At 51.6% G+C, this 70,114-nt stretch overlaps 2 protein-coding genes across 2 annotated transcripts; both read left to right on the forward strand.

The window, feature by feature from the left end:
- Positions 1-5,080: 5,080 nt before the first annotated feature.
- On the forward strand, positions 5,081-18,503 carry WNT6 (Wnt family member 6). The gene is made up of 4 exons (XM_004762788.3): positions 5,081-5,554; positions 15,257-15,477; positions 15,703-16,037; positions 17,699-18,503. Exons 1-4 carry the CDS (start codon positions 5,475-5,477, stop codon positions 18,158-18,160), a joined length of 1,098 nt encoding a protein of 365 aa, XP_004762845.1. The 5' UTR covers positions 5,081-5,474; the 3' UTR covers positions 18,161-18,503.
- A 6,537-nt stretch (positions 18,504-25,040) lies between these two features.
- WNT10A (Wnt family member 10A) lies at positions 25,041-37,963 on the forward strand. The gene is made up of 4 exons (XM_004762789.3): positions 25,041-25,582; positions 26,599-26,861; positions 33,776-34,155; positions 36,709-37,963. Exons 1-4 carry the CDS (start codon positions 25,470-25,472, stop codon positions 37,204-37,206), a joined length of 1,254 nt encoding a protein of 417 aa, XP_004762846.1. The 5' UTR covers positions 25,041-25,469; the 3' UTR covers positions 37,207-37,963.
- Positions 37,964-70,114: the final 32,151 nt, after the last annotated feature.

Genomic DNA, 70,114 nt, shown 5'->3' on the forward strand with positions numbered 1-70,114 from the left:
CCAAAAGTACAACTGATCATGTCACTCACTGTCCCAGGGGAGAGGGGGAGGAGGGATGGAGATCCCAACTATGGTGGCTTCCCGCTCATGCTCAAAGGGAGTAGTTTTTTCCTTAACCCTTTTATTGTTAAGAAAACGAATACAGAAAAGAGCATAGAACAAATGTACAATTGAACACCCTCCAAGCCAACTGCTGTGAAAGGAGAGAGAACCTTGCCTGCTATCCCATTCCAGCTGCTCCTCCAAACAGGACTGCCTCCCTCCCCCACCCCCTAGGAACTCTCTCCTGACTTTCATGGGAAGCATCTACTTATTTTTGTCATCTGACCACAAGTCTCTAACTACTGGAGTTCAACTTTGCCTGGTTTGGTTTTTTTTGTTTTTTTTTTTTTTTAATATGTCTGTTAGTTCTCCTTTAATCCAGAGGCCCCCACATCTTTTCTTCCCTCCTGTGGTGTATTTGTCTTGTAGAGTTCCCACTGCTTTTAAAATAAGAAAAATACTCCCATGCCTGTAAGGCTTTACTTGGTTTGATCCCCCTAAATCTCTCTAGCCTCATCTTCTACTGCTGCTTTTCACTCTCTTTCAACCCATGCCAACCTTAGCGCAGTGCCCCATGCCTTCTCCCTACCCCTGCGGGCCTTTTGCAAAGACTGTTCCCTCTGCCTAAAATATTCTTCCTTCTTTTGGGTCCCCCAGCTAACCCCAACTGGGTTTTGTATCTCTGAAGGAGCAAGCTGTCCTCTGAGAAGCCTGCTCCTCCTTCCCTGACTCTGTGAATCCCTGCAGCCACAGCCTCAGGGCCCCTCCCTTCTTCTGGACAACACAGGTCAAGCTTGTGGTTTTCCATTTGTTTGTAAGAGCGTATGATTAATGACCAGGAGTTTCATGAGGGTAGGGATTAGGTCTGTATTTGTTCACCCTTGTTTCTCCACTACGTGGTTGGGTGCCTGGCACATAGTAGGTGTTCAATTAAAAACGTGGTGGCAGCTGCCCAGCAGACACAATGAGGAGAAACAGACCTGAGACTTGAAAGCCATGATCCCCTCTGAGATGGGAGCAGAAGCAGTGTGGAGAAGGATGGAGAAGAGGGTGGAGGCTCCTCCCGGAATACCTGAGGCCATGCCAGGGTCCTTCTGCCCACCCCCAGGCCCAACGCAGGAGCCAGGCCTTGACTGGGACCACTGCAGAGGCTCCTGGGGCCAACCACTCCCACTCGGGGCCACTGGGGCTGAGCTAAGTAGAAACAAATGTTCTCTGGCTGTTCTTAGTCCAGGCCTGGCGAGCAGCCCCTCCCTCTCAGCCCCTGTTCCCCTTCTCCTCCTTGGGGCCCCTCCCCAACCCCCCTCCAGTTCTTTCTCCCTGACTGATGGGGTGATTGGAAGCGTAGGGCATAGGTAGGGTTGAGAACTATGGAAAATGTGGGGAAGGTGGGCTCTGTGGGGAACTGGGACCTGGGGTGGGGGGCATCCCTTGGACAAAGGCCCAGAGGGGATCTCAGAGGAAACTTGGCTTGTAAGGCAGGGATCCCCTGGGCGCAAGTGGGAACCAGTCCTTTGAGCTCCTACCCTTGGCTGGAAAGGCATCCTCTCCTGACTTCAGGTGGGCTGGGGAAAGCTGGAGTACAGTGATACAGAAGGGAGAGGAAAGTGACCATTTTCTTTCTCCTTCCCTCCATCTCTCTAGAGGGCTAGGCTTTCCTCTCCCTGTTCTCTGGGGACTAGAGATAGGGGCCCTTAGGAATTCTCAAGACCCAGTCACCACCCAGAAGGAATGGCGGTCAGGTCCCCTTGCTGGGGAGAGGGGAGGGAAGACGGTGCCGGTGCCGAGGGCGGGAGAGAGGGAGGTTACTGGGAGGGGAAGGGTCACAGGCCCAAATTCCTGGGCTCCTGCAGCTTCAGTCATTCTGAGAAACAAAGAAGCAGAGAAAGTGATTTAGAGACAGACACAAATAGAAACCGAACTATGGAGATGGGCGAGACGTGAAAAGACACAGAAAGACAGCAAGAGAGGATCCAACAGACAGAGGGCTCTGCTTTCCCCTGCAGGGACTCCGATGTTATCTCTCTCCAGCTGCCTCTCTCCCCCTCCCCAGTCCCCACCTCTGCTCCTCCTCCCTCTCCCATCCCACAGCCAGACATCCCCGGGCTCCTTCCCCCTCCTTCTTCTGCACCAGGGCCTACACATGGAATTAAAGGGTTCTCAGCACTAAAAGGCAGAGCAACAGAGGAAGAAGTGGGGGGGGCCCAGTGCCCAGAGAACAGACAGAGCCTGGGTCTGAGTGGCAACACTGCCCTCCATGCTGCCCCCTTCTGGGCTGCCGAGTTCCAGTCTTCTGTGACGGTCCCTCCACAAGTGTGTCTGAGCAGAGGTGGTGTGAGTCCGGTGGGGGGTGGGGGGGTGCGCGTGTAATCTCCTTGAAAGCAGGCACATGTCTCAGCCGGAGCCAGCCCATCTGTGTCTATCTGTACCTGTGCATGAAAAGTGACTCAGCGTTGTCTAGGGCAAGGGTGTCCTATGGTTTCTATGGGGTCATCTGGACGCCAGTTGCCCAGATGTGGGTGTAGGCAAACATGCACATGTGTGCACGCATCTTGATCTGTGTGTACCTCTGTCTCTGTCCCCCAGCCCCGCTCCATGAAAAGTCTTCTAGGGTGATAGTGGGGGACCGAAGCCTCAGGAACATCTGAACTCGTCTCTCTAAAGGTTTGGAACATGTAAGGACAGAAGTCATTGCTCTGGTTTCTGCCCAGATGCCAGCCAACCCCTAAGTGAAGGTGCAGAGAAGGCAAAAGAGAGTGAGCAGAGGCACCGTCATCTCACCGAGGCCAGGGCCCATGGATTCTGCAACAGGACCCTGGGGGATAGGGAGGTGAGGGCTTGGTGGAATCGAGGGATCGCCAAATATTCTGAAAGATTTGGCCAGAGAGAGGGCTGCAGGAGGGGTGGGGCGATCTGTGTGTGTTTGTAGGAAAGGTGGGGGGTGGGGTCAGAAGGGCCGCCTGCGGGGGAGAAGGCTTCTTGGCAAACGCCCCAGTTTCCTGCGCTGATCCCTGCTCCCTGCCACTGCTCCCAATTCTGTTGTTTCAATAACATCATTTTTATCCACCCCACAGAGAGACTGTGTCTTTGGAGAGGGAGGCGAGGGGCCGGGCCAGGGCACGAGGGGGTGGTAATGGAAAGAGGCTGGGGTCTGGAGACAGCAGGGACTAGATTTGGGGCGCTCCCTCCTCAGGCAGAGGCAGGGCGGTCCCAGAGCCCTGGTCCCCTGATGACAAAGACAAATACATTAAAATTCTTGCCTCGGAGAAGAATGCAGGATAGGGAGAGCATTTCATAATCTGCAATAACAGTAGCAGGGTGGGGGCAGGGGTGGGTAGGGGACTCAGAACCCAGGCAGTGGTTCCCAGGGGTCTGGTCACTGGCCACCTGCAGCCTATAGGAACCCCCCAAACTCTCCAGATGCCTGTTTAGTACCATCCGGCCTGAGTGTGTGTCCAACCTGGGTATGTCTTTGAGTGTGCTGTGTCCAGAGTTGGCCTTGCCCTGCAGAAACAGTAACTGTGTACACAGTTGAGGTGCAGAGGCCACGGGTGACAGCCGGATGCCAAGAAAGGCCAAAATGGGAGGGGGCGACACCTGGGCCCCATGCTCCTCATTGGCTCCCTCCCGCCACTAGGGTGCTCCAGCTCCCTCACCAAAATTCTCTGTCCCCAGTACAGAGGATTAGACTGACACAGCCAGGACACCTCAGGCCATGGGGTTGGAACTCACAGCAAACCTAGGAGCTTCCCCACGTGCTCATCCACCCTTCCCCAGGTCAGCCTCGCCTCCTGGGTTATAGGGCATCTAAGATCTTCTGTGACATCCCCTTTGTCCCCCAGTTTCATCACCATTCACTTGTCCTCACTCTCTGGGGGACTCAATCTTGCTTCCTCTCTGCTCACCAAGGATGTTTATCTCTCAGGGCAGCAGCCTCACTCCCAGAGTTCAGGTGCCATCTCCACCCCCAAAAGACCAGGAGCTTTCCTCTGTGTGCCTAAAGTTTCTACCACTTAGGAGATCCACCCCACCCCGCCCCCCTTAAAGGTTGATGCTACTCTAGATGTTGGTAATAGGGAGACTGGCCCTTGCTGTGGAATGTCCTGCACCACCTGTCCCTCCGCACCCTTGGGGCAAGCAGGCGGAGGGGCGGAGCAGGGACTGCAGCCATGGCCAGTCCGCTGGGTGTGATGAATGGAGCTGTCCCTCCTCCCCACGGGGCCTTTGATCTCCCCCCCTCGTTGGGGGGGGGGGCAGGGGCATCAAAGACATTTTTGTGGCATTAGAGAATCAGATAAACGCCATCTCACCTGCAGCTGGCTCTTCCACCCTTTCTGGCCCCGGCCAAGTTGGGGAAAGAACGCGAGGCAGGCTATGCGCGGACACGCGAGGGCCGGCTGCAGCGAGATCTGCCCTCCTACTCTCTTGTAAGTCTGCAACCTCAGCTCTATCGCTCGCTCACACGTGCGAGCGCTGGAGCGCAGACCATTCAGGAGGTTCCTCTGCTGTCTAATCTCCCCCTTCGCAGCCCTCCCCCGAACGCGGGCTTGAAGAGGCGGGGTGGCTGGGGAGCGAGAGTGGAGGCCTAGGGCTTCCTCCTTTCCTCGAGGAAAGACTGAGAAAGGGGCGTGCAGCGCGGAGGCGGGGCCGGTAAGGGGTGACCCCTCCTGGGTCCGCTGGTCCAAGGATCGAGTTCGGCACCCCTCCCCGGAGCACCCAGCGACCCAGGAGGACTTCCTCTCCCGGCCCCCGCTCCAGCATCTCCCTCCGACCCCCCCCCCCCAACTCCCTCATTCCTGGGAAGTTTTCTCTCTTTACAGTCAACAAACCTGTCAAACGTCTCCCTTCCAGCCCGTCCCCCATTCCCCAGCTCCTCTCCACCACCCCCCACTCCTCTCCACCCTGCTTCCCCGCCCCTCCTTGCCCCCGACTCTGGGCGGCGGCGGGGGGCTCCCAGTCCGCGAGAGGGGAAGGAAAGGGGCAAGGCAGGCGGGTCCCGCAGCCACGGGCGCTCTAGGGCCCCGCCCCGGGACCTCGCACCCTCCCTCAGCAGAGCTCGGTGCCTGCAGCCCCGGGGCGCACGGCTCTCTCCCGAGAGTCCCGCCGCCTGACTGTCGCAACTGCCACCCCACAGCCCCCCTGCCCCCCGCCCCCGCCCGGGCCCCGCTCCCCTCCCACCCCCGCCCCCGGCTCTGATTTCTTCTCCCGAGCGAGCTCGGCGGGAGACACAGGCGCTGGCTGCCCCGTCCGCTCTCCGCCTCCGCCGCGCCCTCCTCGCCCGCGATGGGCCCCCCCGCCGCCGCCGGAGCCATCGCCTCCCGGCCGCCGCAGCCGCCACCGCCGCGCTCGCCCTGAAGCCCGCGCCCCCGCGCGCACCGGCTGGCCCCGCAGCCTCGCCCCCTACCGCACGGGCCGGCGGCAGAGTGCTCAAGATGCTGCCGCCCGCGCCCTCCCTCCTCGGGCTGCTGCTGCTGCTCCTCCTGTGTCCCGCGCACGTCGGTGGACTGTGGTGGTGAGTGCTGCGTCGGGCTGTCTGTCCCCGCGCGGCTCCCGAAGCTCAAGGGTGGGAGCTGCGGGACGGACTGGGGGGTGGGGGGTGGCTCGGAAGCGCGCTCCAGCTGCCTCCGGCTCTACCTGTGAGCGGAGCCCAGCTTCTGGCAGGGGAGGTGCGTGCCGCTTTCCTGCCGGCCCCTGCCTGGGTCATTTCTAAACTGCCACTCAGACGTTCCTCAACCTCTACTCCGCACATTCTGTTGTTATTTCCTCCTACCTTTGCCACACATCCTTTCCCATCCTTCTCTTTCCCCCTCCGGTTATGCGCTCAATCCAGGTCCTCAAGGAACTGGCACGTGGGTAGGAAAGAGCTACCAAGCAGACAGGGGAAAGATCTGTAGTCAGAGATCCGAAGGAAAGAATGTGTAAGGAAGGCCCTGGATTTAGGGGAGGAGGACTGGATTTGTGGGAAAGAGAGGAACAGGGTGGGAAGCCACGAGGCAAGGAGGGTCAAACAGCTGTCTCTTCCCCGCCTTACTTTGCTCAACAACCCACCAGCTTCTGAGTGCTACTTCAAAGTGGACAGTAGTGGCGGGAAAAAACGTAAAGGGAAACTGAGTCAGGGCCCCCGCCTTTCTCTACATCCTCCTTCCGGAGCAAAGAAGAGGAAGAAAGACAGGAAAGGGACCCGGGCTCCCGGTCCTTCCAGATGTGGGGGTCACGAATGAGAATACAGCCTCGGAGGTACTGGAATCGTGAAGGGTCCTCGTGGAAGTGAGGGAGGCCTGGCCAACTAGGGAATGGGGACGTAGCCTCCAGACCTGGCCCTACCTAGAGCAGACACCTACGGAGCTAAGATCTCGGGAACTTTGAGTCTTGGGGATGGAGAGCAACTAGGAAAGTGGGTGCCGGGTCGGGACCTCTCAGAGATCTGGAGTCCGTAGACCTTTTTTTTTTTTTTTCCTTCCCGGTTTTTCCAGAGCTGCAAAGACCCGCCCGGAATAGCTGGGTGTTTAAAGAGGGGGGACTTGGACAATATCACTGGTGCATCAGCCAATCCTAAGAAAGCAGGGTCTGGTCTATTTGCATAGCGCCATATCATTGGCTGGATTCTCTATCCTCCACTCCTCCCCCACCCCCCGATTTCGAAGGAGGGGTGGGGCAGGCAGATCCTTCTCTTCCAGTGAGATAGGGAGCTGGATGCCCACACAGGGAGCTGCTGGCTGCGATCCCTGTTTCGTGATGCGGGAGAGATGTCCCTCGGGGGTGTCAGGGAAGGAGCAAATCGAGGATGACCCAGGTCCAGGCTAGGGGTCTTGCAGCTTTAGATCCTGGCTTAGCATAATTTAGCATAATGATAGTATCGGTCTTGAAATAGCTCTGAGATCCAATCTCGGCCATTTGTTAAATCTGTGTCCTTGGATAAGTCAGTTCTCCCTACGCCTCAGCGTCTCAACTATAAAAGTGAGAAACAATCCCCAAATGGGGCGGGATAGGAGGATTTGGTGCGGGGACCTACAAAATGATCTGACGTTGGGAGGTGTTCTGTAAATATTAAGTCCTCTCCTTCACTCTGCGGGTTCTCCTGGCCAGAGTCTGTAGGGGTGACAAGGAGGATTAATTTAAACTTAAAAATCCAGTGGCTCTTGGATGGCTCAGTCGTTAAGCATCTGCCTTCCGCTCAGGTCTAGATCCCAGGGACCAGGGAAGGAGCCCCTCCTAGGGCTCCCTGCTCAGCGGGGAGGCCTGCTGCTCTCTCTCCCACTCCCCCTGCTTGTGTTCCTTCTCGCTGTCTCTGTCAAATAAATAAATAAAACTTTAAAAACAATCAATTTAAAATCCAGAGTCCTAAGCAAAACTTTGTTAAGGGATCTCTGTCTAGTGTCACAGACTCATACTTTCTCATTTTGCCGTTTCTCAAGGCATGGAGACCGGTCTCTCCCTGATGGTGGTTGTCCTCCTACTCCTTTTCCACTTCTCCAAATCATTCTTATTCTTCCAGGTAAAATACCACATCCTCCATAACACTGTCTCTTTGTCTTTCCTCTTTTGCCTTCTGTGTGCTCCCACTGCGCGCCACGCACTGGGTAACTATGCTAGTTACTTCATTTTACTGACAACCATCCCCTCTGTAGTCCTTCTTCCCTGCTCCTGGAAGACAGAGTCTTTGTCTTTGGGCCCTGGAGGCTAAAGGGGCTGGGGAAGTTGCGGAGTGTTGCTGAATTGGTTGATTCCCTGAGACTTGTGTCTGTGGGGGTTCCTTTGTTCAGGAGGGGCTGCTGCAGGGGTGACAAGCCAGAGGAAGAGAGGCCTGGTCCCTTGGAGACTGACCCTGGAGCTAGGAAGCCAGGAGTGGGGGAGGAGGTGAGGAGGGCAGGTGTAGGAGAACACAGGGGCCTTCATGGCTGCAGCTGCAGGGCGAGCTGGGTGAAGAGTGAGGGGCTGGGGTGATAAGGTGTCCAGCAACTGCCACTCTCAGCTGCTTCTCAGAGTGAACCTGCCTCTCCCACCTGCACAGGCCCCCTCACTCTCTTCTGTCTGTTTCTTACACTTCATTCCTTTGGTCTGATCCCAGATTACTTTCTCAGGATCTTTGACTCTACTTGCTTCTCTCTTGTCCCCACCCCACCATCACTCTCCAAAATCTGGTTTGGGCTGGAGGGGTGGACCCAGCATCCCCAGTGGCCTAAGGCTCCTGCCACTCCTTGCACACCCCTCACCCCCCCCCCCCCCCAGCACTGCCTCCCATACCAGCTTTACTTTGGCTAGGAATTTTATCAGGCCTGGGGCTTCCAGGCTGTTCCCTGATGTCTAGGACCTAACTGCTGGCCCTCTTGTCCTTGCTTCTCAGAGAATGCTAGCCAGACCAGAGCTCTAGCAGACAGAAAGGCGGCAGCCATTGTAGTGCACTCTGACATTCTGGTAGCAACCAGGCTGGGGACAGAGAGGACCCCAGGAACTCTGAGTGACTGGACTGCCCAGTTAGGAAAGGCAGGTCCTGTAGGGGAGTGATCCAGGTCCTGGAATAGGCTTAGGTACCCAGCTCTGGATTCCAGAAAAGTTTCCCTTCCACCTCGTTTCCCCCTCCATGCAATGCATGCTTTTTAAACTCTGCCTCCAGCGTCTCAGTTTGTGTCTTTCCCATCTGTAACCATATCTTTGTAAATCACAGAATCCTAGATTCCAAGACACTGGCCAGGCTCTCTTGAGGTCATCTTGTCCAGCCCACTGCCTCCAGGCCATCCAGCCTGTGGTCTGGCCCTAACAGATCCCATTCTGAGAGTGAGGCAGAGAGGGAAAGTCTGGCTTCCGGGGGCACCCTTCCAGCCTGCTCTGAGCCCCTCCCACCCTCCCCCAGGAAGTTCTTCTCAATGTCTGACCCATCTTTATTTATGCCTTCAATCAGTGGTTGTGGAAAATAGCTCACTCACAGAATAGCCATATCAGTCTCCCTTCTTCTCCCTTCCTCTTTCTGTTTTATATTTTCTTTGAAAGAAACTAACCCTCCCCCTTCGTTCCACAAGCAAAACAGCACCCAGTCTCACTCCCTTCCGCCATCTCATCTTGCCTTTCTCCCCCCTCCCACCCCTTATGGAAAGGAAATAGGAGCCAGAAGCCTAGGACAGTCTCATCTCTGGCCCCACAGGGAGTCAGGGAAAGGACCCAGGCTTCTTCCTGACACCCAGGTTTTCCAGCCCCCCACCAACAGCTCCAGGCTGGGCTTGGCCACCCTCTTCCACTGCATCTTTAACTGACCCTTTGTGGGCAGTCCAGTAGCTGGCCCCCATTGAGCTCAGGGTGGGGTGGAGAATGGGGGTGGGGTGGCCATCCAGTACCCCCCTCCAGCCTCCCGCCTTGGCAGCTTCCCCTGGAGGGAGACAATGGGGCTGTGAGCAGAAAAGGGCAGGGGCAAAAGGAGGCTGACTTGATTCGGCCCAGAGCCCACCAGAGGGCTGGCACTGGGGCATTTCCTGGGTGTGGGGGGGGGCAGCCCCCTCCTGCCCCATTCTCATCAGAAACCAGGAGTTGGTGGGGGGAGAGGTCAGTGGGAGGTTTGATCACCAGGGCCCAGTAAGGGGGATTCCAGAATGTGTACTTTGATGGAGAAATGCAGCTGTGGACGGGATGAAGCGAGGGCGGGGGGGGGGTGTGGGCAGCGAGGCCCTGGTCAGTCTGGCAGCAGGGCTCCCAGCCAGCAGAGGGGCGGGGGCGCCAGGGAACACAGTATCCTGTGCCTGGGGACTGGGCAGAGCGCCCTCTAGCCTGTGTCCTCCTTCCTGCCCGGGGCAGGGTGGGGTGAGACCTTGGGTGCTTCCCCAGATGTGCCTGAGGCGGAGCTGAGGGAGGGAAAGGTCGCTGGGAGGGATCTTCTGTTTTCCACCTGGCCTCCAAAGCTGTTTCCTCTGGTTCCAAGCCCCTGATTTAAGCCAGAAATGAGATCGAGGAAGGACTTGGAGATCGTCTAAGCCAATCTTCTCACTTATGTTTAGAAGTCCAGCAAAGTCCAGGGACAGGAGGGGACTTGCCTCGGGCCACCCAGGAGCAGCAGTGAGGACCGGGGCTGGGAGTCCTGCGCAGTAGCTCTTCCCAGCATTCATTCAGTGAGGGGTGGGGGTCAGGAGAAGGGTATAGGGCCATTCTTCCCATGCTTATTCCCCACCTCAGCATGGGAGAGCAGAGGGACATGACAGATTCTCCTCAGAGAACCCACTGGAGGGTCAGTGTGTCCATTCCTTCTCCTTCCACGGCCCTGACCCGCAGGAAGCCCTCTTGGTGGGTGAAGGCCTTCAGGGAAGGGAGAGCCCCTGCCTCTCCCAAGAGCTACAAGAAGGGGAGCGGTGTGAGGAGCCGGGAAGGGCAGTGTCCAGGATGGGGCAGTGGGAACCAGATTGTGGGAGAGGGGTGGCATGGGGTGTCTGGTGGAAGGGGTGGTGGGGAGGTAGGGGTTAAAAAGGAGCTGGGGCATCACTGGCTTTGATGTGGGGGTGGGGGTAGGGGCTGGGGGAGAGGGAGCAGTAATTACCGAGTTAGACAGAGCAGGACAGGACGGGCGGGCGGGCACAGGCCCGGGCCCAGCCGCCTCAAGCAGCTGTCAGGCAACATTTTTCTGCCCCTTCTCCACCACCCACCTCCCCCACCCCCGTGCAGCCCCCACCCACAGCCCCAGGGCTCAGGGCTCCCTCTGCTGGCTTCTAGGAGGTGGGGGTCAGACTAGGGACCCTGGGGGTGAGTGTGAGGAAATGGGGGGGGGCATGAGGCCCTTCAGAGGAGGCTGGGCATAAAATGGGTCTGTGATCTCCCCAGCCTCAATAACCCACACAGGATTGCTCTCTGGGGGAAAGGGAGGGGTCCTGGTGGGTGCTTCTGGTCCAGGGGCACAGCCGGCAAAAGAGGACATAAGTCAGGGATCCTAGCTGAGGAGTAAGGGCAGAGAGTTGGTGAAAAGGGTGTTCTCAGGAGCCCACAAAAGCTGCCTGGGCTTCTACTCCTTGTCCTGCACTGGGCAGGCTCAAGAGATGAACCCAGGTGTGGCCGGGAAGGTGACACCCTCTTGCTGGAGCTCACGGTTGGGACAGACCCCTTCCCTGTGTACCAGAGAAACAGGCAGGTGTCATTTATTTCCATTTCATAGTTGTGGAAGCTGAGGTTCAGAAGGTTAGGACTCATTCATTCACCAAATATTAAGTTCCAGCTTCACGTGTGAGGGACTCGCTAACATCTTAGAACAAGCAAATGTCAGAGCCCAGATCCAATCCCCAATCGCAGACTCCCCAAACTCTGAAGGTGTGCTATTGATGACATTATACGACCAGAAAACAAGACGAAATAGTCAAATGAGCGACACCGGAGTGATACAGTGCAGGAGAGGGAGGTCAGTGAGGGCTGGGGCTCGGGGGTGGCTCCTTGCGGCAGTAAGATCTGAAGTGAGCTTGGAGACATGGTTTCAATGACTTCAGGGTTGGAAGGGCATGGCTCTGAGTCCAGAAAGTTAGAGGTGTAATCTGGGATGAATGCAGAGCTAGCCAACCCTGCTAAGACTGAGGAAGGGCAGCGGGGAGGAGGACAGGTGAGGGCCCCTGAGGTCTTCTGATAATCTCATGTGCTCATCACCCTCCAGCCCCTTTGGTTTCAAATATATTCACCTAGGGCCACCTGGGCGGCTCAGTCGGTTAAGCACTTGCCTTCAGCTCAGGTCATGATCCTGGGGTCCTAGGATGGAACCCCGGACATGCTGGGCTCCTCGTTCAGCATGCTTCTCCCCCTGCTCATCCTTTTTCTCTCTCTCTTTCTTGCAAACAAATAAATATTTTTAAAATTTTTTTAAAAAATATTCACCTGAATTCCTTGCAGTAAGGATCTGTCCATTGAGTGGCCTGAGTCTCACCTCCCTCCTTGGATGTCTGTCTGTATAATGGGGGGTGAGGTGGTTAGAAGAAGGCTAGGTGGTTTCCGGCATTCCCTTTGGCCCTCTGAATCTGGGCATGAGAAGGTAGTTTAGGCCAGAATCTGGGGCCCCCAGGGCTTAGATCTACAGATGTTGCCAATAGGAACTGGCTGGTCCCCTAAAGCCACCTCACTTGGCTATTGATTCTACCAATCAAGGTCCCTGGGAGGGATATCTTGGCACCAGCCAAGCCAGTTAGAATGGCCAACCCTAGGCTTGTCCCTTCTTGTCTGCATACTGATTTCTCTTGGGATTAGCCTCATTTTTTTCTATGCCCAGGAATGGCTATTTGATTAGGATCTCAGATCCTACATACTACACATTCTCTGTTTCCTACCACCACTGGGCTCCAGCCCCGCAAACATCCAGACGCTCCCACATGGGCCCATCTTCCCTGGGCTGACCCAGGGCCGATGCCGACTCCAAGACCAAAAAAGCAGAGTGGATTCCCTAAGGTAGCAAAAGGAAAGAAAGGAGGATAAAGGAAGAGGGGAGATGAGGAGATCCCCCCCCCCACACACACACACACTCTTCTGGACTTTTCTTTCCTGTGACTTGGGGATGGGAGCGAGGACAGCAGGGCAGGGAGGAAGCTGGTCCCTTGGGATTCTAGCTGCTACTATTGCCCATCCCTCCTCCTGACCAGCTCGTAAACAAGCTTCTTTCCCAGGCAGCCAGCCAGCCCGGGGAGCCAGACCCGGACCAGCAACTAACTCTGGGGCAGCCCCTCAAAGGGCTGGCCCCGCCTCCTGGAGGGCCCTACCCTTCCTGCTCCTCCAGATCCTCTCCTATCTCTAGCCCCTGGCAAGCAGACAAGGTCTGGAGCTTTTTGCTTTTCTCCTGGCATACCCCCACCCTCTCTTGCTTCCCCAGGGTAGGAGGAGTGAGAGGAGAGGGATGGGGTCAGAGTAACCTTGAGAGGATAAGGCCAGTCAACCTTGGGAAAGTAGGGAGTTAGCAGAGGGCAGGGTTGGGATGGGGAGGCTGGGGAGCTTAGTGGCATGGGGTGGGGGGGGGGGATGTGGAGGGGAGGGAAGATGAGTTTGCAGAGCTCCAGACTCCCAGGTGGCAGGCCAGGACCTGGACAGCCCCAGGGAGGCTGATTCCCTGCCTTTGCATCCAGTGTGGGGGGAGGGGCTGGGGAGAGAGGAAGCTAATCAGGAGTCCTGAAATCACATGTGGACAGGGGCCTGGTCTCTAGTTGAGGACATTGTCCTTAGACGACTCATTCATTCATTCAAAAGCATGTATTAAAAGGTTTCATTGTGTTATTATAGTGATCATTCATAACGTGCAAACTTTTATAATAAAAACTGGGGGAAATATGAAGTAAGCACCTAAAAATCTGCTATGGGAAGCAAAAGAAAATGTCACTTCTAACTCCCAAGGTGCTCATTGTCTTATTCTCTGACCCTATACAGCCATGCTGGAAGCTGCCTCAAATTCTTGTTGTAATGAGGTGGATAAGTGGATTGGGGCAGGGGGTGGATAGATGATCGTGGATAGGGAGAGAGATAAGGACTGTCTACACTTGAAGGTCATTGGGCCCCTGGGAACCAGCTTGGGCTGCCCTACCCCACCCGTGGCCCACTCCCCATCACTCCCTCCATCACTTCTCTAGGGTCTGGAAGGGTTGGAGCTGGACCCTTCCGAGCTGCGGTGGGAACGCAGTAATGAGCAGGTCTTAAGCGTGGAGGAAGGAAGGTCTGGACTGTAAGTCTCTTCACTGAGAGAAGAATCACCACTTCAGGATTACTTGGGTAGGGAGATTGACAATGATCTGACAGGGTGAGGTCTGGTGTGGGGGGAGAGTAGGAGACCTTAGAGGACAAAGCTTATATATTTTCCTGAAACTCTCTCTTCAAGCATCTCACTCCCCAGAGTTAAGAAGTTCGATCTTAAGACCTAAATTCCACTCTCTGCTGCTCAAGCCCATTATATCTCCTTGTCCTGGGGCCTGAACATGCCTGGGCAGCCTGTACTTTTGGAGCAAATGGGGGGGGGGCACAAAGGCTGAACTGAAAAGTAGGCCACCTTGACCTTTGGCACCTAGCTCCCACTTTCCTCTATGTTTTCTATCTCTTGGTGCCACTTCTCCCCAGTGGGGAGTCTTTATCTGCCCTCTGCTGAAGGGTTTTGGGGGATCTTGAATGACGCTCAGGTCCAAATGCTCCCCCCCACTCATTCCTATAGGGAGCACCAGGATCCCAGCTAGGCAGTCAAGTCTGAGCAATCAGATTAAAGCTGTTCACTGGGTTTCCTCTCTCCAAACCAGTCACTGCCAGAGACGTCAGGGTTTGGCTTGCTGCCCTGCTGCTCTGAAGAGGTCGCAGACCCTGGAGCGGAAGGGTCGGTGTCACTTACTTCACAGTCATGCTTCAGAGTCTCGTTCCCCAGCTACTTCCTCCTGCTCTCCGGTTCAGGGAAGCAGGCTATCATGGTGCCAGGGGCCCAGGGGCCAACCGTAGAGATAAAAGCGCAACCTTTCCATTTTACAGGACAAGCTGACCTGGCCAGGGGGTTGTGGCTGCCTGCAGAGCTCCCCTTCCTAGCCATTCTAAAATCCTATGGCCTTCCATATCCTTGGGATTGGCCCTGTCTTTCCTGCATCAGGACTGTTCAGCAGCCAAAATCAGCCTGTTGTCCACTAAAACCAGATCCTTATTTGATACTGCCTACTTTTCTCTGCATCTCTTTATGATTTATGACTGTCTTTTACTCTGACAGTTTTCTTGATCTTCTTCTGTTTATTTCTTCCTTGCCTGCCTTTTGGCTCTCCTGGTGCCGTGTGCCTTGACCTTGAGTCAAATTCCTATAAGGATTTATTAATGAAGATATGCACAGAAGGATAAGACTGAATCCTTGCCTTATTGCAATTTTAGTCTAAAATCTAGTTAAGAGGGGCCCCTCAATCGTTAAGCGTCTGCTTTCAGCTCAGGTCCTGATTCCAGGGTCGTGGGATTGAGCCCCACCTCCGCTCTCTGCCCAGCGGGAAGCCTGCTTCTCCCTTGCTCACTTCCCCTGCTTGAGTTCCCTCTCTAGCTATCTCTCTGTCAAATAAATAAAATCTTTTTTAAAAAATGAAATAAAATCTACATTAGAGGGAACATGGAACCGTAGGAGAACCAGACAGGACAATCTCAAACACCGTTTCGGGTGGGGGAGACAAGAGCCGCATGCCAGCCCTTAGTCCTGGTCTGAGCCGGGCTGGTCTCCCTCCCCATCGCCCCAAGCCCTCTGAGTCATACCCTGGACCTTCCATTCTTTGCTTTCCAGGGCGGTGGGCAGCCCCCTGGTCATGGACCCCACCAGCATCTGCAGGAAAGCACGGCGGCTGGCAGGACGGCAAGCCGAGCTGTGCCAGGCCGAGCCAGAAGTGGTGGCGGAGCTAGCCCGGGGCGCCCGGCTTGGGGTGCGAGAGTGCCAGTTCCAGTTCCGTTTCCGCCGCTGGAACTGCTCCAGCCACAGCAAGGCCTTTGGGCGCATCCTGCAGCAGGGTCAGTGGGGGCAGAGCACCCAGGGAGCGGCTTTTGCTTCTCTGGGGGATCAGTGGGGAGGGAAGTCGGAGGAGCCTGCCTGAGCCCCACCCGTCCCACGAGTCTGTGCGCACCCTGTCCCGACCCTGTCTCCCAGCCACGCAGCCTTGCCCCTCCCCGCACCCCGCACACACCCCCCACCCGGCCTCGGTTTTGCCCGCTGACTGCCCTTCCCTGCGCCCGCAGACATCCGGGAGACCGCCTTCGTGTTTGCGATTACTGCTGCGGGCGCCAGCCACGCGGTTACGCAGGCCTGCTCTATGGGTGAGCTGCTGCAGTGCGGCTGCCAGGCACCCCGCGGGCGGGCCCCGCCCCGCCCCCCGGGTCTGCCGGGCACCCCCGGGCCCCCGGGCCCCGCCGGCTCCCCCGATGGCAGCGCCGCCTGGGAGTGGGGAGGCTGCGGCGACGACGTGGACTTCGGGGACGAGAAGTCGAGGCTCTTCATGGATGCGCGGCACAAGCGGGGTCGCGGAGACATCCGTGCCTTAGTGCAACTTCACAACAATGAGGCGGGCCGGCTGGTGAGTGGGGGCAGGGCTGAGTTAAGAGCCTGTGTGGGTGTGAATGTGCGAGTATGGGTGGGTGCGAGCAGACGTGGGTGAGGGTAGCGTCTGTGGGAGCGTGTTGGTGGACCTATGTGGAAGTGGTGGTGTGCGCAAGGCCGTGTCGGTGTGGGAGTGTGTTGGGGTGTGGAAGCCACGTGGTAGAGAGGGACCACTTGGGGAGGTGGGCTGGGGGTGTAGAGGGGTGCGTGGGAGGTAAGGGGGCCAGCCTGAAAGGAGTCCCTTGGGAGGCTGGGAGGGCCTGGCGCTGGTGGTCTAATGGGCAGGGTTGGGAGGGGACTCCCAGGAAAGAAGACTCTGGGCCTTTAGGGACCTCAGGTAGGACAGACAAACCTCTGAGACCGAACAGATGGGACAAAGCTTGGGCTAGGTAGAGACCTAGCTGCCCCAGTAGGTGCAGAGGAGGGTGAAAAAAGCTGGGTATGAAAGAAAAGATAGAAGTTGGGGCAAAGGTATGGGGTCTGGAGGTGGAGGAGTCTGGTGAGGCCCCGGAGGGGCTAGAACGGCCCAAGAGGGAAGGGCTTGGAAAGCTGTGAAAGACAAAAGAGTAGAAATTGGTGAAGGTAGGAGAGAGTCAGGCAGAGTCCAGGAAAGCTGTGACCAAATCTGGGTACTTGCCAACTGGCTACCCATCAACCCCAGAGTGGGTCCTGCTGGGGATCCTGGCAGCCTCTCCCTTTCCCTCTGCAAGGAGGAGGGCCCCACGAGCTACTTTTTAGGGACAAGAAGCTGTCTGGGTCAGAAGTTTCCAGTGGGGTGTGTGAGGAAGGACAGAGGCCTGGGGGTGGGGGTGGAGCATGGTAAGGAAGCGGGGCACACAAGTCCGTAGATCAGGTTGGCTTCTGGACTCTGAGCTTCCAGAGATGATCTTCCTGGGTCGTCTGACACCATACATTTCTAGAGGGGTTGTGACTCTTAGACCTCAGCTTCAGACACAAAATAGCAAATAAGGGGCAGGAATTCTGGGTTCCAGTTCTCAGGAATGCATTCACAGTGGGCCCTCCATCACCCTAGGCCTCAGTTCTAGGGTACTCTGGGGATGCCCCCACACACATCCTGTATCCTCCAGGGTTCAGGCCTGAGGCATCAGGCAGGGGCTAAGAGGGGGCCCAGAGAGGAATGTCCGGACCGGCCCACATACCTGTCAGAGACGGGTGGGGAGGGGTGGCAGAGACAGACGCCCAGGAGGCGGGCTCTGCGACTTTGCTCAGCCCTGCCCGGGGCGGGTTGGTAGGTTGGTAAGAGGAAGAGAGTGCGACAGCTGCAGCCCTTCCCCGCCTCCCTCCAGGGAGAATCTCACCCTTGCGGTCCATTCTCCTTTCTCTCCCATTCCCTGACTTTGGATCCTGCGGTCTTTGTGCTACTCGGTACAGCGCCCCACTCTCCCCACTTCTCTTACTCTTCCATCTTGATCATTTTTCCTTCTCTCAGAGCTTTTGCTCCCTGGATTTCCTCCTCTCCACCTGGCGCTCTTTTTATCTTTGGTCTGCTCTTTTCTCTCTTCTGTCCACCCCACCCCTTCCCACCCTCTCCACCTTATTCTAGGTCGGTCCTCTGGGCCTTTCCAAACCACGCACCCCCGATCTGTCCCCATACGCCCGCTCCTTTGCTCCCCGCAGGCCGTGCGGAGCCATACGCGCACCGAGTGCAAGTGTCACGGGCTGTCGGGCTCGTGCGCGCTGCGGACCTGCTGGCAGAAGCTGCCCCCGTTCCGCGAGGTGGGCGCGCGGCTGCTCGAGCGCTTCCACGGCGCCTCGCGTGTTATGGGAACCAACGACGGCAAGGCTCTGCTGCCCGCGGTCCGCACTCTCAAGCCGCCTGGCCGCGCCGACCTCCTCTACGCAGCCGACTCGCCCGACTTCTGCGCTCCCAACAGGCGCACCGGCTCGCCCGGCACGCGTGGCCGCGCCTGCAACAGCACCGCTCCGGACCTCAGCGGCTGCGACCTGCTGTGCTGCGGCCGCGGGCACCGCCAGGAGAGCGTGCAACTCGAGGAGAACTGCCTGTGCCGCTTCCATTGGTGCTGCGTCGTTCAGTGCCATCGCTGTCGCGTGCGCAAGGAGCTCAGCCTCTGCCTCTGACGCGCCACCCGGCGTCTGCGGGACTTCTGGACCCCAGCGGGGGCTCTGCCCACCTTCTCCTGGCCACAGGCCATTTCCCATGCCTCCGGAAGCTGAGAGGCGATGGGGCTGGAGATACATGGCTGCCCAGGAAGGCCCAGGGGGCTGGAGAACAGCACACCCCCGACCCACAGGGAGCGCTCTGGAGGGCTTCCGGGATGAGGCTACGCAGTCCCTCTCGCCCTTTGGTCCCTATATGGAAACCAAAGAGCCAGTCTCTAGGCCTCTGGATGCAGGACTCCTTAGAACTGTTGGCCATGGGGTGGGTGAGTGAGTTTCGTATCAATAAAAGTATTTAAACCAATAGGACTGGGCCCACAGTTTGGGAGGGGAGCTGGGCTCCCTGGGGGGCTGCCGTGGGGCCAGGCTTCTGGAGGAGTGTGTAAAGGAAGCTGGTTTTGACAGAACTAGCATCCTTAGGTCCCTGTCTTCTCACCTATTGGATTAGGCTCTCCTGGTCACCTGGTGATGAGCCATTCTTGTCACATTTCTCAGCCTGGATCTGCAAGCTGGGGAAGACCTAAGCCATCCCTCTTTAAAGGAACAGATTGAACAGGTCTAGGAAAGCAGACCAGAAGCCTCCGGTAGTGTACTTAGCCCTCAGATCAGCCCTCATCTTAGTTCTGGGGGACTGTGACACTTTCATCTGCTCTTCTGTTTCTGTGGCCCCTGAGGAATTCAAGGGTAGACATTTAGGGCCACCCAAGCCCATAGGATTAAAGCACTTTATAAACTGTAGAATGTGATAAAACGATGTTATTAGTGACATCAGACTTTGTTACCATCAAAACTACTTCACCTGCATTAGCATCCAAAAGGCAGCCCTGAATAGCATTTCTAATCACACTCAGAGGGAGATGAAGCAAAGTTGTCCCAAGCTTTCTCTTGGCACCTAACCATATTTCCTTCCTTCTGGTTCTTTCTCAGGAAGCTGTTGTTGAGGCTGAAGAGACAGAGAGGAAAAGGTTTGGGGTTCTGGGTTCTCCAGAACTCAATCTCATGCCTCCATCTTCCTCCAGAGGATGGGGGAGGGCATAGGCAAATGGCTGGGGTTCAGGGGCCCCCAATTCACCCACCGTCCAAATACTGTAGTGGAGAATGACTGTCCCACCAAGGTATGTAGGCAAAGCATGAGCTCTGGATTGAGGCACTCTGGGTTGGAAACTGCTGCTGCTTAGAAGGTGACAATATAGGCACGTTAGCCTCAGTTTCCTTAGCTGTACAATGGGAACACCATCATGTCTCAGTTATTTATTACTGCATAACAAACAACCTCAAAATAATTACTTCTCATAATCCTGTAGGTTAGGGATTTGCCAGATTTCAGCTTGGTGGCTCTGCTCCTTATGGCAGAACTATTGGCTGTGGTCCTTCACTTAGCCACCTCCTGCAGTGGCTGGGCTGGGCTGGACAGTCTAAGAGGTTTTCCTCAGATGTGTCTAGTGCCCCAGGCCTCCGCCCTGGCCTCCTCCTCTCTGTGTAGCTAACTTGGGCCTCCTCACAGCATGGTGGCTTTGGCAGAGTTAGACCTCTTCTCCAGACTGGCTTTCAGAGTAGGTGGTGCTGCATGTGAAAGCAGAAGTTCCTTAAGGTCCAGCTTTGGAAGGTAACACAACCCTGCTGTCACAGAACCAGCCAAAATTCAAAGGAAGGGGAAATCGACTCCACCACTCAATGGGAAAGCGCCAACACCATCATAACCCATTCACCTTCTCATAGAATCATGAGGAGGATTTTTTTTTTTTTTGAGATATGGAAAGCACTTAGCATAACCTTGGGCATCTGAGTTTTCCTTCCTGCCTCCTCCTGGGTCCCTTAGGTCAGTATATTGGGCACAATAATTTATGTCAAGCTTATATTTAATAAATGGCAGTTAGTGTGGGAGTGGGGATAGCTGATGTTCTCAGGGAAGACCCTCATTGCAAGTGAAGATACCCAACTCAAACTAGCTTAGATCAAAGGAATGAATTACTGGAAGAATAATGAAAAAGGGAATTAATTAACGGGGTAGTCCAGAGGTAAGATGGAATTCAAGCACAATAGAACCCAGGGGCCCAAACGATGTCATAGGTCTTTCTCCCTTGTCTTCTTCCCTCATTACTGTGCCCACGTCCATAGTTTCTACCTTATCTCTGCTCTTTTCATACTGTCCTCATTACCTGCTGCTACAGATAGACTTTCTCTATATGCCAGCCCTATGCCCACATTCTTAGAGCTGGTGGTCTAAAATAGAATGGTTTTTCCAGCAAAAGCCCTAAGGAAGACCCTGATCTGGCAGATTGAGTCACTTGCCCATCCCCAAACCAATAACCATCCAGGAAGATGCATTACCATGACTGGGACTGGTGCCCCTCAACCCCCACCCAAGATCGCAGATATTGGGGGCACAGAGAGGAGAGAAGAGTGTTTCAAATGAAACAAAAGGAAGGGGGAACTCATCCTGGATGTAACAGACCTAACCCACGCTTTCCAGTGCATCTGTCCTCTCTCCCCATAATGCCTCTGCATGGACCTCTTGACACAGCCTGGTTCAGTCCTCGAGAATCAGAGAATCACGTTCCGACCCCAGAGGGAAGCATGTATGGAGAGGGGGTATCGGGTGTTAGTGGGAAGGAAAGGGCATCTGAGTTTTCCTTCCTGCCTCCTCCTGGCTCCCTTAGGTCAAAGGCCCCGGGCTTCTGGGAAGTGTCATGGAGAATCTTGACTCAGCACCTCTCTACTCAACAAAGTTTGTATAACTTACCAAGGGAGAGAGTAGAATTAGCGTCGTGGGCCACATAGAGAAGAAAAGAAGCTCCCTCAGGAGCTTATATCCACAGCTCTGCCTTCCCCAGAGCTGGGTTCAATACTCAAAATATGTAAATTACAAATAAATAACAATCTCCTGCACTTCTATCAGAGACCACTAGAGGGCGCACAGAGTCCAGCTTCCCTATTAACAGAGCCCTATAGACAAGACCTGCAAGACATTTGGGGAATTCAGAGAGCTGTAGGCAGGAGAGGGTGGGATGAAAAGAAGCAAGCACACCCACAGACAGCTTGGGTCAAGCTGTTGGGGTTCCAGACTGTCTGGGGCCTCTGAGGCTAACCCGGACGTAGGGCTGGGATGCTTGCTTCCCGATCTCTACTGTCAGGTCCTAATGAGTGGTACAGAGTGGGTGCTGCTGGACTCCATGATGCCACAGAAGGAAACCGAGGCAGTGGCATGAACTGATACCACCCAAACAGGTTAGAAGGGATTCAAAGAAAGTAGTATGAACAAAAGGCTTACTGTTAGCTTGACCTTGATCAAGTCTATAAATCTCTCTGAGCCTCAGTTTTCCCGTCAAAAATGGGGGTGCCTAATAGCTTTGGAGTACCTGGTAAAAGGACATTGCAACCTTCAAATGGCTAGTTGTATGCTCTCAGTCCATCCTCTGGGACCAAGCTCAGTGGGAGTCTGGGCTTCTGTGCTGGGTGAGAGCCTTGGCTTGAAAGGCACCATTTTTGACCACTATCTTGGCCATGTTTAAGCTCAGAGACAGCTCTGTGCCCTTGCACTGCTGCCTTGGAAGAAGGCTGGATGCAGAGCTCAGAAATGCCCCCTCACCACCAAGCCTTGCTCATCTCCTGCTCAGCCCCAGGCACAGTCTGAGCCATGAAGGTTCCCTGCTGGCTGAGTGGTGGGTGGGGACATGTGGTACTGGGGAGATGGTGGAAGAGCACAGAGGCGCCCCAGATGTGTGCATGACCACATCAGGAACAGCCAGAATGCAGGCAGCTGGGTGGGGATGCAGCTGGAATAAGGCCAAGGGCTCATTTTCCCCTGCTTCTGATGACCATCTCATCTGGAGGGGAGTTTGGGACTAAAACAACAAGTTATTCCCCTTACCTTGCTGAGGTGTGCTGGTCCCTGAGGCCTGAAGGATAAGATAAAGGAGCTCCCTTATGGGTCTGGGGCTCCTTCCCTTTCCACCAAGACAGACTTCTCAGGACTGAGCCTGGCCTGGACCAGGTTGGGGCCATGAGGGGCCCACCTGTTCTCACCCTGATGCCTCCCCTTGCCCTCCCTTCCCTGCAGCCTCCTCCAGAGTTGCCACAGCTGGAACCATTCTCCAAGCTGCCTTTAATCCCTACTGCTCCCCCCACCCCCATTGGCCCCTATAATTTTGGTCTCAGCTGGCGGCTGCGGGGGCTGGGGCTGGGCTGAGGGCCAGGGCCCAGGGCAGAGCCAGGGCGGGGTCTGGGGGCTGCTGATAGGGGCTTGCCCACTGGCGGGGGGTCATTTGGGATTCGGGCTCCAGTTGTAGACCCTCTTTCTGGACCTCATCTCTGCATATGCCAAGGTCCTGTGCCTACATATGCCTCTTCTTGTCCTGAGAAATGCCCCAGGCTTGGGCACATTTAGACCCTCATAACATCAGGCTAGAACTATGCCCAAGTGCAAACGAGACTTGAGAGTCATTATTTGCTTCCTGGGGTTTTCCAAAGAAAGGATCTTCTCCCTCTCTTTTACACCTCTATATTTCATGAACTGTAGGGGGTGGGGGACAGAGAGACCTTCCGTAGGCAAAAGCAGGTCAAAGGGGGAAAAAATGGCCTCTCAAGCAGCTCAGTAGAATTCCCGAAATTTGGTCCTCATGAAAATCACTTGAGATAATCTAGGCCTTGCCCCTGGGCAGGCTGATTCTGCTGCCTGGGACCCAGAATCAGTATTCCGCACAACGGCCTATCCCAGGGGGTACATAGGATGCATCAAGCATGGAAGACTGGTGTGAGCTCTACCCAGGGAGTAAGGAGGTCATGAATGCATTCCCTGTCCCACCTTCGGCCTCTTCCTAATCCTTTCTGCACCTCAGTTTCCCCAACAGCCAATGGGTACATGACTCCCAGGCTGGCTTGTCCCTGTGGAGCCCTCTCCCAGCCCAGACTCACTGCCTCCTTCCTGTACTGAGTCTGGTCCTGCTGTACCTGCCGCATACTCTTCCCAAACTCCAGACCCAAGCTGTCCTTGTCCCTGCAGCATGGCGAAGGAAGAGTGGGGAGGGCAGGGGGCGGCTGAGGTCAAAAAAGGCTCTGGCTGACGCAGACTGCTTCCTGCCCCCGGCTGTTTTCCTGCTGTCCAGCCAGACTGCTCCCCCCCCCATCGCCCCACCCCCACCCCCAGCAGCCTCAAGCTCTTAATTCCTGACAGCTGCGGTGGCTGCCGGCAGAGATGGGGGGAAAAGGGGGGTGGGAGGATGCCATCAGCCTGCTGGTGCTCAGGCTGCCCCTACCACCTGACAGTCTGGGGACAGGGAAGGCCCCACCCCTTTCCAATTCCCCAGGGATGGGCAATTCCAGGAATGGGCCCCTTTTGTCTCAGAGCCCAGAGTTTGTCCTTAAACCAGGAGAGGACAATGAGGTTGGGAGGGAGGTGTGTATATAGACTGGAAGCCTTACACCCATTTTACAGAGGAGGAGGCTAAGGCCACAGTGAGAGTAGGATTCCCTATCAGGGTCCAGGTTGGAACCAGAAGCAGAAGCTGGAGCCTCTGCCTCCAACCTTCTGATTTCTCAGGCCCTTGCCTGGGTCTCCTATACTCACTCCATACTGAGATGAGCTCAGTGTTCAGCTGGGGTGGGAGGGCAAGAGGAAAATCCCAAAGAGGAGTGGGCCTGAGCCAGGAGCCTGGGTTGGGGTAGCTCCCAGAGAACCAAGTACAAGTACCGGGGCCAGTCAAGAGCCGGAGCATCTGCAGGAAGGCCCGGGGCAAACAACACTCAGTGTTGGGGCCACTGCTACTATGTGCAGGGTCAAGGGAACTGGGCTCAATTCCAGCTCTTGGACTAATTTGCTGTGTGACCTTGAGTAATTCATGGCCCTCTCTGAACCTCATTCTTTTCTTCTTCTTCTTCTTTTTTTTTTTTTTTAAAGATTTTATTTATTTATTTGACACACAGAGAGAGAGATCACAAGTAGGCAGAGAGGCAGAGGGACGCAGGCTCCTCGCTAAGCAGAGAGCCCAATGGGGGGCTGGATCCCAGGACCCTGAGATCATGACCTGAGCTGAAGGCAGAGGCTTAACCCACTGAGCCACCCAGGTGCCCCTCATTATTTTCTTTTGAAATCAAAGGGGACAAAATAAGATGACCCCCAAAGCACACTTTGAGGATTAAAGAGCTCACTAATCCCTCTCCCAGGGCCTGTCACCCCAGGGAGCTCTGCTCCCAAACAAGCATTTACTTTCATTGGCTCACCAACTAGATGACTAGGTGAGGTGGGCTTCTATAACTTCCTTTCACAAAGGGGCAGAGGGTGGGTCAGTGAGCCTGAGGCACCTGTTTAAAGTCACAAAAGGAAGAAAAGCAAAATCCAGAGGCTGTCAAACCTCTTCACGGGACCCCCCACACCTGCCACACCAGCCAAGCCCGGGAAGTCCCTCCTGAGGTGGGAGAGGCAAGCAGGGGGGCCAGCCCCTCCCCTCCAGCCCCTGCAGGTGTGTATATTGAGAGGACACCTCCCGGGCAGCTCTGTCTCCGCCAGACACATAGGCCTCGCAGTAACACACAGCTTCTTACACAAACCAGCGCGCCCCTGGCACTGGCACCTCCACGTGCACGCGCGCGCACGGACCCCCAACACTTCTCCTTCCTCTGCCCTCCGCACCGCCGCTTCCACCCCGAGTCCTGAGCGGTCGCGGTGGCCTCACGACCGGTACACACTCCCCCGTCGTGACGTCACCTGGGGTAGAGCCCTGAGACACATGGGCGGGGGGGGGGGGTGGGGGGGGAGGAAAGGGGAGGCGGCAGAGATCCCTGATCCGGGACAGTCACTCACTCTCTGGGCGGTGGGGCCGGGCACAGACAGCGCCGCCCCCCCACACCCCACCCCACCCCACCCCCGCCCGCCTCGCACGCCCTCGGAAGCACGCAGGCTTGAGGCGCTGCTCTGGGGGGCTCCCCGGCACCCCAACCTCTCGTCCCCAGCCCGCAGCACCTCCGGCCCCCTCCTTACCCTCGAGAGGCACCAGGAGTTGTCGCAGGGGGGCCTTGGGAAATTCCCTGGACCCCTGTGCCAGGAGGTGCCCGGTGCGCCCGCCCGCCCCCCCCCCACCCCGAGGGCGGTGCCCGGGGGCGCTGCCCCATGGAGCGGGGAGGCGGGCGCCGTCTGCTCCCGGAGCCGTGACCCGAGTCGGAGCTCTGTGTCGCAGCCGCCCCGACCCCTGCGGATCATGCGCCGTCGCCCCTGGCTCGCCGGTCCCGCCGGGCTGTGAGCCCCCCACTCCTGGCCCGTGACGGCCCGCGCGCCATGGGCAGCACCCACCCTTGCCCCTGGCCGCGGCTCCGACCTCGGCCCCAGCCGCGGCCCGCGCTCTGCGCGCTCTTCTTCTTCCTACTGCTGCTGGCTACCGCCGTGCCCAGGTGAGCCCTCACCTTCCGCCCCGCCCTCCTGGAGAGCTGCGACCCCCAGCCGCGGGGGGCCTCTGGCGCTCCCGCTGGGGCAGGGGACCCTGGAAGGAGGGAGGGACTGTGTCGCAGGAAAGTGCTGGTGCCCAATGAAAGACACTGCCCTCATAGGTGGGGGCTGAACTGGTGACAGAATCCGGGCAGTCCACGGAGACAAGGCTGTACCCAGGAAAGTGAAGGCTACTAGCAGACCGGGTGTATGTGTGAGGGGGAAAGTGCCAACCTGGAGTCCGCCCCAGGCTGGGGGAATGCGTCCCCACCCCCAGGAAAGAGCTCAAACTGCCTTGCTCCACCTCAGAGATGACTCCCCTGGCAGGGGCACTGGGGGTGGGGGGTGCTGGAAGGGAGTAGTTCAGGTGGGGTCACTGAGACAGCTGCAGTCAGAAGGGTTCTCAGTGTGTGTGTGTGTGATTTTGTGAACCCTGGGGGTTAAGTTGTAAACAGCAGTCTGTGTGTGCACATGTGTGCGACTGAGAGTTTACAGATCAGATACATGTTAAGATGTTCCTGTGTTCATTCTTGGGTCTGTGTGTGCGCATGTATCGCTCTGTCTGCAGTGTGCATGTGTGTAAGTGTTCTTGGGTCTGTGTGGCCCCCTCAATGTGTGAGAAATGTGTCAGTGTGATTGGGACGGTCTGAAACAGGCATTGGGAGTGGTGTCCTGGGGAATGCTACGGACGTGAGCATCAGGGCCTCAGCAGGTCCTTATGAAATATGTGCGCATTTTGGATGTGTGTGCATTTACACGTTAACTTGTGTAGGTGTGCAGCTGGGCAAGTGGCGTTGGAGGCAATGATGATAAGAGGACCAAGGACAGGAGAAGGCTTTAGGACTCTACCTGTAAGCCTAACCTTTAGAAGCAGAGGTTGGAACAGGGGGACTCTGGCCTTTGGGACAGAGTGTGGATTGCTAAGTGGGGCCCTCTTAGCTCCCCCAAACGCTCACCCACACCCACTCCTCACTTCCTGCAGGTCTGCACCCAACGACATTCTGGGCCTCCGCCTCCCCCCGGAGCCTGTGCTCAATGCCAACACGGTGTGCCTGACATTGCCAGGCCTGAGCAGGAGGCAGATGGAAGTGTGTGTGCGTCACCCCGATGTGGCCGCCTCGGCCATCCAGGGCATCCAGATCGCCATCCACGAGTGCCAGCACCAGTTCCGGGACCAGCGCTGGAATTGCTCTAGTCTGGAGACTCGAAACAAGATCCCCTATGAAAGCCCCATCTTCAGCCGAGGTAGCTGCCCCCTCCCCACTCCCCTTGCCCTTCTGCGTACCCATCCAGCACCTTCATCAGGAAAGCCAACTACCCCCAACACACTCCCTCAAGCTGGCAACTAGCCCCCCCCCCCAGGTGCCCATCTACCAGCCAGACTGCTCCTATCTGGTCTTGGCTGGTCTACCGGGGGCCAGACAAACGGGGCAGATGTGTCTCCAGCCTGAGCTGCTTGGGCTGAGGGTAGCGGGTTCCATGCCTGAGAACTGACTCCTGGTTTAGCCTGCCCTGTCATTGACACTGTATATCTCAGGCTCAGGAAAGATCCACATTTGTCACCTTTCTCAATCCTCCCTCTCCCTAGTAAACAGCATTTAGGTTGGAGAGCCTGGGATAAGGTGCCCAGAGCCAGCAGGAAGGATTTTTCCCGAAAGGTGTGGGTGAGGGAAGCCCGGGCAGGTAAAATGTCTGTACTTCTGCAAAAGCTCTTCCCGGCAGGCAGGGTACACCACCAGCCTCTGTGTCATTCTCGCCGCCCCCGAGAACCTTCTCTGAATCAGAGGCTCTGGGTGTGTGCATGCCTCCCGCCCAGCAGGCCTGACAGCTCTGCCAACCCCTCTTCCCCTCACAGCCCATAGAAGCCCCAGCCCACTCCCTGTCCTCCCCTGGGACTTCTGGGTGACCCAGGGTCTATCGTGACAACCTCTAGAGGAGCTTGGGCTGGAGATAGTTTCTGCTCACACCCACCTCCTGCCTTAGTACCTTAGGTCTTGACTCAGATCTTTTGGGGAAGATGGGGGGTGTATCTATCTTTGCCTCTCAGCTACCTGAGTGGGACAGTGTGGGGACCTGGCTCCTTGGGACTTGTCCAATTCTCAGTTGACAGTGGAGGAAGAGGGGTACCCCTATACCCTGTGGCCTTGGGGCCCAGAGGCTTCTGGAGGAGTCAGACTCCGAGGTACCCTAATTTCAAAAAGAACTCGGCCAGCTGGGGACAATCCCCTTTTCACTAGGACCCCTCCTTGCATCCCCAGGGGCCCCCAGGGAGCAAGTCCGGGGCCAACGCAGCCTCCCCCAGCCCAGCTCCAGGCCGCCCGCCCCGCCCCCGCGCGCCCTCCCCACTCCCTCCCCCGCGCGCCCGGGGCGCTGTTTCTACCCGGCCGAGCCCAGCCCGACGCGTGTGGCGGCATGCAGCCGCGAACTAATCCTCGCGGGGCCGCGGCAGACGGCTCCCGGCCCTAGCCGCGCGGCTCTCCAAGGGGCTCCCCCCACCCCCATCCCCACCCCCGCCGCCCCTGCCCCGCGCTCCCCGCCCCGCCCGCGCGCCCCGCTGCACCCGAGCCCCGCAGAACCGGCAGACGGCGGCTACGGGGGGACCCGGGCCTAGCGCCCAGCCCCAGCCGCCCGCGCTCGCCCACGTCACGGTACAGGCCTGTGCCTCTGTCCTGCCCTGGCCGGGCGGGAGCTCTCCCCGGCCGCCGAGCGGCAGCTCCTACTCCGGGTTTCTAGGTGACCCGTGAGTTCCCCGACGCCCCGTGTTCCCTCCAGCCCTCGGGCCCACGCAATGAGGAACCCCCCCACCCAGTCCTTGATTTGGGTTCTGCTCGCGTGGGCGGGGGGCGTTGGACAGGCGCTGAGGTTCTCACCCCAGCCGCTTCTGGTGAGGCAAGGCAAGGCAAGGCAAGCTCTTCATCCCTCTTGCCGGCCTCGGTGTCCCCTCTTGCCCTCTGGGCCTCCTGTTCCCTCTAGATAGAGTGAGCCCAAGCGTCTTGATTACTTCGGCCGCGAGAGGTCTGTGGGGCTCGGTAGAGGACGTGGGGTCTTTGAAGGCCAGGGGTGAGTTCGGAGCGGTGGAAGCGCGCGGGCTTGGCGCGGCGCCAGGCGCTCCCGGGTTCACCTGCAGTTTAATACGCGGGAGGTGAGCTGGGGGGACGGGTAGGGGGTAGGTTAGGGGTGGAGGGGGAGACTTGCCGGGGCTAGCCGGAGCGGGGCGGTGCGCAGTGCGGGGAGAAGGGGCGGGACAGCGGCTCCTGGGCTCTGGCAGTGGGGCTGGGCTCCTTCCTTCGGCCTTGAAACACTGTCCTACTAGGTGGCTTCTGCTCCCGCATTGCGACACCCTATTTTCTACCTCTCCCTCCTCGCTGGGGACTCTGGGCTTCTGGAAAAAATTGCCACTTTCTCCTGCCGCCGGCCACCATTACAACCCTTCCCTCACTCTGTATCTGGATTCATCCTTCATCCTCCTGTGGGGTTATATCCCCTGCCCATCACCACAAAGACTGGCTAAATTTGACTTCTGTGGGACCATTCTTGGTGGCAGCCAATCCCTGTGCTGGGTCCTTCCCCCAGTGTTCTTTTCAAATTGTGAATTGTCCCATGTTGGGTCAGGTGACCTGTTTCCCCCAAGTGGAAGACGGGGCACTGACCCCTCTTCCAACCCAGATTGCCAGTGGGGTTCTCTTAAAGGTTCGTTCTGCTATATCTAGAGTTCAGAGACTGCTAGGAAGAGGTGGTCCCTTGGGACTTCCACCTTAATGCTGTTACTGCATCTGATTGTCCTGGCATGTCCCCAGAAATGGATTGGGTAAAGGGATGAGGTTCCAGTGTAGGAGGAAAAGGTGCTTGAACATCTAGAGTGGACATACTTGGGAAGGCAGGGCATATAACAGGGCTTTACCCAGTCCAGGAGAGGGCATGACAGGGTGCTAGAACCTGGGTGGGTAGGGACAGGGAGAGAGGCCTCTCGGGGGCTAGAATCCAAAAAAAGCTGTGGGAAGGTCCCCGACCCAGGGGTGGCTCTGACCTAAGGTCCAGGGCACTGATATCCCCAGGTTTTTGTTTTGAGGATCCAGACCATTGGAATCTGCTGGGCAATACATCTGGAGGGAAGCCCCTCATCGTGTGTACTAGAACACCTATTCATCTGTCACTCAATACAGGGGACAATGGAGTGGAAAGAGGGGGTGAGGGGCCAGGGAGAGGCTGGTGGAGGCAAGTGTAGGAGATTCCAGCAGCAGGCCCTAGGAACACCCACACAGGTTAGTCTTGCCCTCTTCCAAGGCCCAGACCCATCTAGAATGGATGGAAAGAGGGGGCATGAGGCCCAGCAGCCAGCCAGGCTCTCAGCCCAATGGAAGCCCAGTTTGGGAGTTCAGGGTCTGCTCTCCAAAGCCCTGGCTTTTTCTTCTCCCACCTCCCTTTTACGGCCATCCTTGAGGAGGCTTGGTTCTATGCCTAGGCCTGCAGGCTTGGGGTTACTGGTACAAGCAGATAGGGAGACAGAGGCTTGGGCAATCATATACCAGGATCACCTAATGTTCCATTATTCTAATAGCTCCCAATAAGTTAGCTAATACATATTAAGTACTTGCTGTTTGTCTGACACTGTTTTGTTTTTGTCTTTGTTTTTTTTAAAGATTTTATTTATTTATTTGGCAGACAGAGATCACAAATAGGCAGAGAGGCAGGCAGAAGGGGAGGAGAGGTAGGCTCCCCACTGAGCAGAGAGCCTGGTGTAGGGCTTGATCCCAGGACTCTGGGATCATGACCTGAATGGAAGGCACAGTCTTAACCCACTGAGCCACGAAGGCGCCCCTGTCTGGCAGTGTTCTGAAGCACTTTTTCTGTACTTTAAGATCCTCAAACAGTTCCCATGCAATGGGTGCTATTAGTATCCTCATTTTACAAATGAAGCAATGAGAGGTTAGGTAACTTGCCATTAGTTACACAGCTTCTAAGGGAACTATGGAGCCAGGACTCAAATGTGGGCCAGCTGACTTTAAAGACTGCCCTCAACCACTGCCTCCCTGAGCTACCAGGCAATGAAACTGACACGTATAAACACACACACACACACACACACACACCTACCTTTGTTTGTGCAAACGTGTAGCCACATTCAGTGTCACCCCTAAGTGTTCCCACATGCACACAACCCTCTCTCCCTCTTTCTCTCTCAGCGCAGGCACAGGAGCAATGCACAGATGATTTGCATGGAGGGGATGGAGACCAGATCTCTCCCCTTCCCTCCCTCTTTGACTCAAATAGGCGGGGCTCAAGCGTCTCTGATCCCTCCTAGTTCCCACTGGCTCCTGAACCCTCTCTCATCCATGCTCCCCTGCCCTCCCATCCTCCTCCCCCAGCCCCATCCTGGAGCAGCAGCTGACTCCACTTAGATGCTGGCAGTCCCTGTCCCAGATCAAAGGCAGGACAGCTAATTGTGCATCTTAACAAGCCCCCACCTCCCTCCATGCTTCAGGCAGCCCAGCTGGCCCTGGCCCCACCCCTCTCCCCCTCCAGCTGGCCAGATGGCACAGTGCCTGTGTCTGCCCCAGACAGTCAGGGCCAGGACCGAAACTGGGGCCCTGAGTGGGAGCTGGGGGCAGACCTAGGAGGCTGGATGTCTCTGAATCCTGGATGCTTGCAGCAGAGGGTGGTCACAAGGGCCCTGCCTGGCTGCCCCTGCACGTGGCTGTGACAGCTGCCAGAGGCCATGGCGTGGTGTCTTTGGCTACCTGGGTTAGGTAGGGGTGTTCTTTGTAGATTGTGAACTACATTTTTCCAGACTTCTCTGGACCTGCTTCTGAATGTCACAAAGCCCGGAAGATGGTGATTGGCCCAGCATGTCCCCTTGGACCAGCCTCTTGCCCTTTCTTAGTAGCATGCATAGATAGGGCCATAGGAATTGGGACCAGGGACACTTGGGTTTCTTACTCAGGAGGATGTCTTCCCTAGAGCCAAGTGTCCTTTAGCAGAAAGTTACCAGGCCTGGGAGCTGAGAGAGCTGGGGCTGGTGGGCTACCTAACCCCTGTGACCTTGGGCATCTATCTCCCTTTTGCACTGTGTGTGTTGAAGCGGGGGATGGTTCCTGAGGCCCAAGCTGCTTCTGGAGATCTGAGTATTGCCATTTGGCCTTGCAGTGAGCTGATGAGCTCCCTAGCAATAGGGGAAATGCTGAGAGTTCCACAGCTGAAAGGCAGTGGGTAAGCACTTTCCCTTGGGCCCCACCTCCCATGTCAGTGTCTACTCCTCTCCAGCTCCCACCAATTCCCAACATCCCCTTAAAAGGCTTCAGGCCAATCCTCATCTCCTCCTGTCTGCTCATAGCTGGGCTCCTTACAGAAAAGGTCCTGAGATGATGGAGAGAGAAGATGGACAGGGATGGCCTGCTTCTTGGGCTTCTGGTGGCCCATGTGATTGATCCTAAAGTAGGTCATGAGCCGCTGGGCTCTGTCCCTGATTGGGGAAACAAGAACCAATGGCCTGGAACTACAGCTGTTGTGAGTGGAATGAGACAGCATGAAGAACTTCTCAAAAACAGCTAATGTTTCTGCAGTACTCACTATGAGTAACATACTCTTCTAAGTACTTGAAATTTACTAATTCTTGGGACAACAATGAAGCAGTTCGTAACAGTCTTGTTTTACAGATGAGAAAACTGAGGCACAGAGGTCAAGTCACTTGGCCAAGGTCATGTAGCTATTAACAGCTAATAAATGGAAGAGCTAAGATTTGAACACAGACAGTTTGCCTCCAGAGTTCATACTTCCAACGACTACACATCTTGTTTTTTAGGGTGGGTGAGTGGCTAGCTAAGGACAGGAGGACAGGACCCTGTGATGCAGAGGGTGAGCATGGAGGGTGCGGGATTGGGCTAGGGTCTCTGTCCAGTCCTTATTGGCTCTCTGAGGTCTGTGGGAACTCCCAGAGCATGTCCTTCCAGTCTTCGATGCTAGTGTGGAAAGATTCAGAGTTCTTTCCTCTGAATCTCTGGTCTCCTGCAAGCCTCTGCTCTCCTGCTAGGGTCTGGCCTTGGGCGCAGGTGAGTTCTCTTGATTGCTCCTGGCTTCTTGTCCCACTGCCCACACTCTCTCAATTTCAGAGGTTGGTCAGAGACTTGTACCAGAAAATGCTGCTAGCTGGTCCCTTCTAGATGCAGAATAAGCCAGAAGTGGGTCCCAGAGCCAGAGCATCTTCTGCAAGTAGACCTCCCCCTGCCAAGGAGGCCCAGACCTACCAGGGCCTTCCCAGAGGATGGGTCAGACTGGGAAACACCGAGGAGAACAGTAGTGGAGACCAGTCCTGGGCCCCTGAGAGTGGTTCATCAGGGTGTCCGTGCCCCTGAGCATCTCAAGGAAAGTGTCTGCCTTAGCTCACCCTTTCCTCTCAACTTTCAACACTACGTGCAGGGCACTGGGCTGTGTTTCAGCATCCCTCAAACAACCCCTTCAGCTGACCTAGACCCACTGCAGGATAGGTGGTGGAATGGTCCCCTTTTCTCAGATTTTCTGGGATGCCTGTGGACAAGGAAAGGGAAAACTCATGGGGTCTTTTCTCTGGCTCTTGAACTTGGCCATCAGAGAATGTTCTGTAGTCGGCAGAAGCGAGTGACACCAGGAAGGCAGACTTGGGGCCGGGAGCTTTAGGTGGACACCATTTCCTCTTACTTGCCCTTCTGCATCTTTAGCATCCTCTGGGGCCTGGAAGTCCGTCACGAATGATATATATTTTTTTTAGGTTAAACTTTGTCTTCTTTCTGCAGGCTTATTTTTAAAATTGCAAATATAGCATGAGAGATAATAGATTCAGTCCCTGATTTTCAAAAGAACGTTTACCAGATACTTTCTGTCCAACAGGAGAGAGGTAGACACAGACTCTGAGCTTGCTAAGGGTGATGTTAATGAAACCAGGAATGGAGTGTCAAGCAAAAAGAGGGCTCTGGGGGAGGCCTTCCCCACTCCACTCTGCACCCCAAACTTCTAGGGGGTGATTTCTGCCCCTCTTTGAGCCTGTATCCCTGTACCAGACCTTCCCCGAACACTGGGCCTCGGTTTCCTCCTCTTATGGTGAGAAGGTCGGGCAGGGAGGGCGGAGGCATGAGACATCTGAGACATCGAAGCCCCCCAGAGTCTGTTTCCTGGATCTCCACCCCCAGGCTTTCGAGAGAGCGCCTTCGCCTACGCCATCGCCGCAGCCGGGGTCGTACACGCTGTGTCCAATGCCTGTGCCCTGGGTAAACTGAGGGCTTGCGGCTGCGACGCCTCCCGGCGCGGGGACGAGGAGGCCTTCCGCCGGAAGCTGCACCGCCTGCAGCTGGACGCGCTCCAGCGTGGTAAGGGCCTGAGCCACGGGGTCCCGGAACACCCGGCTCTGCCCCCTGCCAGCCCGGGCCTGCAGGACTCCTGGGAGTGGGGCGGCTGTAGCCCCGACGTGGGCTTCGGGGAGCGCTTCTCTAAGGACTTTCTGGACTCCCGGGAGCCTCACAGAGATATCCACGCACGCATGAGGCTCCACAACAACCGAGTTGGGAGGCAGGTGAGAGCCCCACCCGCCCCGCCTGGGGCCTGTTCCAGACCCCTCTGCCTAGGGCTCCTCCCCTCCCCCACCCCAGGCCGACCTCTCCTCTAGGGAACACAGCCACTCCACCTAGCTCAGCAGCTTTCTCATTGCCCCCTGCCTAATCCAGTCCTCAAACCTGCATTGGAGGCCCACTGTGTGCCAGGCACTGGACTAGGTGGGGGAGGCAGGGATGAGACCTGCCCTGTCCTGGATCAGCTTCCCCCTCTGCTGGGCAGCCTGGTCCTCTCCTTACCTTGCAGTGAGCGGTGGAAGGGGCACTGGACTGCAATCAGGGCCTTGGGGGCCTTGGCCCTGCTCTGCCGCTCTGTCACCTCCCCTATAAAACAAGAAAGTTGAACTGGATCACCCAGTTCCCTACATCCCCCCCAGCCCTGGCCCAGCTCTAATGTTCCATGATTCTGTGCTATCCTATGCTGTGATCTTTGACCTCTTGCAGCCTTTCTGTGCAGAATGAGGGATTCCTGCAAGGGGAGGTGCCTGGGGGCCACCATGTGTGGGGGTTGCATGGTTGCTTTTCTTCTTTACCTCCCTTCCTTTGAATGTTCATACTACTCAAAGATCATTCATTAAAGAAAAAAAAAAAGAAGAAGAAGAAGAAGAAAGGAAAGGAAAGGAATAATCTCCTGCATTTAGGGAAGGGAATGGATAACCACCTGCATTTATTTTGTCCTTCCTATGTGTCAGGGACTGCCTGGAGCACCTTAGTGCCTAGCAGCCTATTTAATCCTTACAACTAGCTCTGAGGGTCCTAGTATTAGCCTCGTGTTCAGATACGGAAACCGAGGTACAGAAAGATGGAGGAGCTTGCCCAAGGCCATGCAACCTAGGAGGAAGTGGGAAAGGAGGATTGGTCTGCAGGCAGCTGAGCACCAGGCCTGTGCTCTCTCGAGCTGAGCTGCGGCCTTGCCTGTACTGAGCTGTGGCCTTGTCTGCACTCTGCGTCTGCCTCCACTGAGATGCCCCCTTAGTCCTCTCTCATAACTCCGCACCCTCCTTTCCTGGCTGCTCAGCCCCCATCCCTTCTCTCTGGCTCTGCCTGGCCTGCCTTCGGGCCTTGTTTCTGCCTTCCCCTCGCTCTGGCTCGCATCTGTCCCTTCGCATCCCCTTTTCTCCGGGCCTCTCAGCCCAGGCCATTTGCCTTTTCCTTTCAGAGACTTGGAGCTGATTCAGCTCTTCCAAGCCTGACTTAGAGGTGAAGTAAACTGAGGCATACACACCCTCAGGTCACATCCAGCTTCCACCCAGCCCTGCCCTGTTCACCCAGCTTCTTTCCCAAGCTTCCATACTATCCCAGCCCATACCAACAGTACCTCCCCCTCCTTGTTAAACTGCTTAATTAATGGCTGCTGCCTGTGAGAAGCAAACGTTCTGGAGCTGTTGGTAGGGGGTGGGGTGGGGGGGCTTGGGCTGGTTCCTCCATGGTGCTGACACCACAGGCTGCACCTACCAGCAGAGGGGCCTTTTAAGACTCAGAAGGCATGGTCTCTGTTTTGTGGCCTTAACCGCCCAGGTTGGAGGGCCCCAGATCATTGCTCTCCCCACCAGACGTTGTGTTCTGGAATGGAATCTGGGGGTGGGGGGAGAAGATGTGGCCAACTGCTTCTGGTGTCTCTAGTGAGGATAATAATGGCAAGGGGTTCTTTGGGAGGAGATTCTAGAGCAGGCTGAGAGCTGGGCAGAGGCAGTGGGTAGGCTGTATTCCTGTAACTACTTCCCTTGGAGGTGTGGGGTCTTGTCCTCATTTTCATTGCGGGGGGGGGGGTCTGGTTCTCTGGGACTCTTCCCGTTCTGTAGGCAGGTAGAGCCTTTGGCCCCTGTTGATGCTCACTCTCCCCTAGGAGGAACCGTGGCATTCAGCATTGGGCAGAATAAGCCCCAGCCAGTATAATGGAGGAGAGAGGAGTGTCCCCAGTTTCTGTCCCCTCCGTAGGCTCTCTGCGAAGGGCTGCAGGGCCAGAGGCTGAGAGGGGCTTTCTCAGACTCTCCACAGCCCCAACTCATGCCTGGATAGAGGCCAGAAGCTTTGGGTATGAGATATATTGGGGCCAGCACCCACCCCTGCTCCTGGCCCCCACCTGAGGGGTGGAAGGAGAGGGAATTTCCCTGAGGATCTGGGATCCCCCCTCAGGAAGCGAGAGCCTCCAGCCCCAAGGGCCCCCTGCAGCTGCTGGAAAAGGAGAGGAGGGGAGGAAGGAGGGAATTCCCCCAGGACCTGGCCTGGTGGGAGGAGGGATGGGAGAACAGTCCTGAAGAGCAGGCGGGAGTTGTTCTCGGGACTGCCAGGCTCAGGAGCCCTGCGGCCCACAGCCCACAATCCTACACACACCCACACACCTCCGCCCGCCCCGCCCCCCTCGCCCCGTTCTGTTTCGGGCCTCAGCTTTTGCCTGTGTTCGATGAGAGTCAGTTTCAGAATTCTCCGAGATTCTGGAAGGCCAGTGTCTGCGCTGGGAGGAGGGCCGTGGGGCTGGCCGCGGGCGTCACCCCTCGCCGTGCCTCCCTCCGCAGGCGGTGATGGAGAACATGCGGCGGAAGTGCAAGTGCCACGGCACGTCGGGCAGCTGCCAGCTCAAGACGTGCTGGCAGGTGACGCCGGAGTTCCGCGCCGTGGGGGCGCTGCTGCGCAGCCGCTTCCACCGCGCCACGCTCATCCGGCCGCACAACCGCAACGGCGGCCAGCTGGAGCCCGGCCCCGCGGGGGCCCCCTCGCCCGCCCCGGGCGTCCCGGGGTCGCGGCGCCGCGCCAGCCCCGCCGACCTCGTCTACTTCGAGAAGTCGCCCGACTTCTGCGAGCGCGAGCCGCGCCTGGACTCGGCGGGCACCGTGGGCCGCCTGTGCAACAAGAGCAGCGCGGGCCCTGACGGCTGTGGCAGCATGTGCTGCGGCCGCGGCCACAACATCCTGCGCCAGACGCGCAGCGAGCGCTGCCACTGCCGCTTCCACTGGTGCTGCTTCGTCGTCTGCGAGGAGTGCCGCATCACCGAGTGGGTCAGCGTCTGCAAGTGAGCGGAGGGCCCCAGCCGGAGCCCGGCCCTCTGCCGCTTGCCAGATTGGCTCTCCGGACAGCGTCGTCGTCCAGACTCCTGGGAGAGGAGTTTGGACCCTCTGATCGGAGAGGGACCTCCAGGCTCTGAGGGTCAGATCGGCAATCAGGAGGCAGTCCCCACCTGCCTGGACGCCACCCCTCACTTCTGTGGGCTCCCGGTGTGCCTCAATGCTCGTTGCCCCAGGCTCAGTCATCTCCTCTGGGCTGGGAATTAACCCACACCCAGGGTGAGGGCGATTGTCATGGGGCAGTCTCTGGGCCTTTCCCGTTTCCTGTCTTCACCTCTTCCCCCTGGAGAGAGAGGGAATGGAAGCCGATGGGCAGGGGGCGGATGATTAGAAAAGAAAAAATGGACGTCACTGAGCTGAAGTGATTCTGTAGAGGCCGCCGATGCCCTCCCCCAAGGGCCTCTTCTCCTCATCGTTCATGTTCATTTAACAAATATTTATTTTGCACTTTTTTGTGGCCTGGCACTCTGCAGGGGACGAAGGGTGCTGAGGATACAGATGTGAATAAGAGAGCCACAGCACCTGTCCTTTTGGAGTTTACATCCTGGTTGGGGGAGAGGGACAATAAACAAGTAAACACATGAACGAGGTCATCTCAGACGATGCTCTGTGCGGTGAAGAAAATAAAGCTTGGGGCTCATGTAGAGTGATTTGTGGGGAGTGGGGCCCCTTTATTTTTTGTTTGCATTAAAAAACCTTTTTGAGTACAGTTGACACACAATGTTACATTAGTTGCAGATGTACAAAATAGTGATTGGACAAGTCTATCCATTAAGCTGTGCTCGCTACAGACAAGCTACCATCTGTCACCATAGGACGCTGTTACAATGCCAGTGACTGTATTCCCTATGCTGTGCCTTGTGTTCCTATGACTAATTCATTCCATAACTGGAAGCCTTCCTCTCCCACTCCCCTTCACCCATTTTGTCCATCCCCCAAGCCCCTTTCCCTCAGGCAACCATCAGCTCATTCTCTGTATTTATAGTTCCATTCTGACTTTTGTTTGTTGATTCATTTTTTTTTTTTTTTTAGATGCCACATGGGAGTGAACTTCTGTGGTATTTGTCTTTCCCAGTCTGGTTTATTTCACTCTGTGTAATACTTTCAAGGTCTGTCCATGTAACTGTGAATGCCAAGCTGTCTTCCTTTGTTACCACTGCATAATATTCCATTTGTGTGTGTATGTGTGTGTATCTACACACACACAGCCCACAGCATCTTTTTAAACTATTCATTTATTGATAGATACATAGGTAGGAGTATGGCCCCTTTAGAGAAAGACATTGGTCTGGGAAGGCGCCTCTGAGTTGTTTTGCTCATGCAGAGACCAGTACAATGGGGACAGCTGTGCACAGATTGAGGGCACGGGCTTTTCAGGCAGAGACAAGAGTTTAGTAGTAAGGAAAATGTCCTCGGGAGAAGCAGCAAAGAAGCCAGTGTGATGGGAATGAAGGAATCAAAAGGCAGGTTAGCAGGAGAGGAGCTCAGAGAGCAGGCGAGAGTCCCATCACAGGTCCCTCTGGGCCAATGTAAGGAGTTGGGTTTTTAAGAGGAATGAGAAACTTCGGAGAGCCTTAAGCAGGTGAGTGTCTTGGTCTGATTTCCACATGGTTTGCTGTACAGGGAACTGAATGAAGGGGGGGGGGACTGAATTGACAGCAATGGAGACAAGAATGGAGACAGAGAGTGATGAACACACCTGCAGCCAGGGAACTGAATTGACAGCAGGGGGGGCAGTTAGGAAACCGCAGCCATTTTCCGGAACCAGAGACCAGAGACCGGGCCCAACTGGATGGAGGCCATGGGGATATTGACGAGAAGCTGGATCAGGAGCTTCTAATGCCATAGCTCTAGCTGTCCATCTTTTGCCTGAGCCTTCTGCCACAAGCCAGGACGAGTGGCGGTGCCCAGCAGCTCCCTTAGGCAGAGACAGGCGCTCTGAGAGGAGTAATCCTGGGCAAGACCCAGCTCAACCCAGCCAGCCCAGCGCCCCGGGGAGCAGGTGGGGCCAGGAGGTGCGGCCAGAAGGAGGGTGGCGGGGGAGGGCTAGGAGACTCACTGTCTGGATTCTGGTCTCTCTGAGTCCATGCAGGGTAGGTGGGGGATGTAGGTAAGGCCAGAGGTGGAGCGGCATCCTTGCTACACCTCTTGGGCACCCAGATCCCCAGCTCAATGTGCCCTGTAGTAGGTGGGCAAGCCTCCTCTCCCTACACCCCTAAGAACACCGCTGAGCTGGCAATCTCACTGTACTCTCCTGGCTCTCAGGTCGGATGTTTTCTTGGAATAAACTTTCAAGGAGGGTGGTAGAGATGGAAGTAGGGTCAGGATCTCAGGGAAAAAAACACTTCACCTACTTCCTCCAGACCTCCATAGCTGAGGATCCTGCTGCCTACCTCAGTTTACTCAGAATGTCATCCTTCTCAATGAACCAGATGGGGATGAAGTTTTGTTCCTTTTCTCAACGGCTGGCCTACACAATTCCCTGTATTTCCCTAGCCCTCTGGGCAGGAGAGAGAAGGGAAAAAAGCTCTCATGATGGTGTACCCCTGTAGGCCCACCAGCTGGGTGATTTGCCCCCACTGGCTCGCCTTCAGCTTCTTTCCCTCCAACTGCCTGCTTCCCAGCCGTTCCTAGACACGCCTAAGACAGCGGGGCCTTCCGCAGGCTCAGCTCTGCTGCTTCTGCGGAGGACAGGGTTTCTCTCCCCAACCCCCAAAAGACAGCCCCACAGGCAGGCGGGTGAGAGTCCCCAGGGGAGGAGGGGTAAGCAGGAGCTGCCAGACACACCTGCCTCATTCCTTTCCTCTTGTTCACCCAGGAGAGGGCTGTGGGGGCTGGGTTCCCCGCCCCCTTGCTCCCTCCCATCCCAGGGAGGAGGAGAGAAGAGGTGTGTGTATGGGTTGGGGGAGGGAAATGAAGGTGGGGGGGGGCGCTCCTACCCCAGGAGTGTCCACCACACAGCATTAGCTCCAGTGTCACCTTCTTGTGCCTTCTAGGCTGAAGGAGGACACAGCTGGGGGAGGAAAGACCAAAGAGGAGAGCTACAGGATCAGGGTTGGGATAAGGAGGTAGGAGCAGGAATCCTGCAGAGCATGCTGCCTCCAGAGGGAGAGGTGGGTGGTGGGCTGGGGCAGGGGCTTGACACCATGTGTGGGGGAGGGACATGTCCCAGACAAGTCCTGGTGAGCTGACATCGGCTGGCCTGGCCTATAAAGGAAGAGAGGGAAAGTTGGGAAGGGAACAAACAAGGTGCGGCGAGCTCCACATCCTCTCTCTGGGCCGGAAGGTGACTAGAGTCTGAGAATCAAAGCTGGACCCCGCAGATGGAAAGGGGAATGTGGGATTTGGCAAAGGCCCTAACGGGCCATGTGGAGGTGAGGAAAGGCAGGAAAATAAGAGGCAAGGGGCACCCGGCGTAGGCATACTGGCTGAAGGGTGCACCAGGAATCATTGTGCTGATTGGAAATAGGGGTTGGTGGAGGTAGATGGGAGGAAGAACTTGCTGGGTTGCTTGGGGGAGGACTAGGGTTCCAATTTGGGAATAAGAACATGGTGAGACATAGATCAGAAGGGGAGGGAATAGTCCTGGTCCTCAAAACCTTTCACCCTGATGGACCGTGGGTCACCTCCTTGCAGGAGGAAAAAACCAGAATGGTTTAATGGAGCCTGGATGGCCGGATCCAGAGGGAGGGAGAGAAGGAATGGAGACAAAGAGTGGTGAGCACACCTTCAGGCAGCGGTAGGGTCAAGGGTCAGGGAGAGGCAGCCAGACTGGGGCAGGGATCGGAACCCAGGCATCCTGCTTGTCAGTCACCCAAGGTCGCGGGGCTGAAAAAAGAGGAGAGAGGCAAAGGTAGGGGCCCTGGCAGCTGGAGGAGGACCCTGGTGAGTGAGAAGCAAGGTCAGCGGCATCCAGGCCCTCCTATTCCCAAATTAACGCGCTCCCAGCTAGCCCCCCGGCAGGGGGCCTTCCACGTTGGAGTTTGTCCAGGCCCTAGTCGCGGTCCCCCTCTCCCCCTCCCAGCCCCCCTTCTCATGTGGTTGCCGGCAGCTGCCTGCGGTCGCCCCAACCCCTGCGCTCAAGGCACGGGGACTTTCCAACAGGGGAAAAAATGACTTAATGAGAGTGGGAGCCGGGGGCGGGAGGGACAGGTCCCTGTAATCACCGCTCCACTGTGGGCCCTGCGCGCCTCCGGGGCCCTTCCCGGCTTCCTGCTGCCAGCGCCCCTCTCGGGCTCTGCTGGGGGAGGGAGGCGGGCTGGGGACAGGGGGATCCCTTTTCAGGTTTTAGGCTCTCCGGGTCCTCCGGCCGCCTTTGCCCCTAGGCTTGCGGTGCGTGGAAGCTGGAACAGCCCATGATCCCTCTCTGGACTTTGTCCTTGATGTTGCACTGGGGGTGGAGGAAGGTGGGCAGCAGTCTCTGCTAGGAGCCAGGGTCCTCTGCTGGTGGGTTAGAGGGGTGAAGGAGCGAGAGGAGTGCCCGATGCCACTTTGCGGCTGCGCACTTCGAAACGCCCCCGGTTACTGTGGCAACCGGGGCAGTCGAGGTGTGTCCGCGGGGCTGGGAGGCGCCCACTCCCCCTTTTCTCGCCGCCCTCCGGGCCAGGCCCGGCCGCTGCGGTGCGCGGGGGTGGGGGTGTGCCGTTACCATGGCAAGGGTGCGCAAGGAGGGCACATTCTTCCCCAGGGTGGGAGCGCCCTGGGGATACGAGAAGGGGGGTGACGGGGGCGGCAGAAAGGGGAGCGGAGGGGGGTGGTGGTGGAGGGAGGGTCAGAATGAGGGAGGAGTCTCGGACAAGATGAACCAGGGCTCCTTGGGGCTGGGGTGGGGAGTTTGGAATCTGCCCCCCACCTCCTAGCTCTCCGGAGACGTCCCACGCCCCCCCCCCCCCACTCCACCCCCCGCATTCTCCCTAGGGTTCAAGACCCTCGATCCCGCTTCCGGGGTAGGGATCCTCGACCACCAACTCGGAGGTCTTTTAGCTTCCTCTGAGGCCAGGCTCTCCGAGCTTAGAGTCTGTCCCTTTCGCCCCAAGCGGAGCTGCAGCCCAGACTGCACCCGAAGCCCTGCAATTAAGCCCCTCGCCCGCCCCTGCGCCGCCCGCCGGCTCTCTGCCAGACAGGGCCTGCACCGTCAATTACAGCCGCGCGCAGCAGCTGATTACTCCGGAGTCGGGGAAGCGGCCGGGGTGGGGACAGCAGGCAGGCCAAGGGGGCGGGGTCCTTGGGGTTGTCCCTAGCCCGGGATTCTTAACAGGAACTTCGGACTGCCGCCCTCCAGCCCAACTCTTCTCCGCTCCAGACAATATGGGGAGGAGGGGTCTACTCAGTGCTCCGTCCTGCTGTGCCTCAGTTGCTCTCTTCTTGAATGCACACCGCATCCAGGGCAGAAAGAGCGCAGGGAGGCTCTTCGTGGTGTGGTGTGTGTGTGTGTGTGTGTGTGTGTGTGTGTGTGTGTTGGCGCGTCTGGACTCGAGGGCTGGGTACTCAAGAAACTCAAAGCCTTCAAGGCCGGCTCTCTTTCCCGCCGCAGACAGTCGCGTGGGTCTCCCCTGGCCGGGAGCCCCACCCAGTGGACCTGACTCTGTATTGCTGAGCCAGCCCCAGCGTGGCTGCCAAGCCCTAGCCGCACTTTTGTGGGAATCAGAAAACGGCGCCCCCTCTGGGCGGGAAGCTCCTCCCGAATTCTGCCCCACAAGGGAAGGTAATCTTGGACCCTGCAGAGCAGCAATGGGCATTCTGCCATCGCCATTGCCCCTGCATCCCATCTTTGCTCTCCCCCTGCCTGCGGGCCTGCAGCGACGGGGGTAGAGCTCGCGTCTCCCGCGGTCCAGCTGCCCACATCTGGCGGGCAGCTGGGACCCGCCCTCTGCGAACTGCTGCGGCCCCCCGCGCCCTCTGTTGGTGAGAAAGAGCGCTGCACCGGCTTTTAGGCCTGGATCATCGGCCGCAACCGCTGCTAAAGCCGCCACCGCCACCCGCCTAGGGTCTCGCTTCATTTCCGTGGGTTTCGGAGTCCACTCATTCCGCGCGCCTTGTCCTGTGGCACAGTTTGACTCCTTCGGCCCTTTGCTTCCTGCCGGCCGTGGCCTCGATGACCTTTCCTTAGTGTCTGTGTACTTAAAACCTTGTTAGGTGACCTAGCAGTCCCCCAACCTCCCATCTTCTCTAGGCGTCCGTGCTCCATGGGCAAGTTCTGCGGCGCTATCTCTCTGCGCCCAATGTAAAAATCCGCAAATAGGAACATGATTACATAAATCATCGTCCATCTGCTCGATGGAATTCTTCGCAGCGTCCTTAAAAATGAGGTGGTTGAAACATATTTAGTGACTGAGCCCGTGTTTGCTCTATATGGGGTGTGTGTGTGTGTGCAAGATACAAAATAGCATAGGGCAGGATCCCTCCTTTAGTGCAACAAAAATTTAGAGACGTGATTTGCATTTTAAAACTCTAAAATAAGCAGCAAATTGGTAACGGAAATTATTTTGGGATGATGGGATTATAGGTGGTTTAAAACTTGTTCTCCTTTTTTAGCTACATTTTTCATTAGTTTATAATGAACATGTATTATTTGGACACAATAATAATTTCATATCCAGAATATTTTTGGACCAAAATGTGAGCACTGAATTATATTATTGGAACACACTACATTTAAGAAAGAACCCTTCTAAAACTAGGAATTACAGAGACCGACCATCCTGACAAGAGCTAATATGATTATGGCAACGAGATTTTCTTTTCAAAGTTGTGATGGTTTGTAGTGAAAGCAGGTTTCCAACCTCGGAATCCCAAGGCCCAGGGATAGAAATCCCTATGCACATTCATGGGGCACCTGGGTGGTTCAGTGGGTTAAGCCTCTACTTTCAGCTCAGGTCATGGTGCAGGGGTCCTGGGATAGAGCCGCATCAGGCTCTCTGCTCAGCGGGGAGCCTGCTTCCCCCCTCTTTCTCTGCCAGCTTCTCTGCCTACTTGTTCTCTCTCTGTGTGTGTCAAATAAATAAATAAATAAATAAATTTTTAAAAATAAAAAAAGAAATCCCTATGCATATTCAGTGTTCTCATGATAAATGGCTGATTTATATTCCAATGTACTGCATATGTTAAACAGATTTTGCCATGATTGACAACATAGGAAAACATTTGTAAGTTTAATACCTTTATCTCAGTCTTGATCTCTCCCATCTCTGCAACATTGCACATCCCCGACTGTCCTCTCCTTAGGAATATTCCATCCATTTGGGAAACTGGCTGATCCTCCTGTCTCTCTCCACTCTCTCAGGGACTTCATTCATTCTCTCCTTGTCTTTTTTCTTTTTATTTGATGTAGCAGAAAAGTTACAGTATGCAAAGAACTCTCCCCTTCCTCAAACCACTTGAGAGTAAGTTGCCCACATGATGTCCAATCTATCCCTCGTACTTGAATGTAAATTTATTTTTTTAAAAAAGATTTTATTTATTTATTTGACAGATGGAGATTACAAGTAGGCAGAGAGACAGGCAGGTGGGGGGGGCGGTAAGCAGACTCCCTGCTGAGCAGAGAGCCTGATGAGGGGCTGGGTCCCAGGACCCTGAGATCATGACCTGAGCTGAAGGCAGAGGCTCAACCCACTGAGCCACTCAGGTGCCCCTTGAATGTAAATTTCTTACAAAAAAAAGGGCATTCTCCTACATAACAATACAATGCTTGAGATCAGGAAATTAACATCAATACATTTATACCATCTAACTCCCAGACCTTATTGGACTTTCACCACTAGGCCTGATGATGAAAGGATCAAGTCCAGACTTATGTGTTACATTTGGTTATCTTGTCTTTCCAGTGTCCTTCAGTCTGACCCAGTGCCAAGGTTTCCTTCACTTTCAGGATCAGGATGATTGAAAAGACTGTGGCCCGACTATATTGCAGGGAGTCCCTCAGTTTGGGTTTATCTATTGTATCCTCATGATTTGATTTGGGTGATGCATCTTTGGCAACATTATTATGGATGTGAGTGTTTTACTTGTTGCATCATTATTGATTTTGATGCTCAAAAATTTTCTAGTTTTGGCCAACTGCCAAGCTGGCTTCTATCGCCATGATTCTTTAAGCACTTCCTTATTTTCTGGCACAAGATATACCGGGCTCATCTTGTACTTTCTCTGCTCCAGCCCAGCAACCTGCCATTTCTGAGGCACGTTTTGTTCTTTTAATGGAGAGTGATATTTAGAAAACAAGATCTGGGTGCGAGGTGTGCTCATTGTTCTCGAGGTGTCACTGCTTTTGGTTGTCTCAATGGATAGTGCTAGGAAATGTATGTATAACTGTACACATACATTTCCATTTAGCGAATGATCAATCAATCAATCACTCTTTCTATGTAGAAAACCACGAGTGCACACCATACCTTAAATTCCAATCCAGCACCACAAGATTTATTATAATTACCCCCTTTCTATTTCTGTGACTTCTTTGTCTCTTCATGTTGGAAGGGTTATTTAATCCCTCCATAAATAACCTATTCCCTGCCACTGCTAACACCCCCTCCACTTCCCCTGCAGTCTTCACCTTCTCCCATTTTGGCCCTGATAACCTATGCTACCCGAATATCTCCCCTCCCACCCCCTACATGGGTGTTTTGCTTTGGCCCCCTACCATGGCTTTGGAGTCAAATTATTCAGAAAGGCAGGCAGGCAGGAAGGCTGGTGACAATTTTACTCTTTCTCGAAGCCCTAGATATAATTCTCAATCCTCTCTTCAGTAAATGGCAACTGCTCTTCTAGCAAGTCCTATTAAAAACTCTGGAGTCCCTGTACTCCTTTATTTCTCTGACACCTCACAGCCAATCTATCAGCAGATCCTGTTTGTTCTCTTTCTGTTTACTTCTAGAATCTGATCACATGTCCCTTCCTCCATCGTTACCATCCTGCTCCATGTCACCACGGTCTCTTGCCTTGAATGACTGACTGCAGCTGTCTCCTAGTTGGTCTTCCTGCTTCTGCCCTCACACACCCCCAGTCTATTCTATACACAGAAGCCAGAATAATCCTTTTAAAGTGTTAGTCATGTAGTGTGCTTCCTCTGCTCAAAATTCTCCAAAGTCTTTCTATCTCATTCAGAATGAGAGCCAAAGTACTTGCAATGACTTGCAAGGCCCTACAAGATCTGGCTCCCACTCCCACTCCCACGTTCACCTGTTCTCCTCCTACTCCTGCCCTTATCCATTTAGTTTAGCTGCACTGGTCTCCTGGCACTTCTTTGAAGGAACCAAATTATCCTGCCTCAGGGCCTTTGCACTTATTATTCCTTCTGCCTGAAATAAGTTTCCCATAGTAACCACATGGATGTCGCCTCTCCTCACTCAGGACTTCACTCAAATATCCCCTTACAAGAGAAGCCTTTGCTTAGAACAACCTATCTAAAATAGCAAATTTCCTCTTACTTTTCCCTTGCTTTATTTTTCTTCTTAGTACATACCACATATATGACATATTTGTGTATTTGTTTACTGTCTGCTTCATACTCTAGAATGAAAACTCCATGAGAGCCAAGACCCTCTTTTATTTCTTTGCTGTATTTCTACAGGGAGAATGGTACTGAGCACATAGTAGGTACTCAATAAATATAAGTGAGTGAAGAAATGAATGAATGTCTGTGGGAATGATGGTCAGTTTGTTTTCAGATTCAGCCTTGCTTCCTAGGATTTTTCTTGAAGGCCTGCTGCCAGTTAGACATGTTTTGGTGTGTGTTTGTGGCACCACAAACCAAAGCTTTATTATAGCAGTTTCATACTCTTGTGTACATATTTGTTAATTTAGGACTGAGACTTTATTTTGCTCCTTGCTGTCCTCTCAATGCCTAGAACAGAGACTGGCATACAGCAGACAATTAATATTTGTTGAATAAGTGAATGAAAGACTTCCCCCTCCAAAAGAGTTCTTCCTGACTTGTTTGTTTCTCTTTGTGACATCATTATTTTCCTAGTTGCTAAGATTCAAAACTCTGTAAACGTGGACTTTCCCCCTCTCTTCTTTTTTTCCATATTCACTCAGTGGCCAAAAGCTGCTGTTTCTCCCACTTCCTTGGCACTGGTGCTATTATAGTTCACCATATACCCTAAACATCACAACAGCCTCCCAACCAGCCTCTCTCATTCCTGTTTCTCTCTTTTCAATCCATCTTTATCAGATTTTTCTATTTTTATCTTCCATAAAGTGCTCTGATCGTGTCATTTCCTCTAGCTGAAGATGTCAGTGGTCTCTGTGTTGATTACATTTCTTAATTGCAAACAACAGAAATGGACTCTGGTTCACTTAAGTAGAAGAGGAATTTACTGAAATGATATCAGGAAACTCAAGAAATTGACATGAAGCCTCCAGCATCAGTCTCAGGAAGTGGGCAGGAACAAAGAGGAGCTAAGCAGCCAGAACCTCATAAGGTCTTGCCTTATGAACGGCCTCATTAGGGGGCTCCTGATCCTGGGCTCTGGGGGGCGGGGTCCTCTCTTGTACACCACTATATACACTAACAGCAGCTGGCAGCAGCTGCCAGTGGGATGATTTATAAACAGTCCTCTGCTTCCTTGGGTCACTTACTGATCAGAATCGCATGTGGGATCATTGATTTGGCACACTTCTGATGACCTCCCTACCAGGGGTCAAGAGTGCGGATCCTGACCTCCCACTAATACCTTCACTAAGGAGGGTCCTCCAAAAAAGGAAGGATGCCCAGATGTGTAAGGGGTGGGACCCCGTGGCTTTCCTCTGTGCCTCCAGGCCACTGAGGTCCACAGCTAAAGGTCCGCAGCTAAGGACCCTAGAAGGACCCCACTTACAGGTTCCTGAGCATGTCATCGAGCCCCTCCACCACATGCCACAAGCCATCACTTCCAGTTTTGCTCCTTAGCACACCATGTCCCACTGAAACAGGAAAACAGGCAGTTCCTGAGTTGATCCTTCCCTCCTTAACCCCCGTAGTAGTTAATCTCCAATGATGGCCCCCATTGAACTATGCATGCTTCTTCATATCCACACCTATGAATTGTCCCTTCTTCTTGAACCCTGGCTGGCCCTATGATTCATTTTCACTCATAGCATGCTGTGGAAGTGATGCTGTGTAAATTCCAAAGAGAGGTCATAAGAAGTCTTGCAGCTGCTGTCTCAGCCCGTTGGAATGTTCACTGTGGGGAAAGTCAGCCACCACTATGGGGGCTGAATACCTGAGATCCCCATCTGCAAGGAAACCGAGGCAAGCCACATGGGAAGACGATCTGGAGAGAGGGAGGAATGCCTGGTCAGTCCCCATCTGGTCCAGCCAGTTCAGATGAGGTGCCAGGTTTGTATTTTTGAAAAGCCATCTTGGATATCCAGCCCAGATGAGCCTTCAGATGACTCTAGCCCCAGTTTCCCATCTGACGGCGATGGCATGACAAACCCCCCCATGAGAACCGCCCAGCTGAGTGGAGTCAACGCATAGGACTGTGAAAGATAAAAATAAATTATTTTAAGCCACTAAATTGCGTGTGTGTGTGTGGGGGGTTGTTACACATTAATAGAGAAGCAAAACTGTCCCTTTGCGGTATGTGTTTTGCTCTCTCTGGAATGTTTTCTCACTGTCCTATCTTTCTTTTTTTTTTTTTTTTTTAAGTTTTTAAAATTTAAATTCCAGCTAGTTCACACACAGTGTAAAATTTGTTCCAGGTGTACAATATAGTGATTTAACACTTCCATGCCACACCCGGTGCTCATGATGACAAGGGCACCCCTTTGTCTCCATCACCTCTTACGCCCATGCCCCCACCCACCTTTCCTCTTGTGACCAGCAGTTTATTCTCTATAGTTAAAGAATCTGTTTCTTGGTTTACCTCTCTCTCTCTCTTTTTCCCCCATTTACTCATCTATTTTGTTTCTTAAATTCCACGTATGAATGAAATCATACGGGACTTGTCTTTCTCTTACTGACTTATTTCACGTAGGGTTATGCTTTCCAGCTCCATCTTTGCTGTTGCAAATGGCAAGATTTCCTTCTTTTTAATGGCTGGGTGATTTTCCATTGTGTGTGTGTGTGTGTGTGTGTGTGACATTCTTTATCCATTCATCAGTTGATGGAACCGGGCTGTTCCCATAATTTGGCTATAGTAGATAATGCTGCTGTAGACATCAGGGTGCATGTACCCCTTTGAATTAGTATTTTTCTATCCTTTGGGTAAATACCTAGTCCCCACTGTCCTATCTCACCCATGCACCCACTCAAATCTGCACTTGCCAGAATCCCTTTGGTGAGTGTGGCAGAGCACAAAGGAAAGAGCCAGGCTTTAGGGTCAGTCTGTGGGATGGGAGGGGCTGAATCCTAGTTTAGTCTCTATCCCTGTGAACTTGGGCAGAATAATTAATTTCTCTGAACCTCAATTTCTGTATCTGCCATCTGGAGATTTAAAAAAACAACCTTTCTCCTGGAGTTGTTTGAGGACTAGATATGAAATATGTAAAATATCCACATTTAGTTTCACTGAATGATGGCCTTTAGCAGATACCAAGCCTTCTAGACCTGCGTCAAACAGCATTCCCGAGGTCTACTTGTCATCACTTATGAATTATATGGTTTCGACAAACCCCTTAAACTTCTCTGAGCCTTATCCTCCTCATATATAACATGGGTTTGGTAATATCTGTGAAATGGGGCGTCTAGACTGGGCTAAGGACTGGGCTGTCTTGTGGTGTTAGGCGACACTGCCCCCTCGAGGCAGAATGCCCAGAACCCGCATGCCACATCCTTCAGTCTGTGTGGCATCAGGAATCCTTTTGTAAGAGGACAAAAACCGGGTCCTCAGTTGGGGTTTGGGAAAGAACAAACATGTCTAGTGGGCTGAGAGGGTGTGGCAGATGCTACACGGCAGGTAGGAATGGTAGAGACCTTGAGAGCTCATCTCCCTGAGCTGAGAAACAGTTTTTGGTGGAGGGGGAAGGGGCACACTGAATAAAACAAAGGGAGGAGTGTTCCTTGGAATGGTGTGAAGCTGGGCATGTCTTCCTTGTGGCTCAACATATCCCCATCCTCCACTCTCCCAAGGCCTTCCTGGTGGAGGAAGAAAGATCTGGGGTGTAATGACAACGACAGGGGTCACCGGGAACATACACATCTCTACCATGGGAACCCTTATGAAAGAGCTGAGAAGAAGCAGCAGAAGATGCTTTCTTACCTCAGAGATAGAGAGGTATGCCAGGAGTCCATGGGCACAGGGATCCATGGGCCAGCGAGCAGGTAGAGAAGCTATCTGTGATGTCAAGGTGGGTGGCATCGGGCAGTCACCCTGATAACATGGGAGTCAACCCCATCGGGCTTCTTCTTGGACTCCCACTGGAAGGGAGGGGACATGTGAATCTGGGAGTTACAGATTAGCCCATGCTATCTGATCCCAGTCGCATCCCATGCAAAAATGAGCACTACTAATGTCTATTAGTAGAAGGCAAGATAGTGGTTACCCCAGAGGGATATATGCCTAGGTGGAAACATGAAGGGCCTTCTGGGGGCTGGTAATGTTTTGCTTCTTCATTAGGTGGCTGGTTATACCAGTAGGATCATTTTATAAAAAGTTAAGTGCACTTAAGATTCCTGCATTTTTCTTTTCTTTTTTTTTTTTTTTTAAATATTTTATGTCTTTGGCAGAGAGAGAGAGAGAGCAAGAGCGTGCACACACAAGCAGGCAGAGCTGCAGGCAAAAGGAGAGGGAGAAGGTGGCTCCCAGTGGAGCAGAGAGGCCCAATGCAGGGCTCATCCCAGGACCCTGGGATCATGACCTGAGCCTAGGCAGATGCTTAACTGACTGAGCCACCCAGATGCCCCCTGATTTGTGCATTTTTCTGTATGCTACTTTAATAACAAGTGAACACACAAATGTTGGGTAAAGGAGGATGAATAGTCATTTCCCACTTCAAACCCTTTAAGGTGTAGCCACATCAGGGAAAGGGATAAGAGATTAGTGGACTGGAGGCAGGGACCACCAGGTGTCTGGCTAGACTTATTCATTTCTCCCTACATTCATTCACTCATTTACTTAGGGCTTATTAAGCATCTCCTACACATTGAACACTGTACAACATGTAAGGGGATAAAAAGATTATTAATAACAATAGCTTCCATTTATTGAGTGCTTGTTTTGAAGTAAGCCCTGAATATACATCCGATCCTCATAATCCCGGGAGGTATTATTATTCCCATCTATCACTTGAGTCTCAGAAAGGTTGAGAAAGTTGCTCAAGGTCACACAGCACGGGAAGTGTCTGGATTTTCATATGAACCCGAGTAGGTGTGAACCCAAAGGTGGAATACTTTTCACGGAGCTACACTGTCCTCTAGGAATCTAGGGGTCAGAGGAACCTGTTGACAAATTGCTTTAGCAAGTAAATGAGGCCTAACAGTCAGACTGTCCTGTCACATCCTCTCCTGTGACTCCCGGCATTCCTCCGCTTTTGACCCTCAAGTCTCCCCATCTCTATAACGAGGGTGAAAACCACGCCTTTCTCTCGGGGTTACTGTAGGGATTAAATGAGATGACGCGCGTAGAGCCCAGAGTCCTGCAGTCATTCATACTTTTGAGTCCTTATCACCCATTCGCGCACAACCAGACCAGGGTCAGGTTGAAGGCAGACCCTCGCCCCTCCGCTCCTGATCTGAACCTTGGGCCCGATGGACTTAAGTGCGGCTTAAGAGCCTGGTCCGTGCTGCTAGAAAACATGCCGGACGAAGAGCCCTGGTCCCAAACACCAGCCGGGAAAGTCAGCACCGGGAGACCGGCGGGTTCTGCAGCGGCTCTCCGGGGTCAGCTCGGGGCGCCGAGGAGTTGGCGATATCGCGAGACCCGGTGGGACCGAAGGGTTTCCAGGCCGGAAGTGAGGGGCGGGCCGAGGGAGCGCGCTTCTTTTGAAACCGGAGGTGGACGCCTGCGCTGCGGAAAGAGGGGCTGGGGGTAGCTGACACTCGTGAGCCTCCAGTGGGGCCGCAGGTGGGGCTGGGGGGAAGCTGGGTCAGCGGGGACGTCTGCGTGAGGCTTGGCCGGCAGTGGCCGCAGCTGCGTTCACTGGGACACTACCGTGGGCCGCCCACGGGCAGTGAGCCAGGCTGGCGGGGCCGCTGTGCTTCCCTCCAAACGTGAGTAACGTCCCCTGCCGATGGCTCAGCTTTTTAAATAGTCTTTGTGACCACGGAGGAGATTTGCCCCAGCGCTAACGCAGCTTCACCTTCTGGACCCTGCCTCGCCCAGGCCCCCTGGATGGCCATGGTAGAGGTCGTGTTTTTATAAAATTAGCAGAACTGGGACTTTTTTTTTTTTTAAGAGTTATTTAATTTGTTTATTTGAGGAAGAGGGAGAAGCAGACCCCACCCTGCTGAGCAGGGAGCCCCCATGCAGGCCGATCCCAGGACCCCGGGATCATGACCTGAACCGAAGGCAGAGGTTTAACCGACTGAGCCACCCAGGCGCCCCAAAACGAGGATATATTAGCCCAAATCTGTTTAGATCACATCTCTTTTCACTAGGACTTCCCTATCTGGGGGCACTGAAGGAGCCAGGAGCATTTGTAGGCATTTTGGAGTAAGGAATACTCTTAATTTGAGTTAAGCGGGATAGATATATTTGGTTCCTGTATATAGTTAAATTATTGTTGCCTTCCATGTATGGCTTCTAGAATACTCCTGACTCCCGCTGTGCTGAATTACAAGCGTGGTGATCTGAAGGTGCCAGAGGTCCTTTGGTCCTGGTGTGTCCAGCACCAGAAGAATGAGGAGATATAAAAGATTAATCATGGCATAAGAAAATGTGAAATTCCTTGAAATGTTATAGCTCATAAAGAAAAGAAGTTTGATAGACATTTCCCCAAATTTGAGAACAGTTGTAAAATAATGAATTGGGATGCTGAAGGTATTTTTTTTGAACTGTCGGTAATAACAAAATTTGATCAACTGTGAAAGAGAAGGACTGAATTATCTTCCTGTTTTCTCTATAGAAAATATTACAAAATTGTCTTTGAGGAAAGCATTAAAGAATATGTAGCCAAAAAATGTAGTGGGGAAAAAATGGGTAGTAGTATGCCAGGCAATTAATTGAACAAATAGGTGATTTTAAAAATATTTATTTATTTGAGGGGGGAGAGAGAGAGTGGATGTGTGTGATAGCTTATGCCCAGAGAGGGACAGAGGCGGAGGGAGAGGGAAAGAGAGACAACCTCAAAGGACTGCACTGAAAGTGAGCCAGACACAGGCTTGAACCTACGACCCTGATATCAAGAACTGAGCCAAAACCAAGAGCCGGTGCTCAACCGACAGCTGCCCAGGCACCCCGATAAATATGTGATTTAAAAAAAGTTTTGGTTTTTTATTACCTTCTTAAAGTTTATAGTTTGATATAATTTCTCATTATATATATATATTTTAAAGATTTTATTTATTTGACAGAGATCACAAGTAGGCAGAGAGTCAGGCAGAGAGAGAGAGAGAGAGGGGATAGGAAGCAGGATCTCTGCAGAGCAGAGAGCCTGATGCGGGGCTCACTCCCAGGACGTTTGGGATCATGACCTGAGCCGAAGGCAGAGGCTTTAACCCCCTGAGCCACCCAGGTGCCCCTAATTTCTCATTATAAACATATTAACATCCATACCTAATTTTGTTCTTACAATTTTATATTCTTTTTCTTAAAGAGGTCCCATGGAATGATATCAACTGCAGGCCCCACAAAATCTAGATACGCCCTTGCACGGCTGTCATTTCCTCCTGACCACTCTGATCAGGACAGATATGTCCTGTGTTTATTATTGTGCGTCATGTGTTTATTCTCTTCATTTTTGACCTGAGCAAACGGAAGCCCAGAAAGGTTAAGTTACTTGCCCAAGGCTTTGCGATGGTGACTGATCGAATGAGAACTAGAACCGAGGCTTTTTGGTTCGCAGTTCAGACATCTGGTCATACTATGGGCCCTATTCCAAAAGCTTTCACGATTAGTCTCCAGTGAACAGGCCTTGAGTGTGTCTACTTGGCTTACCCTTGGGTTCCGGGGTAGTACAGTCCGGGTGTGAGGCCCAGTGAAGCTAAATGGGGACAAGTTATGTTTCTAAAGTGTCCCCAAGTCTCAGACGATGGCAGCCTTCTCTGGCCATCCATCACTCCCAACAATGAAAGGCCGCATCTGGTGAGAGAATATAAAGAACTGTGGCCATGGGTCCTCCCTCTGTGTCAGGGTGAGAAGTGTGGAATCCTTGCACAGAAACAGAATCAGCTGGTGAACCGGCTGTGTGTGAATATTCATGTGAACATGTCTTTTGTTATTTCCCAAGCCAAGTGTATTTTTGGTCGGTTTCCTTGGAGACTTGTGAATATGGAGAGGTCTTACCAAGTGTAGTATAATTTTGCCAGCTCTGCTTCCTTTCCAGTTCCCAAAATTAGTCACCCTGTCTCTCTACCTGGACTGATCTTGTCCAAGGTCACCAACAACCTCATTGTTGCTAAGTCCAATTGTTCAGTCCTTAGCATCATGACTCTCCGATGCTGCTGGTGGGGTCTTCTAAAATGTAAATCTGTTCCACCTCCACTTAAAATCCTTCAGTGGCTCCCCATTGCTTTTAGGATTAAGATCCAAATCTCTGACCTGCATGGTCCACCCGTCCTCTTCAGTGTCATCCTGGTCACACACACACTGATCTTTTTCTCCAGAGGCCAGTACTCTTTTCCAGATACAGGGCTTTTTATTTTATTTTATTTATTTATTTTTTTAAATAAACTGCCCCCAACGTGAGGCTTGAACTCACAACCCCAAGATCAAGAGTTGCATGCTCTACCAACTGAGCCAGCCATAAGACTTTTGACGTTACTCTATCATACTTATACTGTATACTGTAAATATGTGTGTGTGCACACACTCTACCTACTATTTACCAGACACTGGGTACTGGGAGTACAGTAGTGAACAAAACTGGCAAAAATTGCTGCCATTCTGGAACTCACCTTCTGGTGGTTGTTTTTGCTGGAATGTTCTTCCCCTTTCCTCCTTTCCTTTCACAGTAAGGAGTTTATTTATTTATTCCTATTTATTTGTTATTATTTTTTAATAACAGCTTTATTTTGATACAATTCACGTACTTCAGAATTCACCCTCTGAAAGTATACAGTTAAACTTTGTATATTCCTAGTTGGGCAACCCATCACCACTCAATTTCAGAATATTTTCAAAGAAACCTTGTACCCATTAATAGTCACTTCCTCCTACCTTCCACAAAATCCCCAGCCCTGGACAACCAATCTACTTCCTGCCTCTGCAAATTTGCCAGCTCTGGACATTTCTTATAAATGGAGCCATACATTATGTGGTCTTGTATGACCGACGTCTTTCACTTAGCATAACGTTTTCAAGGTACGTCCGTGCTGCCATGCTGACTCATGTGTCAATACCGCATTTAATTTTGTATTGAGATATAACTGACATAGAATACTATGTAAATTTAAGCACTTCCTTTGTTTTATTGCCAAATAATATTCTGTGGTGTGATAATACTACAATTTGTTTATCCATTCATCAGTTGAAGGGCATTTGGACTGTTTCCACTTTCTGGCTTTCCTGAGTTATGCTGCTCTGAATATTTGTACATAATTTTTTGTATGGACATATGTTTTCATTTTCTTGGATATGTACCTAGGAGTGGAATTGCTAAATCATATGGTAACTCTATGTTTAACATGTTGAGAAACTGCCAGACTGTTTTGCAAAGTGGCTGCACCATTTTACACTCCCAAAAGCAGTGTATGAGAGTTCCAATTTCTCCACATCCTTGCTGTTATGGGTTGAATTATGTCCCTCCAAAATTCATGCTGAAGGCCTTGTCCCTAAGTCCTTCATAATGTGAAATTTGGAAATAGGGCCATTGTATATGTCATTCGTTAAGATGAGGTCAAACTGGACTCCTGATCCAATATGATGGGGGTCTTTCATTTAAAGGAGAAATCTGGGCACAGAGACTCACACACAAGGAGAATGCCGTGTGAAGATTGGCGCAAGAAGCTACCAGAAACTGGGAGGGATGCCTGGGACAGATCCTGCCCTAGCCCCTTTGTGGGGAGCATGGCCCTGCTGACCCCTTGATCTTGGACTTCTGGCCTCTGTTAAAAACAAGATAGCAGACCCACAATGGAGTCACTTATACTGAGCCCCACATCACCAAACTGAGGCTTATCTTAATTACAGTTTCAGCTCTCCCAAAAATGGAATCTTAAACTAGTCAATCAGGAATCACCTGATCAGCACCAGGTATACCTCTGTCATCCCCTAAAGGAAAGTAACCTTGCAACAACCAGTCTGCTTTCTGCTGCTGTAACTTCCTTATTCCTTATTCCTGCCTATGGAAGTCATTTTGTACAGCAATTCAGATGTGCCTTCTATCTGCTAGATTGGATGCTGCCTGATTCGAATCAATTTTTGCTCAAACTCTTAGAATTTGTAATGTGCCTCAGTTTATCTTTTAACTCCTCTAAAACTGAGTTAATAAATTTCTGTTGTTTAAGCCATACAGTTTATGATACTCTGTTATGGAAGCTTTAGCAAACTAATGCATTCACCAGTGCTTGGTATTTTCCACTTTAAAGGTTATTAAGACCATCATTTCGGGTGTGAGGCTGTAACTCATTATGATTTTGATTTGCATTTCCTTAGTGCAAATGATTTGTAGCATACTTTCACATGCTTATTAGCCATTTGTATAACTTTGGATAAATGTCTTTTCACATCCTCTGCTCACTTTTAAATTGGGTTTTTTTTCCTTCTATTAATGAGTTTTAGGAGTTCTTAATATATTCTAGGGATGCCTGGATGGCTGTCAGTTGCATCTGACTATTGATTTTGACTCAGGTCGTGATCTCAGGGTCATGGGATCAGAGCCCTGCGTCTGGCTCTGTGCTTGGCAGAGTTGGCTTGAGATTCTCTTCCTCTTCCTCTGCTTCTCCCCCAACTCACGTGTGCATGTGCACACACACAGGCGTGCGCGCACACACACACACAGGCGCATATATATATAAAAATATATATATATATTTGACTCTCTGTCAAATAAATCTTTTTAAAAAAATTTAAATTAATATACTCTAAATAGAAATACCTTTTCAGATAAATGTTTTGCAGACATTTCTCCCTGTGCTCAGGGTGTGTTTTCACTTTCTTGATGGTGTCCTTTGAAGCACAAAAATTTTTAACTTTGATGAAATCCAGTTTACCTATTTTTTTCTTTGGTTGCTTATGCTTTTGGTGTTTTATCTAGGGTCCTCCTGTCTGGATCTTGCTCAGATCTTCCCCAGGATGATTGAATTCCTTTGGTATGTGCTCTTACAAAACCATCTTGGTAATTACCAGTCTGTTGGTGGCTTTATTTGGCTGACTTCCCCGCTAGACTGTGACCAACAGGAGGACATTAGGGTCTAAGTCTGCTTTCTCTCTCTTCCAGTGTGTCCCCAGCACAGTGCCTGCTATGTAGCAGGTGTTCAGAATTGTTGAATGAATAAATGCCAACTTGACCCTATGGGCCTGTCCCTGCATGAAACACTCTCCAGTGGTCTTAACTATAGCCTCCCTCCAGCTTCTACGTCTTGACTCTCCTTAGGTTGCTCTGCTGGTTCCTCTTCACTCATCCTCTCTTCTCACCCCCCACACTCTATGCCTCCACTCTCAAGGCTTTGATAACCATCATAAAGCTAATGACTCTCAAGTCCCTTTCTTACCCAGATGGCTCTTCTAAGCTGCAGACCAGCATATCTGACTGAAAATAATGTTGTTGCTGTTGTTGAGTGGAATGTTCTATAAATGTCACTTAGGTTAAGGTGGTTGATAGCAGTTGCTTATACCTTCTATATCCTTATGAATTTCTGTCTACTTGTTTATCCATTATTGGCAGAGGGATGCTGAACTCTCTGAATAGAACCCCGGGTCACTCCGTGCAGGCCTGTTAGCTTTTGCATCCTGAATCTTGGAGCTCTGCTTTCAGGTGCATAAACACTCAGGCTTCTCATGTTCCTTTGATGAATTGACCCCTTTGTCATTATGTAATGACCTTCTTTATTCCTGGTTATATTTTTTTCTCTGAAACCCACTTTTTCTGGTATTAATATAGTTATCTTGGCTTTCTTTTACTGATAGCATGATGTCATTTTCTATCATTTTGCTTTCTATCAAAATATCTTTGTCTTTATATTTGAAGTGTGTTTCTTATAGGAGACTCATAGTTGGGTCTTGTTCAAAAAATCCAAACTGACAATCTGCCATTTAATTAATTCATTAATACATTTAATGTGATTTAAAAAATATGGTTAGGGACGCCTGGGTGGCTCAGTTGGTTGGGCGGCTGCCTTCAGCTCAGGTCATGATCCCAGCGTCCTGGGATCGAGTCCCACATCAGGCTCCTTGCTCAGCAGGGAGCCTGCTTCTCCCTCTGCCTCTGCCTGCCATTCTGTCTGCCTGTGCTCACTCCCCCCCCCCCCGATAAATAAATAAAATCTTTTAAAAAAAAAAAATATGGTTAGGTTGGTTATTACCTTGCTGTTTGTTTTCTATTTGTCCTATCTGTTCTTTTCTTCCCTTTCCTCCTTTTCTGCCTTCTTTTGGATTGAGTACATTTTATTATTCCACTCTTTGTGACGTTGGATTATTAGCTATATAACTCTGTTATTTTAGTGGCTCCTGTAGGGTTTTTAGCATACATCTTAAACTTATCACAGTCCGTGTCTTCGGGTTCACTAGTTTTTTCTTTTTAAATGTCTAATCTTTTGCTAATCCCTTTCAGTCTCACACATTGTAGTTTCATATGTAGATGGTTGATTTAGTTCTTTAAAAAACTTTCTTCCGGGGACACCTGGGTGGCTCAGTGGGTTAAGCCTCTGCCTTCGGCTCAGGTCATGATTTCAGGGTCATGGAATCGAGCCCCGCATCAGGCTTTCAGCTCAGCGGAGAACCTGCTTCCCCCTCTCTCTCTGCCTTCTGCTCTACCTACTTGTGATCTCTCTGTCAAATAAATAAATAAAATCTCTGGGGGGGGGGACTTTCTTCTGTGTGTTCACTTAACCATTGAACATATGTAATACAGTTACAATCGCTTTTTTAAAAAAGATTTTATTTATTTATTTGACAGACAGATCACAGGTAGGCAGAGAGGCAGGCAGAAGGGGAGGGGAGGCAGGCTCCCCACTGAGCAGAGAGCCTGATGTAGGGCTTGATCCTAGGAGCCTGGGATCACGACCTGAGCCGAAGGCAGAGGCTTTAACCCACTGAACCACCCAGGCACCCCAGTTAAAACAACTTTTAATGACCTTGTCTGCTGATCCTAAAATCCATATCAGTTCTGGGTTGGTTTTGATTAATTTTTTTTCTTCCTTTTAGAGGATATTTTTCTGCTTCTTTGTAAGCCAAGTAATCTTTGCTTGGGTACCAAACCTCTAGTTCCATTCATGTCGTTGCAAATGGCAAGATTTTTTTGATAGTGGCATATTATTCCTATATATATATTTATACACACACACACACATATAAAACATCTTCTTTATCCATTGATCTGTTGATAGACATCTAGGCTCTTTCCATAGTTTGGCTATCGTGGACATTGCTGCTATAAATATTCAGGTGCATGTGCCCCTTTGGATCACTACCTTTGTATCTTTAGGGTAAATATTCAGTAGTGCAATTGCTGGGTCATAAGGTAGCTCTATTTTCAACTTTTTGAGGAAACTTCATACTGTTTTCCAGAGTGGCTGCCCCAGCTTGCATTTCCACCAACAGTGTAGGAGGGTTCCTCTTTCTCTGCATCCTTGCCAACATCTGTGATTTCCTGACTTGTTAATTTTAGCCATTCTGACTGGTGTGAGGTGGTATCTCACTGGATTTGATTTGTATTTCCCTGATGCTGAGTGATGTTGGGTACTTTTTCATGTGTTGGCCATTTGGATGTCTTCTTTTCAGAAATGTCTGTTCATGTCTTCTGCCCATTTCTTTCTTTCTTTCTTTTTTTTTTTTTTTTAAAAAAAAAAGATTGTATTTATTTATTTGACAGAGAGATCACGAGTGGCCAGAGAGGCAGGCAGAGAGAGAGGGGGAAGCAGGCTCCCTGCTGAACAGAGAGCCTGATGTAGGGCTTGATCCCAGGATCCTGAGATCATGACCTGAGCTGAAGGCAGAGGCTTAACCCACTGAGCCACCCAGGCACCTCACTTCAGCCCATTTCTTGATTGGACTATCTGTTCTTTGGATGTTGAGTTTGATAAGTTCTTTACAGATTTTGGGTACTAGCCCTTTGATACGTCACTTGCAAATATCTTCTCCCATTCTGTCTGTTGGATGATGTTTTATTCTAAGACTACATATGGCAAGAAGATGAGTGAACATTTCATAAGAAACCAAGAAGAGCTAATCCTTATGTAGACCAGGACATATTTTGAGAACTACAAGGTGACTTAGGACCTTTTTTCTTTTTCTTTTTTTAAGATTTGATTTGATTTAATTTTATTTATTTATTTATAGTGCAAGGTAGGGAGGAGCAGAGGGAGAGAGTTTCTCAAGCAGACTTCACTGAGTGCAGAGCCCCATGTCAGGGTCGATCTCACTATCCTGAGACCATGACCTGAGCCAAAATCAAAACTTGGGAGGCTTAACCTATTGAGCCACCCAGGCACCACAGGGTGACTGGACCTTAAGTAAAATTTGTGACAAGATTATAGTTGTCATACCTACAATATCAGAAAGGCTTCCGTTCCTTGACATTGTGGAAACTTACCTTGTTTTTTTAATTCTCCTACTCCTGCTGGCAACCAACCTCTTCAAACTCTTCTCTGAATATTGTTTGTTCTTGGTTTTTCCTACTCATGACTTCTTCCATGTGGCTTCAAAACTGCTGACCTGCTACCTCTTTGTGTGTTCACTCAGTTTCTCAACTGTCATCAGCTTCCAACTTCTGCATGTCAGTATCAGCTCCACAACAGAGTGAATGATTGATGGAGTTCAGACATGGTTGATTCTCTTGGGCAAAGCTCTTATGCCAGGCTACATCATAGTCATCCATTCATTCGTTTATTTAACAAATATGGACAGGCCACTAGCCCACCTCTAGATTGTCTGTCTATAAGCTGGTACCCAATCCTGATCTAATAGCTCTGTTTGCATGGAGTGAGGACAAGGTTATAGAGTGGTAACAGGACAGAGATCTATATTTAAGAAACCATAGACTGTTGACATACCATGCACTCTACCCCTTGGCCACTTCTGGGGTTAAAAATAATCTGTTTCAGCAAGGCTTTGATATAAATGGTTGAAAGTAATTAAAAATTAAGAACCCTAGTATTGTGGGGTGCCTGAATGGTTCAGTTGGTTAAGCATCTGCCTTTGGCTCAGGTCATGATCCCAGGGTCCTGGGATTGAGCCCTGCACCAGGCTCCCTGCTCAGTAGGGAGCCTGCTTCTCCCTCTCCCTCTGCTGCTCCCCCTGCTTGTGCTCCCTTTCTTTCTCAAATAAATAAAATCTTAAAAGAACCCTAGTATTGAGAGAATGATTTTTTTTTTTAAAGATTTTATTTATTTATTTGACAGAGAGAAATCACAAGTAGATGGAGAGGCAGGCAGAGAGAGAGAGAGGGAAGCAGGCTCCCTGCTGAGCAGAGAGCCCGATGCGGGACTCGATCCCAGGACCCTGAGATCATGACCTGAGCCGAAGGCAGCGGCCCAACCCACTGAGCCACCCAGGCGCCCGAGAATGATATTTTGTATTGTCAGCAAGAGTGTCTATACTGGGGATATGTGTTGAAGGTGATAGTTAACTTGAGGGGGGGAAGGGGAGCAGAGTTAATTTTAAGACGGAAACTAAAGAGTTGATTTCTGTATGGTTGTCCCACCCTTGCTCCAGGAGCAGCTACAATAAGGTAAAGATTCTGTAGGAAATTCTGTTCCCTAAAACCACAGCATAGATAATTTTAGTGTGGAAGATATTCTGAGGAGAGAAGCTTAGAATGTTTGATTTTGAGCATGAATTAATGCATAGTTCATAAATTAAATAAACTGATCCGCTGAATAATTGTTGAGATTATCCTCCTAGATGCTGAATCATGTTAGCCAAAAATGGGAATTCGACATTGACGTGCTCTTTCCCATGAACTGATCCAGTTTCCTCCCCCCCTCACTCCCTCCATCCTTCCTTCCTTCTCTCTTCCTTTCTCTTTTATAGTGGTTTTCTTAAAAAAAAAAAAAGAAAGAAAGAAAGAAAAAGAAATACATCATGTACACTTAAGCATATTACATGAATATGTACAGTTTAAGGATTAATAGCCCGGTGAATGTCCATGCATCCACTACTCAAGTTAAGAAACTGAATACCGAAAGGGTCTTGTATGCTCTCTGTAAGCCCTTCTGCGATCATATCCTCCTCGCTCCACAGAGACAACCTCTACCTGTCTTCTATGTTAGTTATCTTCTAGCATCCACAATTATCTTCATAATTTTAACACCTCTGTGTTCCTCTGCCGTATATTGTTTTGCTTCATAAAACTGAGTTACATGCACAGAAATGGATCAGTAAGGAGAATCCCTAGTTGCCACTCTTTTTTTTTTTTTCATAGTTGCTAAAGGTCCCCAGAAGCAGTTTACAGAACAAAGTCACAAGTGAGTGTATGAAAATTCAGACTCAGCAGAATTGGGGCACCTAGGAGTGTCAGCCAAATACTGGCCAATGGGCACTAATATAGTCAAAGAGAGTGGGCCACCATATTTTCCTGATTCAGAGTTCTGACAGCCTACTTTCAGCTCTCAGGACTGGATCAGAGGAAGACATTTTTACAGGAATGAAATAGATGTATTCAGGCAGGAGGGCATCCAGCGAAGAGCAGGACCTTCATGGTCACCTCCTGGTTATGCTCCCAACTCCAGAACCAGCTGACGCTTTCCAGTCAACCAGAAGAACTGTGGGACTGAGCACCCCCTAGAAAAGGAGATGGCATACCTGGGATACAGGGACAAAAGTATCAGCTGCCCTGTAGATGCTCCTTCTGCTCAGAGATAACCATTCCTTCACAACTGGCTTATGAAAGGCCTGTTTTCTCCCAAGCACTGTTCTAGCCACTGAGGACACAGCAGAGAACAGAATAGATTCCAGAAGAAGGAGGAAATCCAGAAACAGAAAAATAAAGAAATACTCGGAAAATCTGTATTTTTACCCTCTCGGCAACACTATCAGAAAAGGAGAAAGACAAATACTGTTAGGTTTGCCAGTGGGTACTTCCTCCCTGTGTCCTTGCTGAATTTCGTTTCAGCCTACCTTTACTGTGAACCCCTTACGTGCCAGGTACCCTGTGGGGAGATGCTGGTTGAAAGATGAGGGTGAAGTTTCTACCCTTGAGCATAGTGTGGGAGACAGGTAAGTGGATGATTACATTGTAGGTGATTCGTGCTATCCCTGAGGTGTGAACAAAAGTCTTTAGGAGCAGAGAAGCGTGACTCATTCTGTCTGGAGGTGTCACATAATGTTTAGTGGAGGACTAGGACATGGCCAGGTGGAGCCCGGGAGAAGACTAGGGAAGAGTCATTTGTGGGCAGAACGGCCAAGTTTAGGGCTAAGTGCAGAAACGGACTGCGCAGGGACAGCCTGGCCTGCACAGACAATGGGGAGGTGGGGGCGTCCACAGGGATTAATGATTTATCGGAAAGAAGTGTCAAGGCTTATGCTGCTAACCAGTTAAAACAACTGAGTTGATAAGCATCCCACTTACTGTTTCTCTATGCAAGAACCATTCAGACATCTACCATAGTTTTTCCACTCTTAAGTTCTGGTGTCAGAAAGATTTCAAGCGCTGCTGTACACATTAGGGGAGGGGGCTATAAATCGGTACAGCCTGTATGGAAGGCAAATTGGCCACATATGTCAAAATTACAAATGCTGCGTATATCTTGGGATCCAGCAATTTCACTTCTAGGAATTTATCTTCAGATGCATTCACTCACACATGAAATAACTTAAGCACAAGTATGTATCGCATCATTGTAATAGCAAAAGACAGGAAACAAATATTCATCTAGAGGAGACTGGTTAAATAAATTATATATATATTTATTTATTATATTTATTTTTATATTATATTTATTTATTTATTATATTTATGTATTATATCATAAATAAATTATGATATCTCCTTAAAATGAGATACTCTTCATTGTTTTAAAAAGAAATCAAGTGGCCATCAGCATACTGTTTGCAATGATGGTCAAATGAAAAAACAAGGGGACAGAACCATTCCTGTATAATGGGAATGGAAAGAATTCGAGGCCTCTGTAGAGTGTTCCAGTGAATAAAGAACCCTGGGCTTCCCTGCCTCCAGACTTCTTGTGATGTGGGATGAGAAACTCCTTCCTGTTTCAGCCAGCTGAGAAGGAGCATTCTGTGACTTGTAGCCAAAAGCATCCAGACACGTAATTCTGAGGTCTACAGAGGTCTTTATTCCAGAGGACCTGGAATACTACAGAAGAGGGAGTTAAATCTGTGACTTGCAGATATTTTGTTTTAACTTCATTTTAACTTCAGTGGGAACTCCCAAGTGCTTCCTTGGTGTCTGGATCTGGGTGTTCTGAACTCCGGACCGCTGAATAAAGCCAGTCATTCGCATGATAAAGCTGTGGGGATTCCTGTGCAGAAATACAATGTGGCAGAGTTCAACCTGCCCGCTTTCTTTCTTGATATAACCTGATCAAAGCAAAAACGTTAAAAGCCTGGTAGAATCTATTTGCAGTCAGGAGGCAAGAGGGCAATGCACCGAATACCTTATACCAAACCTTACACCGTGGAATTCGAACCACCATTCTTTGTGCACAGGAGGACCCAGATAATCCACACTTGCTGTCATGACTGCAGAGGTGATAAGTCTAGACCAAGCCATGTGGTCTGAGAACTTGTCCACATAGCTGAAAGTCCTCACTGTAACTCATTTGTCCTTCCCCCCTCCCCCCAAGAAAAACAAGTATTTTCCCGCTGTACTCTGCTAGGTGCTAAGGATACAGTGGGGAGCAAAACTGAAATGGCCTTGGTCTTATTGATTTGTAGTCTAGAGCAGGGGGTGGCAATTGAATAATTGTCAAATAGGTGTATAATTACAACTGGACTGAGTATTACAGAGGAAGGGTTCCTGGTAGATAAGAGTCTTACCTATATTAGAGTGGGATCAGGGAAGGCCTGCCTGAGGAAGTGGCATTTGAGCAAACCTCTGAAGAATGAGTGGAAGCTAACTAAGTGATATGGGAGAAGGGTGTGCCAGGCAGAAGGAACAGTTCCTGCAAAGGCCCAGAGTGTTGCGGGGCAGGAGAACAGAACGCTCAAGAACTGGAAACATCAGTGTGGTTGGAGGGCAGAGAATGACAGAGGTGTGTTAGGAGGTGAGACTGGAACCTGGCAAGGCAAAGCCAAGAGACATGTAAAGTATTTTTTATAAAATCAGTGGAAAACCTTGTGTGTCATAGAGTCTTATTTGTCTCCCAATACCCATTTTCCCTCTATTTTTTGAATTTGGACCCCAGAGTTTTGCTTGGTACATGCCAGTTAAAGACATTTTCTGAATTTCTTTGCATATAGATTTGCCCATGGGACCACATCTGACTAATGGGTTGTGAGCAAAAGGGAAGGCTTCCATTTCCTACTATTTTCTTCTCTCTGGCTTAGAGTATAGACTTATGGTTGGGGCGAGAGGAGTTATCCTAGACCACGAGATGGACGCCATCTGCTGAGGACAGCAAAGCAACAAGATAGAGAAAAATTGTCTCCCTGTCACCATGGAGCAGCCATAGCCCTGGACTGTTAGACTATATGTGACAAATTGATAAATTTCTAACTTGCTTAAACTATAGCTTTTTGGTCTTTAGTATAGAAGTTGTACCTGTATTCTTAGTGACTGTTAGGGTCTGGATGTTTTTATCTCCCCAAAATTTATATGTTGAAATCCCAACCCCTAACGGTATTAGGAGGTAGAGCCTTTGGGAAGTAATTAGTAAGTCATGAGGGTAAATCCCTCAGGAATGACACTGGTGTCCCTACAGGAGAGGCTCTAGTGAGCGCTCTTACCCCTTCCACCAGGGGATGATAGTGAGAAGACTCAACTATGAACAAGGAAGTGGGCTCTCACCAGACACCAAATCTGCTGGCACCTTGATCTTGGACTTCTGACTCTCCAGAACTGTGAGAAATAACATGTTTGTTGTTTAAGCCATTAGTCTAGTCTACCATTAGTCTCGTCTACCATTAGTCTATGGTATTTTTGCTACAGCAACTCAAATGGACTAAGACAGTGGCACACACTGAAGTGTTCTAGATGATGGAATCAGATTTCCATCTTGAGATAATCACTCTACCTGCTTTGTGGAAAGCAAAAGCAAGTGAGAACACTCAGAAGCCATTGCAGCTCCTTATGGAAGAGGATGGTGTTCTTGGACCTGCAAAGTAGCAGGGAAGATAGGACCAGACCCCAAAGAACACCTTTTGCCTGGTATAGTGAAAAGACCGTGGACTCTGGCCTCAAGGAGAGCTCAGTTCTACCTCTGGCCTCAAGGAGACTCAGTTCTACCACTACTCTAGCTGCTCTCTTGGGCAAGTTACTTAGCTTCTCAGTCTCATCTACAAGTTCATGTTAAGGTTCTTTTTAGGGGGTGTATGGCTAATTTTAAGACAGCCTTCAGACTTGAACTGTAACATCGGCTCTTCTTTGGGTGTTCACATGCGGGTCTACCCTGGAGACTTTGGACTTAACAGCCTCCGTAATTACTCTTGTCTTAAGATAAGTGAGCATTTCCTTAAGATAAATCTCCCCATTTTTCTCTCCCACTTTTTTTTTTTTATATATATACACACACGTCTTATTAGCTTTGTTTCTCTGGAGAACCTAATACAAGGGTAGACTTTCTATGGACATATAATATACATACAGCTAAGTACACAAATATGAAGGATGCAGTTAGAGACGATCTGAAATGAGGTGACAGAACTTGAAAGAGAGTTAGAAATGAAAAAGTAATTTCAGAAGGAAAGGCTACACTAGAAAAAATGCTTGAGTGAATTAACAGAGTACATAGAACCTGAAGAGAAATGGAAGGCAAAAAGAAAGAAAACCTTAAAAATTAAAATGAAATTAAAAAGATAAAAAAGATTCAAAAAAGGACAGTTACAAATATTAAAGATAGGCAAGTAAGAGTCAACACAGTATATAGAAATCTCTGAGGAGGAAAATCAAGGCAAGGACCAAAAGAGATATAATGTGGGCCGTTCTGCCTCCCCCCCCCCCACAGTGAGACCTCAACCCCCCCAAGGAACTGAGGCTTCCTTCCAACAGCCACTTACTGAGCTTGGCTAAGGGTCTTCCAGCCCTAGTAAAGTCTCCAAAGGACTTCAGTTCCCTCTTTGTAACCTCAGAAGAGAACTAACTCAGAGAACCATCCAGCTAAGCCACTCCCAAATACCTGATCTCAGAGGCTCAGAGAGAATAAATGCTTATCATTTTAAGCCGCTAAGTCTTAGAGTGTTTTTTTTTTTTTAATGCAGCAATAGATAGCTAATATAATGGCATTAGGGTAGCTTCCAGTATGGGGCTATTTCAGTATCCTTGCTAAGCTTAATATATGTCTTAGAGTGAATAGATGTGCATTTATTGGGTATAATCCTAGGAGTGAAATTGCCAGTATCTTATTTAAGATAAGTGTAAAGGGTCTAAAGGTTATATAATCTTGGAACCTCTATTAAGAAAAAGATGACAAGGGGCATCTGGGGGGCTTAGTGGGTTAAGCCTCTGCCTTCGGCTCGGGTCATGATCTCAGGGTTCTGGGATCGAGCCCCACATCGGGCTCTCTGCTCAGCGGGGAGCCTGCTTCCTCCTCTCTCTGTGCCTGCCTCTCTGCCTACTTGTAATCTCTGTCTGTCAAACAAATAAATAAAATTTTTAAAAAAAGAAAGGAAAAGTTGACAAAATTATGAGTATAATACTAGGCCAGAAAGTGAATATTTATTTAGAATTTTTTTTAAGATTTTATTTATTTATTTGAAAGACAGAGATCACAAGTAGGCAGAAAGGCAGGCAGAGAGAGAGGAAGGGAAGCAGGTTCCCTGCTGAGCAGAAAGCCCAATGCGGGGCTCGATCCCAGGACCCTGGGATCATGACCTGAGCCGAAGGCAGAGGCTTTAACCCACTGAGCCACCCAGGCACCCCTGAATATTTATTTAGAATGAGAAATGAAATCATAAATTCTAAACTCTAAAAAGCTGACACAAATATCACAAAATCTGGAAAAATTAACAATTTTTAAAAATATCCTGTAATACTTTTAAACTACATTTCTTGGCTGAATACTCTGATCACATCTGTACATGACAACAATTTTATAATACAGTGTCTAAGAAAGAATGGAAAGATAATTTAGTTCTTCCTCTGGCATGGGTGATCAAAATAACTTTTTTAGCTTTAAAGAGTTTACTTTGGAAAAAAAAAGTTTATTTTGGCTTCAAAAATCATTGTCAAAAGTCATTGTCATGTCAATTTTTAAGAGTGTTTTCTAGAGGTGCCTGGGTGGCTCCGTGGGTTAAGCCTCTGCCTTTGGCTTGGGTCAGATCCTGGGGTCCTAGGATCGAGCCCCACATTGGGCTCTCTGCTTAGCAGGGAGCCTGCTTCCCGCCCCTGCCTGCCTGCCTCTCTGCCTCCTTGTGATCTCTCTGTCAAATAAATAAAATACATTTTTTAAAGATTTTATTTATTTATTTGACAGACAGAGATCACAAGGAGGCAGAGAGGCAGGCAGAGAGAGAGAGAGAGAGAGAGGGCGAAGCAGGCTCCCTGCTGAGCAGAGAGCCCGATGCGGGGCTCCATCCCAGGACCCTGGGATCATGACCTGAGCCGAAGGCAAAGGCTTCGCCCTAAATAAAATATTTTTATTTTATTTAGGCGCCCCTAAATAAAATATTTTTTTAAAAAGAGTTGTTTAATTTGGAAAAACTGCTACCAAATACCCTTCACTTATGAGCTGTGTGATTTCAGGGCATAATCAAATATATTCCTGACAAGAGAGAAGTTCCATTTTTGTGTCTATGAGAACTGAATTCTCTATTTACAATTTTACGTACCTGATGATTTGAAGACTCTTTCACAGACAAACTTCTGGCTCCCCACATTTCAAGCCTTGTTTGTTTTCCTTACTTATACACTTTCTGTGCTAGGTACTATAAGGCATGTCCATTTTGCCACATAAGCTCTGATCTCACATATGCGTTTGTTGGTATGGTGAGTGGGCACTAGTCATGATTCTGGAAGACAGTCTCACACCAGAATGAGTTAATAATGAACCATGTGTAGAAATGCCTGCAGGGGCACCTGGGGGACTCAGGTCATGATCTCAGGGTCCTGGGATCGAGCCCAGTGGGGAGTCTGCTTCTCCCTCTCCCTCTGCCCCTCTCCCTGCTCTTGCACACGTGTGTGCACTCTCTCTCTCTCTCAAATAAATAAATAAAATCTTTTTGTAAAAGATGCCTGGAGATTCCACAACTATAGCCCACTGCATGGGTTGACTAGTGCTCCCCCACCAAAAGATAAGTCCATGTCTAAACCTCTAGAATCTACAAATGTGAACTTAGCTTAGTAAAATACTTAGTCTTTATGGATATAATTAAGAATCTTGAGACGAGATCATCCTGGATTTTAAATGGGCCCTCAATCCAATATCAGGTGTCCTTTACAAGAGAGACAGAGAGACTCTGCGAGCCAGAGAAGGTGGTATGAAGACAGGGGCAGAGATTAGACTGAAGTGTCTACAAACCAAGGAAGGCTAAGTATTGTCGGCCACTACAATGGAAGCCAGGAGAGGCATGGG

This window comes from Mustela putorius, unplaced genomic scaffold (genome assembly GCF_011764305.1).
Source record: "Mustela putorius furo isolate JIRA1106 unplaced genomic scaffold, ASM1176430v1.1 tig00000275_pilon_pilon_pilon, whole genome shotgun sequence".
Lineage (NCBI taxonomy): Eukaryota > Metazoa > Chordata > Mammalia > Carnivora > Mustelidae > Mustela > Mustela putorius.

Excerpts from the sequence above, each read along its gene's own strand:
- WNT6 (XM_004762788.3), top strand. The coding sequence starts at position 5,475 with ATGCTGCCGCCCGCGCCCTCCCTCCTCGGGCTGCTGCTGCTGCTCCTC. Across the intron at positions 5,555-15,256 it reads CACGTCGGTGGACTGTGGTG|GGCGGTGGGCAGCCCCCTGG; the intron begins GTGAGTGCTGCG and ends TTTGCTTTCCAG. Across the intron at positions 16,038-17,698 it reads ACAATGAGGCGGGCCGGCTG|GCCGTGCGGAGCCATACGCG; the intron begins GTGAGTGGGGGC and ends TGCTCCCCGCAG.
- WNT10A (XM_004762789.3), top strand. The coding sequence starts at position 25,470 with ATGGGCAGCACCCACCCTTGCCCCTGGCCGCGGCTCCGACCTCGGCCC. Across the intron at positions 26,862-33,775 it reads AAGCCCCATCTTCAGCCGAG|GCTTTCGAGAGAGCGCCTTC; the intron begins GTAGCTGCCCCC and ends CTCCACCCCCAG. Across the intron at positions 34,156-36,708 it reads ACAACCGAGTTGGGAGGCAG|GCGGTGATGGAGAACATGCG; the intron begins GTGAGAGCCCCA and ends CTCCCTCCGCAG.